Source organism: Lucilia sericata, unplaced genomic scaffold (genome assembly GCF_015586225.1).
Source record: "Lucilia sericata isolate MDLA Ls3-8-SP2 unplaced genomic scaffold, ASM1558622v1 Contig001459F_arrow, whole genome shotgun sequence".
Lineage (NCBI taxonomy): Eukaryota > Metazoa > Arthropoda > Insecta > Diptera > Calliphoridae > Lucilia > Lucilia sericata.
Window position 1 is genome coordinate 8,587 of NW_023995389.1, and position 61,414 is coordinate 70,000.

The 61,414-nt window shown below is 29.8% G+C and overlaps 3 protein-coding genes and 1 long non-coding RNA gene across 4 annotated transcripts; 2 read left to right on the forward strand and 2 right to left on the reverse strand.

Annotated features, from left to right (window-relative positions):
* The first annotated feature begins 21,902 nt into the window (after nucleotides 1-21,902).
* On the forward strand, nucleotides 21,903-26,694 carry LOC119611475 (heat shock factor-binding protein 1). Its single transcript, XM_037967053.1, has 2 exons — nucleotides 21,903-22,186; nucleotides 26,178-26,694. The coding sequence occupies exons 1-2, from the start codon at nucleotides 22,088-22,090 to the stop codon at nucleotides 26,331-26,333; spliced, it is 255 nt and encodes an 84-aa protein (XP_037822981.1). The 5' UTR covers nucleotides 21,903-22,087; the 3' UTR covers nucleotides 26,334-26,694.
* Nucleotides 26,695-26,933: 239 nt separating this feature from the next.
* Nucleotides 26,934-27,364, reverse strand: LOC119611474. Its single transcript, XM_037967052.1, has one exon. It carries the CDS (start codon nucleotides 27,332-27,334, stop codon nucleotides 26,960-26,962), a length of 375 nt encoding a protein of 124 aa, XP_037822980.1. The 5' UTR covers nucleotides 27,335-27,364; the 3' UTR covers nucleotides 26,934-26,959.
* Nucleotides 27,365-27,607: 243 nt separating this feature from the next.
* Nucleotides 27,608-30,192, reverse strand: LOC119611473 (protein FAM92A). Its single transcript, XM_037967051.1, is given in 7 exon segments — nucleotides 27,608-27,832; nucleotides 27,929-28,123; nucleotides 28,125-28,418; nucleotides 29,473-29,542; nucleotides 29,544-29,611; nucleotides 29,669-29,828; nucleotides 29,963-30,192. Coding segments are annotated over 7 exon segments (1,137 nt in total). The 5' UTR covers nucleotides 30,103-30,192; the 3' UTR covers nucleotides 27,608-27,622.
* Nucleotides 30,193-37,070: 6,878 nt separating this feature from the next.
* On the forward strand, nucleotides 37,071-52,105 carry LOC119611472. Its single transcript, XR_005232067.1, has 2 exons — nucleotides 37,071-37,282; nucleotides 51,929-52,105. It is a non-coding gene; the product is annotated as an uncharacterized LOC119611472 (long non-coding RNA).
* The last annotated feature ends 9,309 nt before the right edge of the window (nucleotides 52,106-61,414 follow it).

Genomic DNA, 61,414 nt, shown 5'->3' on the forward strand with positions numbered 1-61,414 from the left:
GTTCAGTTCTAGTTCAGTTCTAGTTCAGTTCTAGTTCAGTTCTAGTTCAGTTCTAGTTCAGTTCTCGTTTCAGTTTCTAGTTCAGTTCTAGTTTCAGTTCTAGTTCAGTTCTAGTTCCAGTTCTAGTTCACAGTTCTAGTTCAGTTCTGTTCATTTCTAGTTCAGTTCTAGTTCCGTTCTAGTTCCGTTCTAGTCAGTTCTAGTTCAGTTCTAGTTCAGTTCTAGTTCAGTTCTAGTTCAGTTCTAGTTCAGTTCTAGTTCAGTTCTAGTTCATGTTCTAGTTTCAGTTCTAGTTCAGTTCTAGTTCAGTTCTAGTTCAGTTCTAGAATTCAGTTTCCTAGTTCAGTCTAGTTCAGTTCTAGTTAGTTCTCGTTTCAGTTCTAGTTCAGTTCTAGTTCAGTCTCTAGTTCAGTTCTAGTTCAGTTCTAGTTTCAGTTCTAGTTCAGTTCTAGGTTCAGTTCTAGTTCAGTTTCTAGTCAGTTCTAGTTCAGTTCAGTTCAGTTCTAGTTCAGTTCTAGTTCATTAGTTCTAGTTCAGTATTCTAGTTCAGTTCTAGTTCAGTTCTAGTTCAGTTCTAGTTCAGTTCTAGTTCAGTTCTAGTTCAGTTCTAGTTCAGTTCTAGTTCAGTTCTAGTTCAGTTCTAGTTCAGTTCTAGTTCAGTTCTAGTTCAGTTCTAGTTCAGTTCTAGTTCAGTTCTAGTTCAGTTCTAGTTCAGTTCTAGTTCAGTTCTAGTTCAGTTCTAGTTCAGTTCTAGCTCAGTTCTAGTCAGTTTAGTTGATGTTAACAAACACATTTCAAAAATCAATTGTTAGATTTTATCCAAAACACATCCATTCAAAACACCTTGTCCCTTTCGAAGCTAAAAAGAGTTGTCAATTTCCAAAGAATAACAAGTTGTATCATGAGAATGTATGTGTGTGTGTGTAAAAACATGCAATCCATGTCTTTCAAGTAGACACACGTTACATTTTTGCAACAAATTAATGTTCGTATTTTTTCCTTTCATTTCATTCATTCTCTTCTTTTTCTACTTTTTATTCGCAAATCAAGTCATCAAGTTTAACAATAAAAATTTATAAAATAAACAGATTACCATACAATGTTTGACCAAAAAAAGAAACGAAAAAAGTAGACTATAAGGCGTAGGAAACAATACGAAAACAGAATGGAAAAAAATTTTGTAGCTGAAAGAAGAAACTACTTGAATTGATGTTGCTATTGCTGTTGTTGTTATTGCTGTTTGTGTAGTGTTGACAATTTGTTGAATAATGAAGCAACCACATGGACATGTGTAGATATGTATTACACTTGTATATATGTGTTTGTATGTGTGTATTCTGATGAAACACGCACACAAACTAAAAAAAAGAAATCGGACTCACAGCTGTTAAACAGCTGTCTGTCCAAGGATGTCCGAAAAGGATACCTACAAGCATGCTATACACAAGCACACATGTTATAGAAACATGACTGTATCTACAAAAAATTTTTGCACTTGACAATATTGAAATGTATACGGCCACATAAAGTTGACAGTAAAAAGACAAGTCAACATGTACAAGCGCTTATTTAACTGAAGAAAAGATATTTTGCATGTCTAGCGTTAAGTTGCTGTATAATTACGAGTATAAAGTTTCCAGTAAAATAAATATTTAAATTTAAATTGAATTTAAGAGGAAGAAGAAGATTATTATTCATGGAATTTAATATAAAACCATTAAGAGAATTTCGTTTTTGCATACGTTTAAGGGTTAAAATTTAATAAGTTTTCGTCCGAAAAATTGAAATGATTTTCTCCATCGGAGCTTTATTTAAATATTAACAGTCAAATTAAAGTTTCCCAGTTGAAAAACTAAAAGTTCTTAAAATTCTTCTTCAAAGCGCTATTTTGGGATATTCAGCCGATTTATTAATTTATTTTTGGTTTCTGTCAAACATTACATCTATTATTTTGGGATTACTAGGATCATGTACTTAGTACATCTTACATGCTAATTAAATTACAAAATTTAAATGCCATCACCTTCTATATAGTTTTCTAATTAATGTTCTAATAGAAATGTATAATACGAAACCATATATGTATCCACTAAAGAATTAACAGACAGATATCAGAAAACCTACATGTATACAGATACAATTTTCGAAAACAATATAACTCACAATTAACATACAACAACAAGGGAAAATTATGGTGAGTTTATATCAATGCAAAACAACCTTGGTTCCAGGTAACAAACAAATCCACAGTACCCACAGATCATACTAAGTAAGTACTTTTTCGAAGTCAGCAAACTAGCCTACTGAAAACTTATGACTTTATTTAACGACCCATATATTCGTGTTCATGATTATGGGTCACCAACATCCTTCGAGGTTATGATACCTTATTTGAACCAGTAGATGAAACATGGTGGCAGCAGATTGCTGATCAAGTTTACTGTTGGGTCCAAACAAATAGATATTGAAACTGGATCGGTTATTTGTGGAACTTACTTTCAGAAAGCTATCTTTATGGGAAAATAATTCTCAATCGTTCAGGCCGGAAAGTGCTCCAAATACCTCTATGCTAGGGAGTGTATGAAAAGAAGAATTTAAGGTTTAAAAGTTTACATAATGTCCACAAGGATACGTTAGAAAAAGATGGGAATCTACAAAAGGGTTTCGACAGGCAAAGCGCTTAATTACGCTATCAGAAGGAAAAGCTGTTACCGATGCACAAAAGTGAATACTGGACGGGATTATACAAGGTACACTTCGGTCTCAGACATCACCAATGTGATTGTCGTGAAGAACTATGTAATTGTCCATTATTAGGATCTCGCAGAGCAGCTGTTGTGGTGAACCAATGGGCTGCACAAAAGATCCAAAACTATCTAATCAAGTCTATAGACAAATCCAAACTCTAGTCCACAAATGAGTCCATAAATTAGTCATGGTCTAGTCAATAGATTAGCTCAGAGTCTAGATAAAAGAATAGACCATAGATTAGTCCATAGAATAGTCAATAGACCAGTCTATAGTCCATATTTTAGTTTTCAGACAAAACTTTCCATGACTTGTTCATAGACTAGTCCATATTCTTGTCCTCAAACTAGTTCATAAATTAGTCATGGAGTAGCCAATAGACTAGTCCAGAGGCTAGACAATAAAATATATCATAAACTAGTCAGTAGACAAAGCCATAGAGTAGTTAATAGATTAGTCCAGAGACTGGTCAATAGACAAATCCATAGACTAATCAGTAGATTATTTCACGGGCTAGTCCATAGAATAGTCAAGAGACTAGTCCATAGAATAGTCAAGAGACTAGTCCATAGAATAGTCAAGAGACTAGTTCATAGAATAGTGAAAAGACTAGTTCATAGAATAGTCAATCCTTAGTCTAGTCCCTCCATAGACTAGTCCACTGACTAGTTCATAGACAAGTCCACAAACTAGTGAATAGACTAGTTAAATGAATAGTCTGGCCAAAATACGAATCCATAGACTATTTAACAGTCTAGTCTATTTAATCTAGTAAGGAGGATATTTCTTTAGACAATCGTCAATAGTCCATAGACTTGCCAATAGTCTAGTCCATACACTGATTAATAGAACTTTCCATAGACTGGTCAACAGACTATTAAAGTGACTAGTAAATATACTATTTTATAGACTATTCCATAGACTAGTCAACTGGTCCATAGGCTAGTCAGCAGACTAGTCCTAAGGTCATTGATTCGTCAATAGTATACAGGCTTGTTAAAAGTCTTGTCCGTAGACTACTTGATAGACTTGTCAACTGAATATTCAATAAACTAGTCAACAGACTAGTCAATAGGCTAGACCACAGACTTGTGAACTGACTTCCCAATATACCAGTCCCTTGTTGGTAAAAGTGAGTACATTTTCTAAATGTCCATTTACCTATTTTATAGAGTTAAAATTATAACAGTTATTTCGGAAAGAATTTCGCCTAAGTCTCTAGAAACTTCCCCAATTTTTACTACTTTACTGTTGACAAAAGCTATATGCTTAGTGTTATTTCCGACCACCACCTCATTACAAGTTTTATTCTACCACTCATTGTATAAATTACAGGAACAATGAACATTTTTATGTTTTTTTTTCTCTCTCTTTCTCTGATCTTCTTTTTGATAAAATCCTGTCTAAAGGACTTTTCTTTACATCAACCTGCGTTGGCATGTCTATCATATTGGGATATGAACATGGTATTAGTGATTCACATTATTAACGTGCATTAAAAGTGCATTGACATAAATATCAATTTACCATTATCATCATGATTGTACTACAATGTACATCCTTTTGCTGGCATTATTGTCTGTACCACTTCAATTTCTCTATATGTATGTGCGGTAAAGATGGTCACTACACTTTACTACATGTGTGTGGTGGTTATATTGTGGTTGTGAAAAGACTAACAAAAATTTCATAAAGTTACTTCTGTTCAAGTACTTTTGGTACAATAATGCTACAAAGTTGTTAAGTTTTCTGTGTGTTTTTCGTAATATTTAGTTTCTAAGAATATCCTGAACATTTTCAAATTGAGATCAATAGAGTTGTTGTTGTATAAGTGAGTGAAATAAAAGAACTTGTATGTGTAGTTAATATTATTATTATGTCTGATATTAATGCCATTGAAGTTGTGTGTGAAATTTAGAAAAAAAAATTTTAAATTTATAAAATTTTTAAGCAAATTTAATTGAACTAAATCTGGAGTGCAGCCAAAAAATTTATAAAAAATAAAAGTGATTAAAATCCCATTCTTGAACGGAAGGAAGTATATTTCCAACTGATGCCAGTTTTAAAAGTGAAATGATCATAGTTGATCCCACTTTGTACAATACGATCCAGATTTAATTCAAATAACTTTGATTTTTATATGAAGAACCTACAGATTCCTTAATAAGAAGGCGTTTTAGAAGGATTTTGTTAACAAGTAGCTTACAGGTGGAGGGTATTTAAGATTCGGCATAGTTTTACTTCTTTTACGTATAATGCATGAATGGTCGCAGAAGAATCATATTTTAATATGTCCATTAGAAACACCTACTTACCGTGTACTACATACATGTATTTTAATACAACAGAGATTATAAAGACTTCCTTTTGTATGTTGTTTATTTTGATATATTAAAAAATATAAGATCTTCTATACAAAAACTGTAAGATACTACCAAATCAGTCATTCATTCATTCATGTACGTACATTAGGGTGGTCCCCTTAGAATAAAGATGAAATATGATACCTATGATATGCCCACCAAAAATGAAAACTTGTTTACTTCCAAGATACCATTTCTAAACATTATTGTCAATCTACGAAAGTTTTAAAATTTGTTCATAATTGTTTTAATTTATACGGGGTATCTTTTCCGAGTGAAAACAATATGTTATCAAAATGACAACGCTATGTTGTTAAACTGAACGTTGCGTTGTAGAAATGACAACGTTGCTCTGTCGAATTCACAACGATACATTGCCGAAATGACACAAAGCGTAATAGAAATGACAACAGTGCGTTGTTGCAATGTTAACGTTGCGTTATCAAAATTACAACGGTGGTTGTCAAAAGGATTACTGGGTTTTATTTAAATTGTATACACATCCGTTGTCTAAATTTTAAGAAACGTGGTAAGCTCAGATTTGATAACGGATTGTATTAATTTCGGTACTTTTCTACCGGGTCTTTCCCTCTGTGGGATATAAAATGAAATTTTCAGAGGTTGTCTCGGATTTTTGATCATATCTCCGTAAATAATGGACGGATTTTATAGATTTCAAATAGAGAACTCCTCGAAAGTATGTCTCACAGAATTATTAAAGATTTTGATCACAAAGATATCTGGGGTCTTCAGATAATTGATTTCGACAAACGGACAGACAGACATACGGTGGAAATACAAACGGAATGAGAAACTTATATAGCAATAACACTAGATGGGGTAGAAAATTAAATTTTCAGAGATTGTCTCGGATTTTTGCTCATAACTATCTTCGTAATTTATAAACGGATTTTGCTGATTTTAAATAGGAACCTCCTCGATAGTATGTCTGACAGAATTATATATCTGGAAAATTGCATTCAACAGACGGAGAGACAGACAGACAGACGGACATACAGTGGAAATTATAAACGGAATGACAAACTTATATTTACCATTCTCACGAAGCTGAATTAACTAAATTTTCATTTTTGGTGGAAATATTAGTAACTTATATTTTGGGGCTACCCTAAGCATATAAATACATAAAAGAACGAACAAATTTCATTGTGACAGTTGAACCAAGAAGAAAATATAAATTGTTCGCTTTAAAAAGTATGTATGTAACTCCAACAATATGTACATAAGAATCAAAAGGAAAATAAAAAGGAAGATATTAAAGGTAAACCCGTATAATGGATGGGTAGTTTTATTACATCTAAATAATTCGTATACTACAAGAAAAAATGAAAAAGAGACAGCATAAAAGGAAACCTTGTAACAAATAAGCGATTTCAACTCAGTTGTATGTAATCATTTTATATGCAATGAATGGATAAATATTTTCCAACAACTTTCTTTCATGCATTCATTCTTTCCTTAAAACATTCTACTCATATTCCTTTTTTCTGCACTTTTATTTTTTTTGTTTTTAATCTACTCTTTCATTTTATATTATACATCTAACAAAATGTTGGCAATGTGTATATTTCCGCATTAAAATGATGCCAAAAAATATATTTAACTGCTAACACACAACATACATTCATACTTAAATAAACACAATACAACCAAAATTCATATTTAAAGGATATAGTAGTACAGTAGTTCAAACAAACAAACCAACCAACCAACCAACAAACAAATATTAAAAGGTAAAAGGGGCACACACATACTGCCATAGCTACAGACATGCATCCTTCTATAGTTATTCCTAACGCTTCAACTTCAAAAGTAAACACATTTTCATTTTCTAGGACATTGTGTGACGTTGAAAATTTTCCCAACCACAATGATGCATCATGTTCATGATGGTGACTTTTTTTTCACCCGAAAACAAAAAATGAACAGTATAAAAATGAAAAGTTAGTTGAGTCGTAGTCTAACAAAAAGTACCAGCAAAAAAAAAAAAACAACTGGAAAAAATTTCAGCCAACTAAACAAAAAGTTTATGACAGACAACAACTGTTGTACGCTGGAAGTTCGTTAAGTTTATACGGTAGTTACTGTTTAACAAACTCCAGACCACATTTTCACTAGCACTCAGTATAATTAGTTCATATGATTAAATGTTACTGTTTGTAGTTACAGCATAAGGGAAGCGTTACTAAAAGAAAATCTCTTTTTTTTGCAAAATATTACATTCTGGCATAGATTGAAATACAACAAAATAGATCCTATAAATTTTAAAAAGAGGGCTCCCTAGTTGCTTAAATATTGTAGTGAGGAGGACTCACTCTAAACAAAGCGATCACTTTGATACTGGTAAATTAATAAAGGTTCTTTATGAATCTCTTTAACGGTATACAGTGGGAAAATTTCGAAAATGAAGTGAAATTTATCTGTAATTAAAAGTACCCGGAGAAGAAGTTGTTTTTAGTTTTAATTAGGTCACCCCGGGTAAGTGAAAAATTAAAAGCGATCCCTTAAAAAAGATGGGAATTAAATTGATTTTGTCATTCCATTTGTAACACCTTGCTACTTAATACTAGATTGTATGACTATCAAGACATGCTTGTCTATCCTCTTTGCAAGGAAAATAGGACCTTCGTTCCGGAACGATCGAAGAATTACTCGGTGAAAAAACGTAAAACAGGTCTTGGAATGAATTGACATGAACAAGTCAGTTAATTAATTAGTTAGTTAGTTATTTAGTTAGTTAGTTAGTTAGTTAGTTAGTTAGTTAGTTAGTTAGTTAGTTAGTTAGTTAGTTAGTTAGTTAGTTAGTAGTAGTTAGTTAGTTAGTTAGTTAGTTAGTTAGTTAGTTAGTTAGTTAGTTAGTTAGTTAGTTAGTTAGTTAGTTAGTTAGTTAGTTAGTTAGTTAGTAGTTAGTTAGTTAGTTAGTTAGTTAGTTAGTTAGTTAGTTAGTTAGTAGTTAGTTAGTTAGTTAGTTAGTTAGTAGTTAGTAGTTAGTTAGTTAGTTAGTTAGTTAGTTAGTTAGTTAGTAGTAGTTAGTTAGTTAGTTAGTTAGTAGTTAGTTAGTTAGTTAGTTAGTTAGTAGTAGTTAGTTAGTTAGTTAGTTAGTAGTTAGTTAGTAGTAGTTAGTTAGTTAGTAGTAGTTAGTAGTTAGTTAGTTAGTTAGTTAGTTAGTTAGTTAGTTAGTTAGTTAGTTAGTTAGTTAGTTAGTAGTAGTTAGTTGTTAGTTAGTTAGTTAGTTAGTTAGTAGTTAGTTAGTTAGTTAGTTAGTTAGTTAGTAGGTTAGTTAGTTAGTTAGTTAGTTAGTTAGTTAGTTAGTAGTAGTTAGTTAGTTAGTTAGTTAGTAGTTAGTTAGTAGTTAGTTAGTTAGTTAGTTAGTTAGTTAGTTAGTTAGTTAGTAGTAGTTAGTTAGTTAGTTAGTAGTTAGTTAGTTAGTTAGTTAGTTAGTTAGTAGTTAGTTAGTTAGTTAGTTAGTTAGTTAGTTAGTTAGTTAGTTAGTTAGTTAGTTAGTTAGTTAGTTAGTTAGTTAGTTAGTTAGTTAGTTAGTTAGTTAGTTAGTTAGTTAGTTAGTTAGTTAGTTAGTTTATTTAGTTAGTTAGTTAGTTAGTTAGTTAGTTAGTTAGTTAGTTAGTTAGTTAGTTAGTTAGTTAGTTAGTTAGTTAGTTAGTTAGTTAGTTAGTTAGTTAGTTAGTTAGTTAGTAGTAGTTAGTTAGTTAGTTAGTTAGTTAGTTAGTTAGTTAGTAGTTAGTTAGTTAGTTAGTTAGTTAGTTAGTTAGTTAGTTAGTTAGTTAGTTAGTTAGTTAGTTAGTTAGTTAGTTAGTTAGTTAGTTAGTTAGTTAGTTAGTTAGTTAGTTAGTTAGTTAGTTAGTTAGTTAGTTAGTTAGTTAGTTAGTTAGTTAGTAGTTAGTTAGTTAGTTAGTTAGTTAGTTAGTTAGTTAGTTAGTTAGTTAGTTAGTTAGTTAGTTAGTTAGTTAGTTAGTTAGTTAGTTAGTTAGTTAGTTAGTTAGTTAGTTAGTTAGTTAGTTAGTTAGTTAGTTAGTTAGTTAGTTAGTTAGTTAGTTAGTTAGTTAGTTAGTTAGTTAGTTAGTTAGTTAGTTAGTTAGTTAGTTAGTTAGTTAGTTAGTTAGTTAGTTAGTTAGTTAGTTAGTTAGTTAGTTAGTTAGTTAGTTAGTTAGTTAGTTAGTTAGTTAGTTAGTAGTAGTTAGTTAGTAGTTAGTAGTTAGTTAGTTAGTTAGTTAGTTAGTTAGTTAGTTAGTTAGTTAGTTAGTTAGTTAGTTAGTTAGTTAGTTAGTTAGTTAGTTAGTTAGTTAGTTAGTTAGTTAGTTAGTTAGTAGTTAGTTAGTTAGTTAGTTAGTTAGTTAGTTAGTTAGTTAGTTAGTTAGTTAGTTAGTTAGTTAGTTAGTTAGTTAGTTAGTTAGTTAGTTAGTTAGTTAGTTAGTTAGTTAGTTAGTTAGTTAGTAGTTAGTTAGTTAGTTAGTTAGTTAGTTAGTTAGTTAGTTAGTTAGTTAGTTAGTTAGTTAGTTAGTTAGTTAGTTAGTTAGTTAGTTAGTTAGTTAGTTAGTTAGTTAGTTAGTTAGTTAGTTAGTTAGTTAGTTAGTTAGTTAGTTAGTTAGTTAGTTAGTTAGTTAGTTAGTTAGTAGTTAGTTAGTTAGTTAGTTAGTTAGTTAGTTAGTTAGTAGTAGTTAGTTAGTTAGTTAGTTAGTAGTTAGTTAGTTAGTAGTTAGTTAGTTAGTTAGTAGTTAGTTAGTTAGTTAGTAGTTAGTTAGTTAGTTAGTTAGTTAGTAGTTAGTTAGTTAGTTAGTTAGTTAGTTAGTAGTTAGTTAGTTAGTTAGTTAGTTAGTTAGTTAGTTAGTAGTTAGTTAGTTAGTTAGTTAGTTAGTTAGTTAGTAGTTAGTTAGTTAGTTAGTTAGTTAGTTAGTTAGTTAGTTAGTTAGTTAGTTAGTTAGTTAGTTAGTTAGTTAGTTAGTTAGTTAGTTAGTTAGTTAGTTAGTTAGTAGTTAGTTAGTTAGTTAGTTAGTTAGTTAGTTAGTTAGTTAGTTAGTTAGTTAGTTAGTTAGTTAGTTAGTTAGTTAGTTAGTTAGTTAGTTAGTTAGTTAGTAGTTAGTTAGTTAGTTAGTTAGTTAGTTAGTTAGTTAGTTAGTTAGTTAGTTAGTTAGTTAGTTAGTTAGTTAGTTAGTTAGTAGTTAGTTAGTTAGTTAGTTAGTTAGTTAGTTAGTTAGTTAGTTAGTTAGTTAGTTAGTTAGTTAGTTAGTTAGTTAGTTAGTTAGTTAGTAGTTAGTTAGTTAGTAGTTAGTTAGTAGTTAGTTAGTTAGTTAGTTTAGTTAGTTAGTTAGTTAGTTAGTTAGTTAGTTAGTTAGTAGTAGTTAGTTAGTTAGTTAGTTAGGTAGTTAGTTAGTTAGTTAGTTAGTAGTTAGTTAGTTAGTTAGTTCGTTAGTTAGTTAGTAGTTAGTTAGTTAGTTAGTTAGTTAGTTAGTTAGTTAGTTAGTTAGTTAGTTAGTTAGTAGTTAGTAGTTAGTTAGTTAGTTAGTTAGTTAGTTAGTTAGTTAGTTAGTTAGTTAAGTTTAGTTAGTTAGTTAGTAGTTAGTTAGTTAGTTAGTAGTTAGTTAGTTAGTTAGTTAGTTAGTTAGTTAGTTAGTTAGTTAGTTAGTTAGTAGTTAGTTAGTTAGTTAGTTAGTTAGTTAGTTAGTTAGTTAGTTAGTTAGTTAGTTAGTTAGTAGAGTATTCCCTAACCATTACAAATACTACAAAATACGTCCCTTCAACCACTACTCCATGTTCGCTGCATCAGCATAAAATGTTGTTCATTTTGAGATTCAAATTATGATAGTTTTTCCTAAAATCATTATCGTGCAACAGAATAAAGCATACAACCGTAATCATAGATTGTAACAGGATTTTGTTGGGAAAAACAAAATTAGTTGAGCATGAAGAACTTTTAGCGGCAGTGGGAATCAACTGCAATAATAACGACAACAAAAGTTTAGATGTTTTCGCATGAAGCAGTAAGGGGCATCATTCTTAGTATCTGCAAAAGCAGCAAAAAACGATAATATGTATACCCAAAGTGTATTAATAATACGCAAGATAAATTTTTTTTAATTATACATACTTTTATATAATAATTTGAAATATGCCCATCACTGACATAAAGCCAATGTGTCGGGGGTTTATTTTTAAACATTGATTTTTATTTTTGCGTAAATACGTAAACTCGGTTGTGGTATTAAATAGTAAATAAAAAAACTTTTTTTGTTAAACGAAGCCACTTCAAGGCTCCGAATAATACTTAAATGGGAACTTTTTAATTAGATATGTGCATATGTTCTACAAATAGAATGGATCTTAATTAGTATGAAAACTAAAGTAAATAAGGCAATTAAAATGTGTTATTTCCTTTGATGTTAACAAATATCATATATTTTTAACAACTTTGTAAATAATAAATGATCAGTGTTAAAATTAGCTTAAACAAAAGCAAAATAACATCTTTGAAGTACATACTGCCAATATTTTAAGAAGATAATTAGTATTTTTAAAGACATGCCTATTTGCTGCAGTATTTAATAACTTCCATTTTAACTACATATAAAAACTTAACGCACATTGGAGCCAGAAAAAAATATTTTGGAATTTGTTCTATATACATACATATAGACATACAGGAGCAGTCAGTTAGAAATTTCTCTCATACTTTTCAAATATTCTTTTTCCGCCCCACTGTGCAGTATGTACATATAATACACCTTATGCCAAAAAAAAAAAAAAAAAAACTAAACAAACAACAATAATAGAAATAGCAAAATTAAGTCAGTTACTAAAACCATGAGCATGTTTTAATACTCGTGTGTACATTCAACAAATAACGAAGCTTCATTTTCAAATATTTCAACCGTGTAGAATGTACAACGGTGTTCTTTTAAAGATATTAACTTCTATGAAAGAAGAAATATAAAGCATACATATGTACATATATATATACATATGTATGTATATTAGGATGGTCCCAGAACTCTTTTTAATTCTGAAGAGCTCATAAGTCATTTTCGTAGTAACTTATAAAATTTCGCAGATATGTACATGTATTTTTATTATACCCACCATCAAAAAAGATGGGGGGTATATTGATTTTGTCATTCCGTTTGTAACACATCGAAATATTGGTCATAGACCCACAAAAGTATATATATTCTGGGTCCTCATTAAATTCTAAGACGATCTAGCCATGTCTGTCCGTCTGTCTGTCTGTCTGTCTGTCTGTCTGTCTGTCTGTCTGTTGAAAGCACGATAGAGTCCGAATGGAAAGAGCTAGAGGGTTGAAATTTCACATAAGTATTTCTTATAGGTAAGGTTTGTTTGGTATTGAAAATGGGCAATATCGGTCCACGTTTTCGGATAGCCCCCATACAAGTGGCCCCTCGAAAAGCAGCTTTAACAGCCATAACTTGTTTAAAAATACGAATATAGCGATGAAATTCGACATAAGTAAGTTTCTTGTTATCCAAAATCACTATGCAAAATTTTATGAGGATCGGTCCATAATTGACCCTACACAACCCCCCCCCCCCCCCCCCCCCCCCCCCCATATAAAGTCCCCTTCAGAAAATTACTTTAACGCTCAATACTGGCTTAAAAATACTAGTATATAGATGAAATTCGATATAAGTAAGTTTCATACGAGTCAAAAATCTATCTAAAAAATTTTATAAGGATCGGTCCATGATTGACCCTACCCCCCATATAAGGTCCCCTTCAGAAAATGACTGCAACGCTCATTAATGACTTAAAAATACGAGTGCAGCGATAAAATTCGACACAAATAAATTTGATACGAACCAAATTCTATCTACAAAATTTTATGAGGATCGACCCATAATTGACCCTACTCCCCTATTTAAGGTCCCCTTCAGAAAATTACTTTAACGCTTATAACTGGCCTAAAAAGTATATAGATGAAATTAGATATAAGTAAGTTTCATTCGAGTCAAACGAGGCTTGATGGTGGGTATATAAGATTCGGCATAGCCGAATATAACACTCTTACTTGTTGTTATATACATTTGTTTGGCCAATTATGTGTATACTAGCATACCCTGGGTGCTTCGCTACCCTAACTTAAATTAAATACATACAAAATTTAGTTTACTTTTATAGAAAATTAAAATTGATTAAACATTTTTTAATGTTTCAGTTTTATACGTTCAATATCACGTGATTAAATTCGCATTCAGTAAGTAGCTTGTATTTTTAGTTTCATTCATTTAGCTTCTACATTATAGAAAATTTCGAAAGTACTATTTGAAAAAAAGTACTATATCTCTAATAGATAACCATTTAATCAAAAATTGTATGTTTCTGTGTTCATTATTATATACAATTCAAAAAATATAATTTTAATGAATGAAAAAGTACCAAAAGTCCCTTTCAGTAGATTCCCATTCACTAAGGTCCCTACATTTTAAATTTTATTTTCAATATCTATGTTCAATATCGTAAAAATATCAAAAAGTACTATCGGAAAAACGAAAAAGTACAAAAATAATAAATTCTCATTTACTAAGGACCGTGTGTTCCGGTTAACCATTATAAAGAATCTAAAAGGTACCATTTTAAGAATAGAAAAGTACCAAATAGTTCCCACTTATATAATATTATTCAGTCAAGACCATATATGTTAAAATTAATGTTCCTAGGTTGAATATTTTAGAAAATTAAAAAAGTACCATTTATGAGATAAAAAGTACTAAAAAGTTCTCTCTTAAAGAATCTTATTCAATGAGGACCGTGTATGTTTAATAATCATGTGTTTTGAATTCATATTAAAGAATATACAAAGAGTATCATTTGAAGAAAGAAAAAGTACCAAAAGTGAAATAAAATTTACCTAAGTGGAAAGTACTAATAAAGAATACAATTTTTCCCCTTTTCGCTTAGAAATATATTTTTTCGAGAATTAAATTCACAAAATGTACCGTATTTAAATCTATATATCACAGATAAAACTCAAACGATTCAAATCTGCATTCATTTGTTCCGGAAAAATAGTGCTTTCAAAAAGTACCAAACAATTTACTCGAATTTGGTTCTATATAGGACTTAGTACTCGAATTCCAAAATAATATACCAACAGCTTATTTTGTATGAGTAAATAAACTACTTTTAAGAAATTTTATAAAAATTGGCTCAATCAGTTTGAATAAAATTAAATTTCCCGTTTTTTCCCTTTTTGGTACCTTTTTCCCCAGTGAAATAGCAAAAATTTTATTACAATAAATATTACAGAGTTAGTCCGTAATTTAATAGGAATAATTCAATAAACCGAAAAAGTTTTCTTAATGTGCTAAAAAAGTACCATAAATACAGTTTTCTCCCTTTTACACCCAAAAAGGACTGAATTTTAAAAAAGTACAAAACAGGTGTCTCATAATTTTGTGAGATGTATCCAAAATATTTATTAAAAGTTTATTATGTTAATTAGTTCAAAAGTTATAAGGGGCCAAAAAAGGTACCAAAATCACCTTTGTTACACATTTTTACCCCTTAAAAGTACGAATTTCAAAAAAGTACCAGACACCCATCTGCTCATTTTAAGAGTAGATACAGGTGCATTTAAAATTTTTCTTATATCACTAATATTGTGTAAGATAATTAAGAAAACCTGTTTTACCCGTTTTTCCCCCTTTTTACACGTAAATGTACAAATTTCCAAAAATCCCTCCTTAGTGGATCTACATAACCAAAAACACATCTACTGTCAAAATTTCATGATTCTAGGTTCAGCCGTTTGGGCTGTGCGATGATGAATCAGTCAGTCAGTAACTCTCTTATATATATAGATAATATATATAGATAATGTATAGACTTTATCAGATTTTTTAAACTTTAGGTTTAAATTGTTACCACATTATCTAGTGGGTGAAAAGTTATTGTAAATATCGATCGTTTTAGTATAAATTCAAGTCAGATTTATTAAATATTCTAGAGGGGGAAGGATAAAATTATTTTTTTGATGCACTCTAATATACATATGTATATGTTTTGAAAGTATTTTAGTGTTTATTATGAAAAGATATGCAAGTTTTTGTGTGGTTATAAAATATTTAAACAAGCATATATCTAACTTAACATTTAACACTCAAAAAAGTTATGAAATTTCAGACTGAGAAATGAAACTAAACATTCCAATCTTTTTATACACCACCATCAGTGGTGATAGAGGGTATATATAAGTTTGTCGTTCCGTGTGTAACACCAAGAAATATTCATCTAAGACCCAACAAAGTATATATATTCTGGGTCCTTATCAAATTCTGAGTCGATTTAGCTATGTCCGTCTGTCCGTCTGTCTGTCTGTCTGTGTAAAACACGCTCACGTTAAAACTAAGCAAAGGAAATAAACCAAATTCACCCAAAATATTTATTATTATCCTAAGCAGTTTGGTATTGAAAATCAGCAAAATCGGTTCACAACGTAAGAAGTTATGAGTAAAAATTTCAGACTACCTCGAAAAAAATTACGTTTTTTTCATAATTCTTTTGAAGTTTTCTCAGAAACTACCAAAGATATTTCAATGAATTTTGTCATACGTTATTGTTTCAGAGTAGTGATCAATTATATTCAAAATCTTTACAATCGATCCAGTATTTCTCATAGCCCCCATACAAAGGTATATATTCCCGGAAGTTAGATTTTCGTTAATAACGAAGAAAATCACTTAAACGCATATATTTCATTGAATTATAAAGCTATCAGGGTAAAATTCGACACAAATCTGTTTTGTATACATACAAATCATTCTACAAAATTTTTTACGGATCAGTCCATAATTGGTCATAGATCCCATATAAGGCCCACTTCCGAAAATCACTTAAAAGCACATATTTCAATGCCAAGTAAAGCTATATTGATAAAATTCGACACAAATATGTTTTACCAAAACATGAATGACTCTATGAAATTTTTTCCGAATAGGCCCATAATTGGTCATAGTTCCCATATAAGGTCCAAATCAGTTACACGCATATATTTCATTGAATTCTAAAGCTATAGGGGTAAAATTCGACTTGAATAAGTTTTGTGTACATATGAATCATTCTACCACTTTTTTCTCGGATCGGTCCATTATTGGTCATAGCTTCTATATAAGGTCCACTTCTGAGAGTCACTTAAACACACATATTTCATTGTCAAATAAAGTTAATTTGAGAAAATTCGACACAAATATGTTTTGTCTTTACATAAATCGCTCTACAAAATTTTTTGCGGATAGGCATATAAAACATTGTACCAAATTTTTTCTGGATCGGTCCATATTTGGTAATAGGTCCACTTCAAAAAAATCCCTTAAACGCACATATTTAATTATCAAATAAAGATATCTTGATAAAATATGATTTGTGCAGATATGAATCACTCTGCGAAATTTTTCCGGATATGCCCTTAATTGCTCATAGCTCCTATATAAAGTCCACTTCCTAAAGTCACCTAAACGCACATATTTCATTGATTAATAAAGCTATTGGAGTAAAATTAGACCTGATCTTTTTCTGCATATAAATCATTATACGAAATTGTTTCCTGATCAGTCCATAATTGGTCACAACTCCCATATTCTGTGTATAGATACATCATTCTATTAAAATGTTTTCGAACTGGCGTATTAATATACATTTTGCTAGAACTAATCAAAATTAGTTCGACAAAAATTTTGGCAAGTTATCTAAAAATTAGATAGTTAGATGGGTTTCAATAGAAAGTAGTTTGCTGATGGAGGGTATTTAAGACTCGGCATAGCCGAATATAGCAATCTAACTTGTTTTACCTAACCCTTTTCTAAACCACCATTTAGTAGTAGTAGATAATTTCGAAAATTGCATGATGTACCTTCATAAAAGAGCTTTAGAGGAAAACGAGGCCAAAAAAAAAAAAACACAAACAAAGAACTGAAAAAAAAAAACATTTTAAAATTTACAACAGAGTTTTAATTTTGTTTTCCCCCCCAAATCTAAGCATCATGTGTGTTTGAACATTTGATGATGAACTTTATTAAGTTTTAATGAGTGTCAAGTGCATAATTTTCAAATGTACTACTACACTGTGAGCATAATTTAGATTCTCGGTATTTACACGTACACCTTTTTAGATTTTTGTTGTAGTTGTTATTGGTTTTTTTTTTTCAGGATAAATAAAATAATTAAACTTAATGTGAACGTGGTTGCAACTAAAACTGAAAGTTATTTGTTGTGCTTGAAACAAACATAATCATTACTGCGGGGAATAAGGATTATGAAAATGGCAAAAACGTTTTCTATAAGATAAAACTAAAAGCAAAGTTATAGGGCAAATGTAAATGAATACATACAACCATACAAAAATACATATGTACATCTATATATGTATATAAAAATGAAAGTGTGTTTGTATGTATGTTTGTGCTTTATAGACTGCTAAACGGCTGGACCGATTTTCCTGAAATTTTCAGTTTCTTCCTGTATGTCTGAAAGGAACTATAGGCTACTTTTTATGTTGAAATTTCATGTGGGCGACGTGCCACGCCCATATTAAGAAAATATTAAATTAGTATATCTGAGATAATAGTTAGAGTCTTCAAATTTTGTCGGAGCAACTTTAGTATCAATATAATTATTTAAAACAAAAAGTGGGCGGATTAGCATTAGGGGGCGTGGTACCTCCCATATAAATTAAATACAAAAATTCGTTTATTTTGGAAACTATTATAGTTAGAATATTAAAAATTTGCACGAGTAACTTTAACATCCATGTAAACATTTTGGGAAATAAATTGGCGGACTACCCATGAGGGGAGCAGCACCTCCCATATTAATAAAATACAAAAATTGGTTTATCTGGGAAACTAATAGAACTAAATTCTTCAAATTTTGCACTAAGAACTTAAATATTCATATGAACATTTTGGAGAAAAAAGAGCGGACTTTCGTCATGGGGGGCTTGGAGCCCCCATATAAATTAAATAGGAAAATATTATATCTGAGAAATTATTAGAGCTAGAATCTTCAAATTTTAATTGAAGAACTTTGACATTCATGAGAACATTCAGAGAATAACGGGCGGACTTTCAATGGGGGGCTTGGCACGTCACATATGAATTAAATACAAAATTTCGCTTATCTGAGAAACTAATAGAACAAGATTCTTCAAATATTGCAAGAAGAACTTTATTATACATATGAACATTTTGGTGAAAAAAAGGGCGGACTTTCATCTGGGAGCTGTGAGTTCCCATATGAATTAAATAGAAAAATTCGTATATCTGAGAAACTATTAGAGCTAGAATCTTCAAATTCTACATGAAGATCTTGAAGACATTAATGTGAACATTTAGAGAATAACGGGCGGACTTTCAATGGGGTCTTGGCACCCCCTATATGAAGTAAATACAAAATTTCGTATATCTGGGAAAATATTAGATTTTTTTTTAATTTGTCATCGATTACATTAAAATCTTAATTAACGTTCCGAAAAAATGCATCTCTGGAAAACATTACAGTTAGAATCTTCAAAATTATTAAGAAGATTTTTTATTTATATTGCTTTTAGGTTAGCAAAGCACACTGGGTATAGCTAGTATATGTATATAAATGAAAATAATTTAATTTTATGTAGAGCATTTATAGTTTTCACGAGTTCATATATATGTACATATGTACTTTGTTTATTTTATGGAGTTTTAAACAAGGAACCAACTACTTAACATTAATATATACATACATACATATGTATATTAAAAATAATAATTCTATTTTAGGCTAGATAACAATCTGATTATATAAAGGTGACACTCAACACTTCTAACCCGATGTAGCCACAATAATATGGACCTCAAACATTGTATGTAATACCAGAACTGTTGACCCCAACAATTGGTTATCTGTTTTTATTAAATTTCTTATCCTTCATAATAGTCATTGGAAGATAAATAAAATATAGTTATTCAAAATTCCTAGGAAATCGAGCCATTGAAAATAGTTTTAGTAAGTCTTACATTTCGCAAACTCTTCAAATGGATACGCTGCAAGTAGATCACAGTATAAGGAATTCATTCGAGCTAGTCCAATGAGACTTCTGAGAAATTTTTTGTAAACTTACTTCTAAGGAGAATATTATGTACCTACTTATGAGGAAGAGTGGACCTAAGTACGACCTTAAGCTCAACTCTACCGAGTGGAATATTAACCCAGCGAAGACAGAAATCTATCTTTTCACAAGCAGCATCAAAATTTCTGAGTTCATTGAACCCTGCTTCTTAGGTAGGAAGACAGGGTTAATAACATTTTCTAATACTTGGCTACACTGATTTTAGTGCTACTAATGTAGTGGTTGTTATCTAATATGTGCTATGTTTCCACTGGCTTGAAATCTACTAGATTTGCGTAAACCTCTTCAAGGTGTTTCGACTAAGCTTACTCATTTTTGATATTCGAATTTGAGAACAAATCCCGTCATTTTATTTTAATATAATGACAGTAATGTTAATTTCCTTCAATTTTAAGCAAAAAAAAAAATACAAAATTACCGTTGTAAAGGTATAAATTTGTTTATTAAATGCCACTAATTTTAAAATTTTAATTTGTTTTGTTTTTATTTCGAAATGAAAAGTCACTTTTTAGGGTTCTATAGTTGAAACGAAAAGTCGACTTTTCGACTTTTTTCATTTAGTTAAAAGTAGACTTCTCGACTTTTTGCATTTTATGAAAAGTCGATTTTTCGACTTTTCGACTATAAGTATTTTATAAATAGTCGACTTTTCGACTTTTCGACTTTTTTCGACTTTATTCGACTTTTTGACTTTTTTTGACTTTTTTAGACTTTTTCGACGTTTTTCGACTTTTTCCGACTTTATTCGACTTTTCGACTTTTTCCGACTTTTCGATTTTTTTTCGACTTTTGACTATTTTCGACTTCTTTCGACTTTTTTTCGACTACTTTTTGATTTTTTTCGAGTTTTTCCGACTATTTTAGAGTTTTTGACTTTTTTTCCACTTTTTTAAAATTTTCGACTATTTTTGACTTTTTTTCTACAATTTTTGAGTTTTCGACTTTTTTAAATTTGTTTATTAAAAACCACTTATTTTAAAATTTGAATTTGTTTTTGTTATTATTTCGAAATGAAAAGTCACTTTTTAGGGTTCTATAGTTGAAACGAAAAGTCGACTTTTTTCATTTAGTTAAAAGTCGACTTTTTGACTTTTTGCATTTTATGAAAAGTCGATTTTTCGACTTTTTTCATTTAATTAAAAGTCGACTTTTAGACTTTTCGACATAAGTATTTTATAAATAGTCGACTTTTCGACTTTTTTCTACTTTTTCCGACTTTTCGATTTTTTTCGACTTTTGACTATTTTCGACTTCTTTCGACTTTTCTTGTACTATTTTTTGATTTTTTTCGAGTTTTTCCGACTTTTTTAGAGTTTTTGACTTTTTTCCACTTTTTTAAAATTTTCGACTATTTTTGACTTTTTTTTACAATTTTTAAGTTTTCGACTTTTTCTGACTTTTTCCGACTTTTTACTACTTTTCGACTTTTTTCGACTTTTTTCGACTTTATTCGACTTTCAGACATTTCGACTTTTATTAACAAAGTCGACTTTTCGACTTTTTTCACATACGTAGTCGAGTTATCGCATTTTTTGGAACAAAATAGTCGACTTCGACTTTTTTCGACAAAAAGTCGATTGTTCGATTATTCGAAAGTCGATTTGTAGAACCCTATCACTTTTTCGATTTAAACATTCAACTTGAATGGATAGCCTCTAGTTGTATTTGCTTATCCTAGGCACAATGCAGTGTTGTATTAGCAAATCTTGTTCGAAAAAATACATTTTCGACATGTTTTAAATCAAATCTAGTAGATTAAGTAGATTTGGATTTGTCAAAAATGTATGGCAAATCTACATGATTTCAACTAGTTTTGCCCAAATCCACTAGATTTGCTCAAAACGTCTCAGTGCAAACATAGCATAAGGTGATTCATATTATGTTTCTTTTAAACATATGTAATTGAAAAAACGGGTGATTCAATTAAAATTTATTGTTATGAATTTTAATAAAACTTTAATAAAATATTTGTAGAATTTTTTATACTACCTGGCAGCACGGCATTTTAGTACATACTTACACTTGGTACCAAAAAGGTAACGGTTGTTGTCTGAGATGAATCAATTTATTTTCTTTCATAACACTTTACAAACCGGGTAATTCAAATAAAATAGTTTCTTGTTAATGAATTGGTGGAGGAGAGGAATATTTGTGATTTGCAATGGATTTTTATATAATATTTCCAAGGAATCATATTTTTCGAAAGTCAATTTAAATGGAGCACTTATTATAATTGTTGCAATTAAATAAAAAAATTATATAAAATTCTCTGTAAATGGTTTTTGAGTGAAAAAGGAATAATAGATCCTCATAAATAAATATACATCTATATACTGTCAAAATTTCATGATTCTAGGTTTAGCCATTTATTATATCTTTTGATTATTGTTATAAAAAAAACTTATGATAATTATTTGTAATCATAGCAACGAGTTTAAAAATTTACATTTTCTTTAAATTTTACACTTCATTTACTTATTTTTATTATTAAAAACAAACAAAACGTTACTCATAGCAACTTACATATATTTATCACCATGTGTTACCCTGTCAACAGGGCAATTTACTTAGTTCCCACATAAAACAACTCTGTTTGTTTGATTTGCTATCTATCGCTCTCTTTTCCAACAGCTGTCAGAATAAATTTTACTCTCATTGTGTCTGGACGTGTATATTTTGTTGTTGTGTGCATATAAAATATTAAAAGACAAACAGCAAAAAAATATAACTTTTTGTTTTTTTGCAAAAAATTAAGCTGAAAAATAATTTAATAACAAAATAAATTTTGTATTTTTATAACAAAAGAACTAATAACTAAATAAACAAAATGACTGACATGAAAAATGAAATGGACAGCGATTTGGATCAAAATTATTCGCTTAACAGCAATGCAGACCCAAAGAATATGCAGGAATTGACAATTTATGTGAGTTGCAAATTGACTTTTTAATTATTTATTTAATTTATTATTTGTTAATAGAAGTTGTAATAATATAGAAGCTATGGATATTTGTTGTTTATTGAATAACACAAATTGTTTTTCTTTATTAATTAGAATAATTTTGTTTTGTTTGTGATATAGGGGAGTGGGTGGAATTGTTGGGCCATATGTGGTTGTGTGTTCAGCTTTGTAATTTGAGTCCAGACAAAAACTGCTTATTAAAGGGCGGAAACATGTTGTGTTAATTGTGCAATGTTAATGAAGTGTTAAAAAACTATTAATATAAAAATTAAAATTCATATTTAGTGGGTGTAATATGTTGTTAATAGAGTTTAAAATTTGACGAGTTTCTTTACATTCCCAATAATATTCGATTTACAATATTGTTGTACAAGAACTTACTTCTAGACTATAAAATTAATTAATGTAGTATCTATCCCTACAGAACATTTAAATCAGATTATAAATACAGAAGTTCAAATTGAAATTATCGGATTATCAAAACTGGAATAGATTTGATAAAATTCCGATCGGTAAATTTTTCAAAAATCGTTTAAAAATAAAAAAAATTACTAAATTTCCAAAAAAAAATCGATGCAAATAGAGATCTTTTTAAAATGTTATTATAATTTGAAAGAATTAGTTCAATCCGGTCCAGGTAGCTCAACTAAAGACCTTTATATATCCTAGGGCTTTCTTATCGTGTAATTTATTCAATAAAAACTAATAATTTGTTACTTTAATTTCAAATATCGTAAATTTTAAATGCTATCATCTTCCGTTTTATCGTTTATTGTATAAAATGTTTCATATATTCATTAAAAATTCAAAACTTCATAGAAAACTCATTGAAGAAAGTCATCGAAATTCTATATAGAGGACTTTTCGAAAATCCTCTACAATCAAAGAATCGAAAATCTTTACATAGGGAATTTGTCAGAAATCATTTTCTATTGGAGAATTTATTCAAAATCTTAAAAAAATAGAGAAATCATCGAAAGTCCTCCTTAACTGGACAAATTGTCAGAATTCCTTAACAAATTGAGAATTCATTGGAAGTCATATTTAAATGAAAACAAGTAAGAAATTATAGTCGGGCGAGGCCGACCATATAATACACTACACCTTTGACAAAAATATAATGTGATTTAGTTGCCATAATAAAGCATTTAAGTTGAATTGTACCTTGCCTTAGATATACATACTTAAGCCGTTTATTGTTGAATAAAATTGTGGACATTTAAGTGAAATTTTGATGGGGGCTTTTCATAGGGGCTAGGGTCATATGCGAACCTATTATTATGGAATTCGTGGGGGTCATCAAGTCTTGTATACAACTTGGTTATTGCAGCTTTTTGTCGAGATATGAGTATATTAAACATAATTATGAACTTAAAAGCCCTATTCGGCGGATTCACTTGTATGGGGGCTAGGTGAAATAATGGACCGATGTAAACCATTTTCAACAGGCTTCATCTACGGTACCATAAAAGATCATGTGCCAAATTTCATTGAATTATCTCCAAAATTGCGACCTATAGTTTGATTACAAGTTTTAAAAGCCCTATTCGAGGGGTTCAGTTGTATGGGGGCTAGGTGAAATTATGGACCAATGTTAACCATTTTCAATAGGCTTCGTCTACGATACCATAAAAGATCATGTGCCAAATTTCATTGAATTATCTCCAAAATTGCGACCTGTAGTTTGATTACAAGTTTTAAAAGCCCTATTCGAGGTGTTCAGTTGTATGGGGGCTAGGTGAAATAATGGACCGATGTAAACCATTTTCAACAGGCTTCATCTACGGTACCATAAAAGATCATGTGCCAAATTTCATTGAATTATCTCCAAATTGCGACCTGTAGTTTGATTACAAGTTTCAAAAACCCTATTCGAGGGGTTCAGTTGTATGGGGGCTAGGTGAAATAATGGACCGATGTTAACCATTTTCAATAGGCTTCGTCCCTGGGACAATAGAAGATCATGTACCAAATTTCATTAAATTATCTTCAAAATTGCGACCTGTAGTTTGATTACAAGGTTTACATGGACGGACGGACGGACAGACGGACGGACATAGCTAAATCGACTCAGAAAATGATTCTGAGCCGATTGGTATACTTTAAGGTGGGTATAGGACCAATATTATTGTGCGTTACAAACATCAGCACAAACCCAATATACCCTCCCCACTAAGGTGGTGTAGGGTATAAATATTTATATCGAAAATGCTCTAGAAGTGGAGAGTTTAGCGAAAATTTTCTATAAAATAGAATTTTGTAAAAATTTTTGAAAAATAGATAATTTCTTTAAATGAAAAAATCATCAAAAATTTTCTATATTAGTAGAAATTTTACCGACAATTTACTATAAAAGTAGAAAAATTATCGAAAATTTTGAAGAAAAGAAAAAGATTATTAAAAATGTTCTATAAAAAAGAAAATTATCGAAAATTTTCTATAAAGGAAGAAAATTATCGAAAATTTTCTATAAAAGAAGAAATCTATCGAAAATTTTCTATAAAAAAAGAAATCTATCGAAAATTTTCTATAAAAAAAGAAATTTATCGAAAATTTTCTATAAAAGAAGAAATTTATAGAAAATTTTCTATAAAAGAAGAAATTTATAGAAAATTTTCTATAAAAGAAGAAAATTATCGAAAATTTTTTATAAAAGAAGAAAATTATCGAAAATTTTCTATAAAAGAAGAAAATTTATCGAAAATTTTCTATAAAAGTAGATAATTTATCGAAAATTTTTTATAAATGTAGAAAATTAATCTAAAATTTTCTATAAAAGAAGAAATCTATCGAAAATTTTCTATAAAAAAAGAAATTTATCGAAAATTTTCTATAAAAGAAGAAATTTATAGAAAATTTTCTATAAAAGAAGAAATTTATAGAAAATTTTCTATAAAAGAAGAAATTTATAGAAAATTTTCTATAAAAGAAGAAATTTATAGAAAATTTTCTATAAAAGAAGAAAATTTATCGAAAATTGTCTATAAAAGGAGAAAATTTATCGAAAATTTTCTATAAAAGAAGAAAATTTATCGAAAATTTTCTATAAAAGAAGAAAATTTATCGAAAATTTTCTATAAAAGAAGAAAATTTATCGAAAATTTTCTATAAAAGAAGAAAATTTATCGAAAATTTTCTATAAAAGAAGAAAATTTATCGAAAATTTTCTATAAAAGAAGAAAATTTATCGAAAATTTTCTATAAAAGAAGAAAATTTATCGAAAATTTTCTATAAAAGAAGAAAATTTATCGAAAATTTTCTATAAAAGAAGAAAATTTATCGAAAATTTTCTATAAAAGAAGAAAATTTTTCGAAAATTTTCTATAAAAGAAGAAAATTTATCGAAAATTTTCTATAAAAGAAGAAAATTTATCGAAAATTGTCTATAAAAGAAGAAAATTTATCGAAAATTGTCTATAAAAGAAGAAAATTTATCGAAAATTGTCTATAAAAGAAGAAAATTTATCGAAAATTGTCTATAAAAGAAGAAAATTTATCGAAAATTTTCTATAAAAGAAGAAAATTTATCGAAAATTTTCTATAAAAGAAGAAAATTTATCGAAAATTTTCTATAAAAGAAGAAAATTTATCGAAAATTGTCTATAAAAGAAGAAAATTTATCTAAAATTTTCTATAAAAGAAGAAAATTTATCGAAAATTTTCTTTAAAAGTAAAAAACTTGTGGAAAGTTTTCTTTAAAAGAAGAATATTTATAGAAAATTTTCTATAAAAGAAGAAAATTTAAAACAACTTTCAATAAAACTTGAAAATTTTCTACAAAAGTAGAAAATTTATCTAAAATTTTATATAAAAGTAACGATTTTATCAAAATAAAAGAGGAAAATTTCTATAAAAAATTAAAAACATATCGAACATTTTTAAAAAACTTTCTATAAAATTTAAAAATTTCTCAAAAATTATTTCTCACAAATATTTCTATTCAATTTCTTTCAGGTACAAAGTCTGCTACAAAATGTCCAAGATAAATTTCAAACAATGTCCGATCAAATTATAACACGCATCGATGATATGGGCAATCGAATAGATGATTTGGAAAAAAGTATTGCCGATCTAATGAATCAAGCTGGTGTTGAGGGTCCCGAAAAGTAATTGAGTTTAATATGTCGGCCGTAACGAGAGTATGCTCAATTTTTTAATATTAAGCTAAACATCAAAATAATATCAAAACACTTTCTCAACAAATACACATAAAACATTCTCGACTAACTAGCAACCAGAAACATATTTACTATAAATACCCGAATGGAATAGAGTTAAATACTTATCAACTACTTCCCCAGCACCCATTGATTGCCATTATTAAATTTTCCTGGAACATTATTGAGCCTTAATATTTTCTACTTCCTCCTCCTTTCTGATCTTTTACATATTAAAGGTATTTTTATTATTAAGTAAAAAAATCAACCCTAAGATCTTTTTTAAATAAAGAAAAAACAAAACAAATATGTAATTTACAATAATTTTTTATTATAAAATCCATTTTTTAGTTTTTTTTTCTTGTTAATTTTTAAAATTCTTTTGTAATTATTTATAAAATCAATTTAATTATAGTGAAAAGTAATAATAAAAAAGAAAGTAAGTTTTTAAGTTAAAAAGTGTTAAAAATGATTCATAAATTAAATTTTCTTTTAGTTAGAGAAAACATAAAGTCACATATTCTAAATTAAATTTTATTAGTCATTTATTTATTTTTGTTTATAAGAAATCAACAAATCTTAATTTCTAAAATTACGCGTACAATCAATTACTTTATCGGTTTTATTATCATCTACAACGCTTGATTTCTTCTTCGATTCAACAACTGTTACCAGGCGACGACTGCTAAACCCACCTGCATTATTATTGCTACCACCTTCAATATCTTCAGTAGATTTGCTGTCATGACGCTTAGTGGCGGTAACTAAGCGTGGTATACCCGTAGCGCTGGAGCCTGATAACCGTTTTGTTACAAAGGCATTTTTTCCCTGTTTAGATGATTTCTTAAGAACCTGTACATATAAAATAGTTTTATATAAATTCATTACTACACCCTCTTTGAAATAAATAATAAAAGTTATGAAAAAAAGAGGGTTGGGCTTGCAGAAAAACATAGCTATCAATAATACAAGTTAAACAATAGCAACTGGCAATTAATCAAAGTGCTTTTATGAAAAAAAAACTAACATTGTTTGTTCAATTAACTCAATGTTGTCATGCAGATGATATTGCTTGCACCTGTGTTGCTTGGTGCTCCGTATGAGGAGGGTGGTCGCTGTGGGTGCATAATATTAAAACCAATTTATTGTTAACTAGTGTCTCCTTAATTGTTACAGTAAGTGTATATATACTGACTTTTGTAAAAATATGTAAATTAAGTAAAAAATTTAAAAAATGTAGTTTTAAGACTGCACATGCAATTGCTTTTGCAATCTTACATGTGTAGCCGCCACCGCTTTAAAGGGATGCTTTACTTGGGGTTTGGTTAAAGGTTTCTTAAAATTCAATTTATTTGCCTTTAAATTAGAGGCAGTATCCAAAGCATTTGCCTCGCCCACATCTTCGGCTTCGGTAATTGAGTCCTCTTCAGACTTGGAATTTTCGCTGTCATCCTGTCAACAATAGAGAAAGCCATAAAAGTTAGATTTCAAAACACTTAGAGTTTTATCCACTATATTATCAACTACAACAACTACATTTTATATTACCTCCTCCTCATCATCTTCTTCGTCGTCGTCATCATCCTCCTCTTCTTCTTCGCCGTCTTCATCCTCATCATCTTCGTCTTCTTCATCGGTTTTATTTTCTGCCAAATTTTTAGTAGATTTACTTATTCTACCCTTCCTTTTTAAAGGACTTAATAGTTGATCTCTTTCCAAACTTTCCATTGACTGTGACCTCAAACTGGCCCGCCTTTTTATTGGATTTCTTTTCTTGTGCCTCACTTTTCGATTTCATTAGTTTTTGAAATTCCATAAAATCTCCCCTTTCATCGATATTTGTTACATCATAATAACTGGCCGATAAAGCTTCCAAAGATTTTGTATGATATTTCATGGAGATTAAAATGAAATCTACTAGTATGCTTTTAATATCATTCAGTTTACGCTTCTCGAAATTGCTTATAATTTCATCGATTTCTTTATTCGTACGACTTACTTCCATTTTAGCTTTTAGCAATTCCGAATCGGCAGCGGACTGTAAGTGAGTTGTAGGAATTTCGAATTAAATTAAATTAATAGATAGATAGATAGATAGATAGATAGATAGATAGATAGATAGATAGATAGATAGATAGATAGATAGATAGATAGATAGATAGATAGATAGATAGATAGTAGATAGATAGATAGATAGATAGATAGATAGATAGATAGATAGATAGATAGATAGATAGATAGATAGATAGATAGATAGATAGATAGATAGATAGATAGATAGATAGATAGATAGATAGATAGATAGATAGATAGAGATAGATAGATAGATAGATAGATAGATAGATAGATAGATATATAGATAGATAGATATATAGATAGATAGATAGATAGATAGATAGATAGATAGATAGATAGATAGATATATAGATAGATAGATATATAGATAGATAGATAGATAGATAGATAGATAGATAGATAGATAGATAGATAGATAGATAGATAGATAGATAGATAGATAGATAGGTAGATAGATAGACAGATAGATAGATAGATAGATAGATAGATAGATAGATAGATAGATAGATAGATAGATAGATAGATAGATAGATAGATAGATAGATAGATAGATAGATAGATAGATAGATAGATAGATAGATAGATAGATAGATAGATAGATAGATAGATAGATAGATAGATAGATAGATAGAGATATATAGATAGATAGATAGATAGATAGATAGATAGATAGATAGATAGATAGATAGATAGATAGATAGATAGATAGATAGATAGATAGATAGATAGATAGTTAGATAGAAGTACATAATTGAGGATCTTAATAGATCAATAAAGTTTTTGCTCAAAAGTGATTTGCACTATTAAGATGGACTTCTATTTTACTTTATACCTCGTTATGAGATTATGTTTTTTACTGGTGAAGACCAAATATTAGTTCAGATTTTAACTATTTTTTTGGGTCTCCAACTTCTTATATAAAAGAAGGTATGAATAAATGCACAAATTTTATACCAGACTTTGAACAAGTCTGAATTCATGACCAGTCTATTGACTTGCTCTCTTAAAAAACTTACATTATTAGCCGAAAATTTCGTTTTCAATTCCAACATTTGACGCTGCTTTAAGACCTCTTTATCACGAGCTAACAGCTGTACGTAAATTATCCCTGGTAGTTTTACATAAAGTATCAAATTGTGCCAATTCATTAACAATCTGGAAAAGAAATATAAAATTAGCAATTTTTTTTTCCCACAATTAAAAAACACTCACCTTCAATTCCATACGATGAACATTCAAATCCATATAATCAGCCAAAATAGTGACAGCGTTAGTGAAATTTTTCAAACCATCACTTAAACTTTCATTGATTTCCTCATCATCCGAATAGTGTTTTAAGCATTTCGATAGTTCGTCATAAGAATCACGAAATCTGAGAAATATTAGAAACAAAGAAAAAAGTTTATCTATTCTGGATCTTTTTTTAGGTTCGAAGACTATTATCTATTCATTTCCACACTTTCCCTAAATGGTGCCACTTCTTTATTTGGCAAATTTTTCACTTACTTAGCCAACTTCCTGGTGCAGGCGGAAAAAGTCGAACACATTTCTATTAAATGTTTTTCGGTTAAATTAATGCGTTCGTTAATAATTTTAATACGATCATCTTTGGTATTTAAAAATGCCAATTTACCACGACGAAACATTGTTTATTTACTAATTGTTTACTAATTATTAATGTATAATACTCGGACAGCTGCAGAAATTAAAATAATTTCTTTTTATTTCTAATTGCCAAAACAACGGTTGCTATGGCAACGTTTAATGTCATTGGAAATTAACTGTCAATTTTTTTTAACGCACTACTGAAGGTTGTTGTCTTTGCTGTTTACATTAACAAACTTGGTATTACTATACTTTGCTATTAATTGCTATTACTTTGCTATACACATTAAGAAACTTGGTATTACTTTTAGTGCTGTTCAAATTCTGACATATAGATGTCTCATTTTCTCCGCATTATAAACATAATGATGCATCTTTTTTTTGGTGTAATTTGTACATTTTCTGCGAATTTTTAAGTGAATATATTATTTTCTTAAGAATTGTTGGGGGATTTTTGTTAAAATAATAATTAATATTTACCTTGTTTATGTACATTAGGGCGATAACGTTTGTATTGATGTTCCCACCGAAAATAAAAGCTTGTTTCATTTTAATATACCGTTTCTCAGAAAATTTGTTCTGGAGTCAATATTTGGTGAGCTGGTTCAAAGGATAAAAAGTTACTTTTTTAATTTTTTCATGTTTCATTTAAAGGACTAATATGAAATTCAAAAAGTACCTAAAAGACCCTTTTTATAATTTTCATTCAACTGGTAAGCTGTTCTTGGTTCAATATTATAGAAAAAGCCCCTTTCTATAGATTTTCTTTTAATTCGGGCTTTACTTGCTAAATTTCATGTTTTTATACCCTCCACCACCATCAGTGGTGATAGAGGGTATATATAAGTTTGTCGTTCCGTGTGTAACACCAAGAAATATTCATCTAAGACCCAACAAAGTATATATTCTGGGTCCTTATCAAATTCTGAGTCGATTTAGCTATGTCCGTCTGTCCGTCTGTCTGTCTGTCTGTGTAAAACACGCTCACGTTAAAACTAAGCAAAGGAAATCAACCAAATTCACCCAAAATATTTATTATTATCCTAAGCAGTTTGGTATTGAAAATCAGCAAAATCGGTTCACAACATAAAAAGTTATGAGTAAAAATTTCAGACTACCTCGAAAAAAATTACGTTTTTTTTCATAATTCTTTTGAAGTTTTTTCAGAAACTACCAAAGATATTTCGATGAATTTTGTCACACATTATTTTTTTAGGGCAGTGCTCAAAATTATGCTCAAAATCTTTACAATCGATCCAATATTTCCCATAGCCCCCATACAAAGGTATATATTCCCGGAAATTATTTTATCGTTAATAACTCCCTAAAATATATTGGTATCAACACAAAATTTTGTACATGTAAATATAATATGAACAGAAATCATACTGTCAACGTAGACCTCAGTCGGTCCACAATTGGTCATAGCTCCCATATAAGGTCCACTTCCGAAAATCACCTAAACGCACATACATATTTCATTGATGAATAAAACTATTGGGATAAAATTCGAGTAGGATATGTTTTGTATACATACAAATCATTCTACAAAATTTTTTTTTACGGATCGGTCCATTATTGATCATAGCTTCCATATAAGGCCCACTTCCGAAAATCATTTAAAAGCTCATATTTCATTGTCAACTAAAGCTATTCTGATGAAATTCGACACAAATATGTTTAGTCTAAATATAAATCACTCTACGAAATTTTTTCTGGATAGGCCCATAATTGGTCATAGCTCCCATATAAGGTCGACATCCGAAAATCACTTAAACGCATATATTTCATTGAATTATAAAGCTATCGGGATAAAATTCGACACAAATCTGTTTTGTATCATTCTAAAAACATTCTACAAAATTTTTTACGGATCGGTCCATAATTGGTCATAGATCCCATATAAGGCCCACTTCCGAAAATCACTTAAAAGCACATATTTCAATGCTAAGCAAAGCTATATTGATAAAATTCGAAACAAATATGTTTTACCTAAACATGAATCACTCTACGATTTTTTTCCGGATAGGCCTATAATTGGTCATAGCTCCCATATAAGGTCCACTTCCGAAAATCACTTAAACGCATATATTTCATTGAATTCTAAAGCTATCGGGATAAAATTCGACAGAAATATGTTTTGTGTGCATTCAAATCATTGCACTATTTTTTTTACGGATCGGTCCCTTATTGGTTATAGCTCCCATATAAGGCAAACTTCCGAAAATAACTTAAAAGCACATATTTCAATGTCAAGTAAAGCTATCTTAACAAAATGCGACACAAATAAAAATAATTCTATTAAAATGTTTTCGAACTGGCGTATTAATATAAATTTTTCTGGACCTAATCAAAATTAGTTCGACTAAAATTTTGGCAAGTTATCTAAAAATTAAATAGTTAGATGGGTTTCAATAAAAAGCAGCTTACTGGTGGAGGGTATTTAAGATTCGGCATAGCCGAATATAGCACTCTAACTTGTTAGATTTCATATTGTAGAAAACTCAAAAAGTACCAGTGGAAGAACAGAAGAAGTACCATAAAACTGAGGACTCTACATGTTTAATTTTATGTTTCTAAATTCAATATTATCGAAAATTACAAAAGTATCAGTTGATAAACGAAAAAGTACCAGAAAATACCATTAATTCACTCAAGACCCCAAGGTTTAATTTCAATATTATAGAATATTAAAAAAGTGTATTTTTAAGATCAAAAAAGTACCAAATAAGGTAAAACTTTGAACCCTTTAACTTCCGAATAACTGGTTCAAAAGATACATAGGGTGTTTAAAAAGTACTAAATTACAGTTTTTACCTATTTACTCCATAAAAGGTCCGAATTTTAAAAGAGTACTAGACAACTATATATTAAAGTGTGATAGTACCGAATCAGCTGTTTTTTGTGCAAATTTCTGTGCGACAATGAATCAGTAAGTGAGTATATAGATAGATGAACGAAATTTTTATTGGATACATCAGTAAACTTCCATATTGATGCTACCCTAATGTACATACATTCATTCATGTCTATTCGTATTCATACATAATGTGATTTTTTTACGTTTGGCGCCTAATTTTAATAGATCATTCATCTTAATAATTATTCTAAAAATACGATTGTTTTTTAAAAAAGCAGAAAAGCTTTATGATTTATTTTTCTTTAGAAAAAATTTTAAATATTTTATGTGACTAAAAAAGTTCATAATTTAAACCTTTAAAAGTCACGAATTTGTAATTAAAAATATTTTAAATATAAAATTTAATGAAATAACAACAAATTCTAAGGAAGTTATTTGTATAAGATTTCATTCAATATTATGTAAAAATTCTGATAAAAGTCCAGTTACAAACGATACCCAGCTTTAAGGTCTAAACTATTTATCTCTTTATAGAAAAGTTATTGATGATGACCTTTTTTCGAGGGTTACTTCTTTTACCCGTTTTAGGAATAGTTAACAAAGCGTCGAATCTTTATTGTATATTTTAAACTTTTAATTGAATATTTGTGAAATTATTCTTTAATTTTTATTACTTTTGCCATAAATTAAAGATTTTATTATGTATTCACTTAAAATGGTTTAAAAATTACTAGCTAAATAATAAATCAAGATGAAACAACTCAGACCGCTAATATTCGGCTGAGATTGATCTTATAAAATACCCAAACACTTAAGGAAATTTTCATTAAAATCAGTTAAATATATAGAATTACATCAATTAGTAATTGCACTACTATATACATATCATTTCTGCAAAATATTTAAGTAGAATAAGCGACGAATTATCATCTTAGATGACTTTAACTCTATGCTTCGGAATCTTCCAATGACATCTCTTTGCTTCCAAAATTTGCTCCCAAGTCCGAAGTATTGTAAAAATCTATATTAAATGCATTAACATATGCAAGTGAGAATATTAGCGTTAAATTTATTTAATTTATTCACGTCCTTGACCATACAATTTATAAAAATAAAAGCCGCAATAAAATCAAATTAAGATACAAAATTCCCAATTCTCTAAACTAAAAGATCTTCATGATGATGATGATGATACATACATGCATTAACTCGTTTTCTTTTATTGTTGTTATTGTGTATTTTGTGGATGTAACTACTACTATTAAGATAATCAAGTCAGTCACCAGCCGAAAAAAGAATCCGGTTGAGAAGAGCTCTGGAGCAACAAAAAAAAAAACAGTCACTTAAAATACAATTTATAGACTGCGAACGTTAAAAGAATTTGCAGTTTTGTTAATGCAAAAAAAGTTATAAGAAGAAATAAAAACGAAAACAAAATTTAAATAAAAGAGAGACAAAATTTACATACAATAACAAAAATGTATCCGGTCAAGAAAACAAATTGGTTAGCTACTTATAGAGACGACAGGTCAGAGTTTATAATGAGTGGGTTCTTTAATATATTGATGGAAAGAAAGATATATAGATAGATAGATAGATAGATAGATAGATAGATAGATAGATAGATAGATAGATAGATAGATAGATAGATAGATAGATAGATTAGATAGATAGATAGATAGATAGATAGATAGATAGATAGATAGATAGATAGATAGATAGATAGATAGATAGATAGATAGATAGATAGATAGATAGATAGATAGATAGATAGATAGATCGATAGATAGATAGATAGATAGATAGATAGATAGATAGATAGATAGATAGATAGATAGATAGATAGATAGATAGATAGATAGATAGATAGATAGATAGATAGATAGATAGATAGATAGATAGATAGATAGATAGATAGATAGATAGATAGATAGATAGATAGATAGATAGATAGATAGATAGATAGATAGATATAGATAGATAGATAGATAGATAGATAGATAGATAGATAGATAGATAGATAGATAGATAGATAGATAGATAGATAGATAGATAGATAGATAGATAGATAGATAGATAGATAGATAGATAGATAGATAGATAGATAGATAGATAGATAGATAGATAGATAGATAGATAGATAGATAGATAGATAGATAGATAGATAGATAGATAGATAGATAGATAGATAGATAGATAGATAGATAGATAGATAGATAGATAGATAGATAGATAGATAGATAGATAGATAGATAGATAGATAGATAGATAGATAGATAGATAGATAGATAGATAGATAGATAGATAGATAGATAGATAGATAGATAGATAGATAGATAGATAGATAGATAGATAGATAGATAGATAGATAGATAGATAGATAGATAGATAGATAGATAGATAGATAGATAGATAGATAGATAGATAGATAGATAGATAGATAGATAGATAGATAGATAGATAGATAGATAGATAGATAGATAGATAGATAGATAGATAGATAGATAGATAGATAGATAGATAGATAGATAGATAGATAGATAGATAGATAGATAGATAGATAGATAGATAGATAGATAGATAGATAGAAACATTCGCTAACAAAATAGTTATATGTAAGTCATTACTAGGTTCTTTCTAAGTAATTCAGGAGGTATGTAGAAGTCATTGAAAAGTAAACTCTGGAGTAAGTATGAGTCGTTTCCATGTTTTTGATGGGTAAGATATATAAATATGCAATTCGTTTGCTGTGTGATAGTATTTATACCCTACACCACTTTAGTGGGGAGGGTATATTGGGTTTGTGCTGATGTTTGTAACGCACAATAATATTGGTCCTATACCCACCTAAAAGTATACCAATCGGCTTAGAATCATTTTCTGAGTTGATTTTGCTATGGCCGTCCGTCTGTCTGTCCGTCCGTCCGTCCGTTCATGTAAACCTTGTAATAAAACTACAGGTCGCAATTTTGAAGATAATTCAATGAAATTTGGCACATGATCTTCTATAGTCCCAGGGACGAAACCTATTGAAAATGGTTAAGATCGGTCCATTAATCAAACTACAGGTCACAATTTTGAAGATAATTCAATTAAATTTGGCACATGATCTTCTATGGTATCGGAAACAAAGCCTATTGAAAATGGTGAACATGGGTCCATTTTCTCACCTAGCCTCCATACAGCAGAACCCCCGAATAGGGCTTGTAAACCATGTAATCAAACTACAGGTCGCAATTTTGAAGGTAATTCAATGAAATTTGACAGATGATCTTCTATGGTACCGGGGACGAAGCCTATTCTATGGTACCGGGGACGAAGCCTATAGGTCTATTATTTAACCTAGTCCCCATACAACTGAACCCGACGAATAGGGATTTTAGGTTCATAATTATGTTTAATATACTCGTATCTCGAACTGCAATACCAAGTTCTATACTAGCCCCTATACAAATCCCCTTTCAAAATTTGACTTAAATGTTTGTTCAACAATAAATGGCTTAAGTATAATTCAAGGCAAGGTACAATTCAACTTAAATGCTTTATTATGAAAACTAAATCACATTTTATTTTTGTAACATTTTTATTTTGTATTATATGGTCGGCCTCTTCCGACTATAATTTCTTACTTGTTTTTTAATTGAAACAGATTTTCTGAGTTTATTCGTTCTATGAAACTAACAGATTTATCGAACTTCAGTTAATCGACCAAATTATCTAATAGATATAAACAAATTAAAATATATTTCAAGAACTAATTCCATCAAACTACTGCGTAATATCAAAAATACGCGTGTGAGAAACATTTAGGCATAAGAGAACGTGACGTATTTTAAAGATTCAAGTGTGTCTAGTCATAAATTGACTGACCATATCGATGCTGCTCCATCTCAATGGTTGTTTACAAACAATGGACAATAAAGACATTAACGAAAACGAAAAAAACACCTCCAATAAGATTTTGATAATTTTCATGAGATTTCCTAAAGAAGCGACTCTTCTGCTGGACGTTTTATAGATATAAACAGTTCAACTCTTTCTCTTAACAAAGTGTGTGAGTTTTTTATTTTTTAGATCAAAAGATCAGAAATAAACAAGATCACGAAAAATTGCATGTTTTTTTTTTTTCGGCCGCTATAAAATCAAACAATTTCGTACGCAACGGTTTAGTTCGAAAACGTGAATATAAAGACAACGTTACGCGCGGTCTTCGGTAAAATTTTTAATTTTTAATGTATTGCGTACAGATTCTTTAGAATTTCCGTTAAATAAGATTATATACAAAAAAAAAAAAAAAAAAACATAAAGTGACGTGCTTTGAAAGAATTTGTAGATGAATACAAAAAAACAAATATATTTAGGTGGTTAAATTATTTATTGCTTCTTTCTTTTTATTTTTGGGTTTTTTGTGACAAAAGTGTGTGAATAAATATGTAAAATACAAATAAAACAACAACAATTCTATATGATTATTCACCTTGAAATTTTATATGTATTTTTTTTAATAAATGCCACACTATTATTAATATTAAATAAAATTTACGTTCTAATGATGATTTGGATTTAACTGAGAAAAACGATGGCAAATTAAATAAGCCGTTCAGCGAAATTTGAATACAATTTTGCACGTTACAGGCGAAATTTTAAACGTGACTCACGTCTGTGATATAAATCATTGTTACTTTCAATTGTTTGTAATTTAAATTGATAAATCTTCTTTAATTGATTATTGTTTTGTTGTTTGGTTGGAGTTTTTAGTTTAAAAAAATTTCCCGTTTTTGGGTACGCTACACCCCAATAATGGTTTATGAAGATGTTTGGAAAATATTGATTTGATTTTACTTCTATAGTTCAGACTATAGGCTGTTCTATAGTCTAGACTATAGATTGTTCTATAGTCTTGACTATAGACTGTTCTATAGTCTTGACTATAGACTGTTCTATAGTCTAGACTATAGACTGTTCTGTAGTCCAGACTATGGACAGTTGTATAGTCCAGACTGTAGACTGTTCTATAGTTCCGAATATAGACTGTACTATAGTTCCGAATATAGACTGTTCTATAGTCCCAACTATAGACTGTTCCATAGTCCCGACTATAGACTGTTCCATAGTCCCGACTATATACCGTTTTATAGTACCGACTATAGACTGTTTTATAGTATCGACTATAGACTCTTCTATATTCCAGACTATACACTGTTCTATAGTCCTGACTATACACTGTTCTACAGTCCTGACTATACACTGTTCTATAGTTCTGACTATACACTGTTCTATAGTCCAGATTATAGACTGTTCTATATTCCAGACTATAGCCTGTTCTATAGTCCAGACTATAGCCTGTTCTATAGTCCAGACTATAGCCTGTTCTATAGTCCAGACTATAGCCTGTTCTATAGTCCAGATTATAGACTGTTTTATAGTCCAGACTATAGACAGTTCTATAGTCCAGAATATAGACTGTTCTATAGTCCAGACCATAGAATGTTCTATAGTACAGACTATAGACTTTTCTATAGTCAGACTGTAGACTTTTCTATAGTCAGACTGTAGACTGTTCTATAGTCCCGACTATAGATTTCTCTGTAGTCCCGACTACTGATTGCTCTATAGTCAAGACTATAGATTTCTCTATAGTCCAGACTGTAGATTTTTCTATAGTCCAGACTATAGATTGCTCTATAGTCCAGACTATAGATTGCTCTATAGTCCAGACTATAGACTGTTCTATAGTCCAGACTATAGACTGTTCTACAGTCCAGACTATAGACTGTTCTATAGTCCAGACTATAGACTGTTCTATAGTCCAGACTATAGACTGTTCTATAGTCCAGACTATAGACTGTTCTATAGTCCAGACTATAGACAGTTCTATAATCTAGACTATAGACAGTTCTATAGTCCAGACTATAGACTGTTCTATAGTCCATACTATAGACAGTTCTATAGTCCAGACTATAGACAGTTCTACAGTCCAGACTATAGACAGTTCTATAGTCCAGACTATGGACAGTTCTATAGTCCAGACTGTTCTATAGTATAGACTCTTCAATAGTCCAGACTATAGATATTCTATAGTGTTCTATAGTCCAGACTATAGACAGGTATATAGTCCAGACTATAGACAGTTCTATAGTCCAGACTATAGACAGTTCTATAGTCCAGACTATAGACAGTTCTATAGTCCAGACTATAGACAGTTCTATAGTCCAGACTATAGACAGTTCTATAGTCCAGACTATAGACAGTTCTATAGTCCAGACTATAGACAGGTCTATAGTCCAGACTATAGACTGTTCTATAGTCCAGACTATAGACTGTTCTATAGTCCAGACTATAGACTGTTCTATAGTCCAGACTATAGACTGTTCTATAGTCCAGACTATAGACAGTTCTATAGTCCAGACTATAGACAGTTCTATAGTCCAGACTATAGACAGTTCTATAGTCCAGACTATAGACAGTTCTATAGTCCAGACTATAGACAGTTCTATAGTCCAGACTATAGACAGTTCTATAGTCCAGACTATAGACAGTTCTATAGTCCAGACTATAGACAGTTCTATAGTCCAGACTATAGACAGTTCTATAGTCCAGACTATAGACAGTTCTATAGTACAGACTATAGACAGTTCTATAGTCCAGACTATAGACAGTTCTATAGTCCAGACTATAGACAGTTCTATAGTCCAGACTATAGACAGTTCTATAGTCCAGACTATAGACAGTTCTATAGTCCAGACTATAGACAGTTCTATAGTCCAGACTATAGACAGTTCTATAGTCCAGACTATAGACAGTTCTATAGTCCAGACTATAGACAGTTCTATAGTCCAGACTATAGACAGTTCTATAGTCCAGACTATAGACAGTTCTATAGTCCAGACTATAGGCAGTTCTATAGTCCAGACTATAGACAGTTCTATAGTCCAGACTATAGGCAGTTCTATAGTCCAGACTATAGACAGTTCTATAGTCGAGACTGTAGGCAGTTCTACAGTCTAGACTATAGACTGTTCTACAGTCTAGACTATAGACTGTTCTATATTCTATATTCCAGATTATAGACTGTTCTATAGTCCCGATTATAGACCATTCTATATTCCATATTTCATAATAAAGTCTATTCCAGATTATATAACCTTTTGATGCGCCATTTAATTATTTTTAAATTTTATTATCTTTCAAATCTTTTATTAAGTTCTAAAAATTTTAATTACTTGTTTATCTTATTCTTAGTTAATTTATTTATAAATAAATCAATTGTGTTTTTTCCAACACGATTGTTTTTCCTCGTTTTGTTTTCTCTAATTCATGCAATTAATTTAGTTTTTATTTTTGCATCAAATTTGTTTACGGAAGACTATAATTTTCTTTTTCTCGTTAGTTTTATTTTATTTTAATGTGGTGTTGAAATTGTTTTTAATAAATTTTAGTTTTTTGATTTATTAAAATAGTATTGATGGCAGTTTTTTTTTTCTCGTGACTAATCGAGTTAATTGTTTTATTCACTAATCATTTAATTCATTTCTAATTGTTTGTATTCAATTAAATGAAAAATCATTAGGTAATAAAATTAAATACAATTCATGATAATATTGTGTTTAATGTAGTTGATTTTGATTACCAATTGAGTAGTTATATCGTTGTCGAAATTAGAAAAATGTTAGTTATATTTTTTAGTGAAATCGTTTCATGATTTTATCTAGCAGTTGATCATTTGATTTTGTACTTAGAGAAGTAAAAATATTCTTAACTAAATGAGAATTACAATGAATCTGTGCATAATGCATTATTACTAATTACATTCAGACTATATATGAGATCTAAGAGTAATCTTGACTATAGACTGATCTAAGTACAATCTTGACTATAAACTTAATTATAGACTTAAATAATGACCGATCTATAGACCTGATTATAGATTTGACTTGACTATAAATTGATTTAGAGACTTGACTATAGACTGCACTATAGTCTTGACTCTAGACTGATCTATAATATTGACTATAGACTATAGTCTTGACTATAGACTAATCAATAATATTGACTGTAGACAGATCTATAGTCTTGACTATAGACTGATCTATAATATTGAATTTAGAATAATATATATTCTTGACTATAGGCTGGTCAATAGTCTTGACTATATACTTGACTATATATTAAAGTCTTGACTATAGACAGATCTAAATACTGACTGTAGACCGATCAGTAGCCTTGACTATGGACTGATCTTTAGTCCTGAATATATACTGATTATAGTCATGGCTATTGACTATAGACTGATCTGTAGTCTTGACTACAAACTGATCTTTAGCCTTGACTCTAGACTGATCTATAATATTGACTATAGTCTTGACTATAGACTGATCAATAATATTGACTGTAGACAGATCTATAGTCTTGACTATAGGCTAGTCAATAGTCTTGACTATAGACTGATCTATAATATTGAATTTAGAAGGATCTATATTCTTGACTATAGGCTGGTCAGTAGTCTTGACTATAGACTTATCTATAGTATATACTATATACTGATAATTAGTCTTGACTATAGCCTGATCTCTAGTTTTGAAAAGCGAATGATTTAAAGTCTTGACTATAGACTGATTATAGTCTTGACTATAAACTGATCTTCTAGTCTTGACTAAAAAATTATCTTTAGTCTCGACTATTAACTGATCTATAGTTTTGACTATAGACTGATCGATAGTCCTGACTAATGAACGACCTAAGTATAGTTTTGACTATAAACTGATGTAAAGACTTGACTATAAACTGATCTAGAGACTTAGTTATAGGCTGGACTGTAATCAAGTCTATAGTTTTGACTATAGACTGATTATAGACCTTTCTATAGTCTTGACTATAGCCAGATCTATAGTGCTGACTGTAGACCGATCAATAGTCTTGACTATGGATTGATCTTTAGTCCTGAATATAGACTGATTAAAGTCATGACTATAGGCTGAACATAGTATTGACTATAGACTGATCTTTAGTCTTAACTACAAACTGATCTTTAGCCTTGACTATAGACAGATCTTTAATCTTGACTATAGACTGATCTATAGTCTCGAATATTGACTGACTATCGAGTGACTATAAACTGATTGACTATTGATTGATTTATGTTATTGAATAGGAACTGATCTGTAATGATGAGGGTATTAGAAAGCAATTAAGAGGCACTTATATTTTTCATTAATTGCAGATCATTATTAAGTGTTTTTGTAAAAGTTTTAAATTTTCCAGTACTTCCTTCCATTGGCAAGTAGTTTAATTAAAACCATTTATGTTAATAATAAAAATACACACTTTAATATTGACATTTGATTTTCAATAAATAAATATTTATTTATTTTTTTTTTATTAATCAAACAACTTTTTGCAATTTCCATAACAAACACAATTGATAGACAATAGCAAAAATGCACTATCAAGTGCATACTTGGAATCAATAATAAGTAATAATAATATATACAGGGAATTTTCAGACATTGATTTCCGAAGAAAATTATACATACATATATTTACATAATTATCGTCAAGTTCCACCAACTACTTAAATACGATTTGTACAAATTTTCAAGAATAAATAAAAATAAAACTCAAACAAAGAATACTTTCAGAGAACTAGTCACTGCACCATTTACCTTATGTATTCCCTCTCTCACTCCTGCATTAATAAATAATTTCCAAAAAATCCTTTAATTTTATTTTCCCTTAATAAACAACTAATTTAAATCTAAACATTTTAACTAACACCTGCATCTAAAAATAAAATTACAGAAAACCCCTGCACCCTTCTCTCCAAAACCATTTTATTTAGTCTATTTAATTTGAATATCATCATCATCATCACATGCCCGGCTCATCATATTAGTGGCACTTAAATTTTTTCGTAAAAAATACAACAATGACAATAACAACAACGAAAAAAAATTATATCTCTAATATAGAAAACTAAACTGTCATTGCACTTTTATAGTTGCATTTAATTTATTCCAATTTGATAAACACCCGCATTTAAGTTGATATGTTTTTTGTTCGTTTGTTTGTGTTCTCCTGTTTAAAATTGAAATTTTACACGATGCAACTTTCTAAATTTTACGCTATAACAGAGAGTAAATTGCAATGATTTTATTTATCAGATTCACTATATATATATATTACAGATTGTATAGAATATGGTTGATTTTACTCAGTTATAGTCGTTGTTGTTTTTGTTTTTATTTTGTTTGAAAGGCTTGAAATGAAACTGAAAATGATTTTAATTTCAACATTTTATTTAATTTATTCCCCACATGCAACAGACAAAAAACAATTTACTACAAATAAAAAATTTGTATATAATATAACCAACAAATGGCTATTTTCTATATACGACTAAGTCTACAGTAGACGAAAGATAACGGCAATTCACTATAATCTAGATATAGTCGTGACTAAGGTCTGGCCCATAGTTTTGGTTATAGTCAGATTAACTGTTATGACACCAGACAGTAGTATATTCTTCACTACAGATTGAACTGTAGATTATCGTATCGACTGATCTATATTACTAACTATAGACTGATCAATACATTGATCTATAGTCTTGATTGTGAAATGATTTATAGTTTTGACAATAAATTGTCAGTTTTGACTATAGAGTAGTCTATTGTCTTCACTATAGACTAATCTATAGTCTTGACTATAGACTGATCTATAGTCTTGACTATAGACTGATCTATAGTCTTGACTATAGACTGATCTATAGGCTTGACTATAGACTGATCTATAGTCTTGACTATAGACTGATCTATAGTCTTGACTATAGACTGATCTATAGTCTTGACTATAGACTGATCTATAGTCTTGACTATAGACTGATCTATAGTCTTGACTATCGACTGATCTATAGTCTTGACTATAGACTGATCTATAGTCTTGACTATAGATTGATCTATAGTTTTGACTGTAGACTGATCTATAGTTTTGACTGTAGACTGATCTATAGTCTTGACTGTAGACTGATCTATAGTCTTGACTGTAGACTGATCTATAGTCTTGACTGTAGACTGATCTATAGTTTTGACTGTAGACTGATCTATAGTCTTGACTGTAGACTGATCTATAGTCTTTACTATAGACTGATCTACTGTCTTAACTATAGACTAATCTAAAGTCTTGACTATATATATACTGATCTATTGTCTTGACTATAAACTGATCTATAGTCTTGACTATAGACTGATCTATAGTCTTGACTATAGACTGATCTACTGTCTTGACTATAGACTGATCTATAGTCTTGACCATAGAATGATCTATAGTCTTGACTATATACTGATCTATAGTCTTGACTATATACTGATCTATAGTCTTGACTATAGACTGATCTATAGTCTTGACTATAGACTGATCTATAGTCTTGACTATAGACTAATCTATAGTCTTGACTATAGACTAATCTATAGTCTTGACTATAGACTAATCTATAGTCTTGATTATAGACTGATCTATAGTCTTGATTATAGACTGATCTATAGTCTTGATTATAGATTGATCTATAGTCTTAACTGTAGACTGATCTATAGTCTTTACTATAGACTGATCTATAGTCTTTACTATAGACTGATCTATAGCTTTGACTATTGATTGATCTATAGTCTTGACTATAGACTGATCTTTAGTCTTGACTAGAGACTGATCTTTAGCCTTGACAATAGACAGATCTATAGTCTTGACAATAAACAGATCTATAGTCTTGACTAAAGACTGATCTACTATCTTGACTATAGGCTGATCTATAGTCTTGACTATATACTGATCTATAGTCTTGACTATAGACTGACATATGGTATTGACTATAATGGAGATTATTTCCTATAGAATGATCTATAGTCTTGACTATAGACTGATCTATAGTCTTGACTATAGACTGATCTATAGGCTTGACTATAGACTGATCTATAGTCTTGACTATAGACTGATCTATAGTCTTGACTACAGACTGATCTATAGTCTTGACTATAGATTGATCTATAGTTTTGACTGTAGACTGATCTATAGTTTTGACTGTAGACTGATCTATAGTCTTGACTGTAGACTGATCTATAGTCTTGACTGTAGACTGATCTATAGTTTTGACTGTAGACTGATATATAGTCTTGACTGTAGACTGATCTATAGTCTTTACTATAGACTGATCTACTGTCTTAACTATAGACTAATCTAAAGTCTTGACTATAGACTGATCTACAGTCTTGATTATAGACTGATCTATAGTCTTGACTATAAAATGATCTATAGTTTTGACTATATACTGATCTATAGTCTTGACTATATACTGATCTATAGTCTTGACTATAGACTGATCTATAGTCATGACTATAGACTGATCTATAGTCTTGACTATAGACTGATCTATAGTCTTAACTGTAGACTGATCTATAGTCTTTACTATAGACTTATCTATAGTCTTTACTATAGACTGATCTATAGTCTTTACTATAGACTGATCTATAGTCTTTACTATAGACTGATCTATAGTCTTTACTATAGACTGATCTATAGTCTTTACTATAGACTGATCTATAGCTTTGACTATAGATTGCTCTATAGTCTTGACTATAGATTGATCTATAGTCTTGACTATAGACTGATCTTTAGTCTTGACTAGAGACTGATCTTTAGTCTTGACAATAGACAGATCTATAGTCTTGACAATAAACAGATCTATAGTCTTGACTAAAGACTGATCTACAATCTTGACTATAGGCTGATCTATAGTCTTGACTATATACTGATCTATAGTCTTGACTATAGACTGATATATGGTATTGACTATAATGGAGATTATTTCCTATAGACTGATCTATAGTCTTGGATATAGACTGATCTATAGTCTTGACTATAGACTGATCTATAGATTGATCTACAGTCTTGACTTTTGACTGATCTATAGATTGATTAATAGTTTTTACTATAAACTGATCTTTAGTCTTGGTTATAGACTTTTCTATAGAGTGATCCATAATATTTGTGATCAGTGAACTATAATCTTTCTTAATACTATACATGACAGATTTTTAGTCATGTAGTGTATTAGGGTACTTATACATATGTATGTATGAATGTCCCCTCGTGAGACAACACTGAGAATGGGTTTAAATAGTAAATAGCGGTGATGGATTCTATTACGTTTCTTTATTTATTTAATTTACTGTTTATTCTGTTTTAAATATTTTTTTTCGCTAATGCCCACATTTAAATTATTTACTGCTGCTGGTTGTTTGGTTGGTGAATGGTACATCAATGTATCAACATTATAAATGTAATTTTTGGATTTTTTATTGTATATTGAAAAACTACTACTAGATTAACGCAAAAACCTAAATATTATTGATATTGTCAATTTAATACTAGACAATATATTTTTTTTCGTAATATTTTGCGGAATTTTCAATATCATTGACCTTAAATTGGGCGTGTGTGTGTGTATGAATAAAATGAATTTAATTACTTTTCGTATTTTTTTGTTTACATGTAATATATTTTTATATGTTTATAATTTACATGGTCTAGGTAGTATACCATTGTTTACGTTCTTGTTTACTTTGAGGTCATGGTTATTGCAAATTTTTTTTGGTTATTATCAACAACTGTATAGACACAAAATTGTTTTGCGAACTTTATTAGATTTACGGTTTATTATATTCTGTAATTTTGTTTGTTTGTTTTGTGAGTTCTTTTTCATTGTTTACAGATAAAGTTAATTATAGCTGAATTTATATAAAAGTATATTAAATATACTGGAAATATTTATATTATCAATTGAATTTGTATGAATGGAGGGAAAATTATATAAGTTGGAATTACAAATGTGTATGAACATATTAGGAGTATTCACACTTAGCTGGACTAAGTCTATAGTATTGACAAGATATTAGTGTATAATCTTGACTGTTTATAGCCTTAACTATAGGCTAGTTTACAGTCATGGCTACAGATCAGAATATTGTATTAAATTTAGATTCTCTCTAGTTTTCGATATAGATCAGTATATGGTTTTGACTACAGATAAGCTATACTCTTTATTGTAGATCAGCTATAGTCTTGACTGTAAATCACCTAAATCTAGATTATAGATCACCTATAGTCCTTAACTGTAGATCATCTATAGGCTTCACTGTAGATCATCTATAGACTTCACTATATATCGTCATCAAGTTCTAGTTCAGTTCTAGTTCAGATCTAGTTCAGTTCTAGTTCAATTCTAGTTCAGTTCTAGTTCAGTTCTAGTTCAGTTCTAGTTCAGTTCTAGTTCAGTTCTAGTTCAGTTCTAGTTCAGTTCTAGTTCAGTTCTAGTTCAGTTCTAGTTCAGTTCTAGTTCAGTTCTAGTTCAGTTCTAGTTCAGTTCTAGTTCAGTTCTAGTTCAGTTCTAGTTCAGTTCTAGTTCAGTTCTAGTTCAGTTCTAGTTCAGTTCTAGTTCAGTTCTAGTTCAGTTCTAGTTCAGTTCTAGTTCAGTTCTAGTTCAGTTCTAGTTCAGTTCTAGTTCAGTTTCTAGTTCAGTTCTAGTTCAGTTCTAGTTCAGTTCTAGTTCAGTTCTAGTTCAGTTCTAGTTCAGTTCTAGTTCAGTTCTAGTTCAGTTCTAGTTCAGTTCTAGTTCGTTCTAGTTCAGTTCTAGTTCAGTTCTAGTTCAGTTCTAGTTCAGTTCTAGTTCAGTTCTAGTTCAGTTCTAGTTCAGTTCTAGTTCAGTTCTAGTTCAGTTCTAGTTCAGTTCTAGTTCAGTTCTAGTTCAGTTCTAGTCAGTTCTAGTTCGTACTTCAGTTCTAGTTCAGTTCTAGTTCAGTTCAGTTTAGTTCAGTTTTATCTTTCAGTTCTAGTTCAGTTCTAGTTCAGTTTAGTTTCAGTTCTAGTTCAGTTCTAGTTCAGTTCTAGTTCAGTTCTAGTTCTAGTTCAGTTCAGTTTTCTAGTTCAGTTCTAGTTCAGTTCTAGTTCAGTTCTAGTTCAGTTCTAGTTCAGTTCTAGTTCAGTTCTAGTTCAGTTCTAGTTCAGTTCTAGTTCAAGTTCATTCAGTTCAGTTCTAGTTCAGTTCTAGTTCAGTTCTAGTTTCAGTTCTAGTTCAGTTCTAGTTCAGTTCTAGTTCAGTTCTAGTTCAGTTCTTCTTTCAGTTCTAGTTCAGTTTAGTTCAGTTCTAGTTCAGTTCTTCAGTTCGTTCTAGTTCAGTTCTCGTATTTCTAGTTCTCTTGTTCTAGTTCAGTTTTCTATTTCAGTTCTAGTTCAGTTCTAGTTCAGTTCTAGTTCAGTTCTAGTTCAGTTCTAGTTCAGTTCTAGTTCAGTTCTAGTTCAGTTCTAGTTCAGTTCTAGTTCAGTTCTAGTTCAGTTCTAGTTCAGTTCTAGTTCAGTTCTAGTTCAGTTCTAGTTCAGTTCCAGTTCTAGTTCAGTTCAGTTCAGTTCTAGTTCTAGTTCAGTTCAGTTCTAGTTCAGTTCAGTTCTAGTTCAGTTCTAGTTCAGTTCTAGTTCAGTTCTAGTTCAGTTCTAGTTCAGTTCTAGTTCAGTTCTAGTTCAGTTCTAGTTCAGTTCTAGTTCAGTTCTAGTTCAGTTCTAGTTCAGTTCTAGTTCAGTTCTAGTTCAGTTCTAGTTCAGTTCTAGTTCAGTTCTAGTTCAGTTCTAGTTCAGTTCTAGTTCAGTTCTAGTTCAGTTCTAGTTCAGTTCTAGTTCAGTTCTAGTTCAGTTCTAGTTCAGTTCTAGTTCAGTTCTAGTTCAGTTCAAGTTCGGTTCTAGTTGAGTTCTAGTTCAGTTCTAGTTCAGTTTTAGTTCAGTTCTAGTTCAGTTCTAGTTCAGTTCTAGTTCAGTTCACTATAGTCTTCACTATAGATCTTCACTATAGAACATCTATAGTCTTCACTATAGATCATCTACAGTATTCACTATAGATCATCTATAGTCCTCACTATATATCATCTGTTGTCGTTACTATAAATCACCTATAGTCTTTACAGTATATCGTCTATAGTCTTGATTATAGGTTGTCTATAGTCTTCTCTGTAGATCACCTATAGTATACAAGGAGTATGTATTAGAATGAATCTTAATACCTTAATACTATCATTAGTTAACTAGATTTACGTCATTTAATAAGTTTAGATAATTTGATAGCGGAAAATACATGAGTGATATAAATATAATAATATCTAATAATAATTTCTATATATAAAAAAATACATAATAATAACCGCCTACAAATTCGGCAACTAATTCAAAATTTAGGATTACCCAGCAAACAATCTTTAATTGTTGTGAAATTAATGGTTATGTTAAAATACTAGGCAAATGTGAAATGTCGAACGTTTAAAAATTTAGTATTTTTATCAAACATTATTCTCTAATATATTTCAAATATGGTGTTAATTAGACACAATTAAAATTAAATAATTACAAATATTTTTTTATTTAGTTATCAATTTTTAATTAATGTCATTCCCCTGATTTAATTATAACGAAATTTCATGACGACATTTAATTATTAAGTACAGTCAATCACATTAAATATAATTGCATTATTATTCGTGCTAATTTACTATTCAAAAGTCGTTCATCATTTTGACTGATTTTATTTCTATTTTTCTCCATAATTAATTAATTGTAACTAACCTTGATTTTGCAATGAGAAAGTTTGAATTTCTATTAAATCTGCATAGATTTTTTTTTAAATGCAAATAAATCAGGTACAAATTTGCTCTCTTCTAAGTAGAAAATGATTCATAGCCGTACACTACGTAAATATTTAAAGTATTATAATTAAGAATATAATTGTTCTATTAGAAATTTCTACAGAAAAAAAATTAAGCTAGATAAAAGCCAGTTATAATAGTTGAACAAAAATAAAATTGAAACCGACATTTTTTCTTTACTCATACGTAGGTATTAGGGTGGCCTTTGTTCATGTTTGGTACCAGATCAGTTCAAGTTCTGTTCTAGTTCAGTTCTAGTTTAGTTCTAGTTCAGATCTAGTTCAGTTCTAGTTCAGTTCTAGTTCAGTTCTAGTTCAGTTCTAGTTCAGATCTAGTTCAGTTCTAGTTCAGTTCTAGTTCAGATCTAGTTCAGTTCTAGTTCAGTTCTAGTCCAGTTCTAGTTCAGTTCTAGTTCAGTTCTAGTTCAGTTCTAGTTCAGTTATAGTTCAGTTATAGATCAGTTATAGTTCAGTTATAGTTCAGTTCTAGTTCAGTTACAGTTCAGTTGTAGTTCAGTTCTAGTTCAGTTCAAGTTCAGTTCAGTTCAGTTCTAGTTCAGTTCTAGTTCAGTTCTAGTTCAGTTCTAGTTCAGTTCTAGTTCAGTTCTAGTTCAGTTCTAGTTCAGTTCTAGTTCAGTTCTAGTTCAGTTCTAGTTCAGTTCTAGTTCAGTTCTAGTTCAGTTCTAGTTCAGTTCTAGTTCAGTTCTAGTTCAGTTCTAGTTCAGTTCTAGTTCAGTTCTAGTTCAGTTCTAGTTCAGTTCTAGTTCAGTTCTAGTTCAGTTCTAGTTCAGTTCTAGTTCAGTTCTAGTTCAGTTCTAGTTCAGTTCTAGTTCAGTTCTAGTTCAGTTCTAGTTCAGTTCTAGTTCAGTTCTAGTTCAGTTCTAGTTCAGTTCTAGTTCAGTTCTAGTTCAGTTCTAGTTCAGTTCTAGTTCAGTTCTAGTTCAGTTCTAGTTCAGTTCTAGTTCAGTTCTAGTTCAGTTCTAGTTCAGTTCTAGTTCAGTTCTAGTTCAGTTCTAGTTCAGTTCTAGTTCAGTTCTAGTTCAGTTCTAGTTCAGTTCTGGTTCAGTTCTAGTTCAGTTCTAGTTCAGTTCTAGTTCAGTTCTAGTTCAGTTCTAGTTCAGTTCTAGTTCAGTTCTAGTTCAGTTCTAGTTCAGTTCTAGTTCAGTTCTAGTTCAGTTCTAGTTCAGTTCTAGTTCAGTTCTAGTTCAGTTCTAGTTCAGTTCTAGTTCAGTTCTAGTTCAGTTCTAGTTCTAGTTCTGTTCAGTTCTAGTTCAATTCTAATTCAGTTCTAGTTTATTTTAAACCCAATATTTTCGCCGTCAACCTAAAGTGTGCGTCAGGGTGTAAATAACCGGCAACGATGATATAACGATAGCGTTACCATATGTTTGTTTCAATTATTCTTTTTTTTTTTTTCGTTTACAGTAATTGAAAAACAACAAAAATAGCAACAAATTGTAAGCTTCCCTTAATTTTGTTATTTTTGTCATTATTTTGTTGTTGTTGCGGTTTAAAGTGTTTAAATAAGCTTAAGTAGAAAACAACAACTAAAAATTGCAATGATAACAAAAAAATGTTGCAGAGTTTAAAAAGAATTAATTAATTTAACTTAGAAAGATTTACAGCTGTGGTTGCAGGCAAGAAGAGCTTAAGTGGAACATAAAGAGTTTATGAATTTTTAGTAAAGGAGCATTTGGGGAATATTTCATTCTCCCAGAGTTTGATAGTAATTAAATGAATGCATTCTTTTGAAAACCTATTACTCAAACGCAATAATAAACAACAAATTGTTTCGACTAGTAAAAATCAACAACAAAAGTCAAATGTATATAGATACTCACATAGATAGACAGGCAGTTAGGTCGACATTCATACATGAACATTTATATGGAATCACAACAACGAATTTTGTATTTCTCATTTGATTTCAAGCTACTGATTGTGAGAACATACTACTTGAACGCTTTGAATACTCATACTTATTGAGTTGGAACTACAACTACACAAAAAACAACAACAGCAAAAAAAAAAAAAAAAACTAACAAATTATAAACAACAGAACCTGTCGAGCTTAATTGTATTCTAAAGTGACCGGCGACCACTTTTATAATCACAATCAAACCTTTGTAGACTGTAGACGCGCAAAGACCACAAAACCTAACGAGTTAAACAAAAAACATATTTTATTAAACAAATCTTTTTAAAAAAAAGTGGAAATTTTAAAAATAAAAGTTTTTATTTTCAATAAATAATTCCTTAAAATTTTAACTATTTCTAGAAATATTATTCAATAACACAAATATTTAAAAAAAAATATCTACAAAAAATAAACAAAAAAAAATCTGTGAATTTTTTTAACCAGCTATCATTTGTTGAATTAATAAACAACAACAAAAAAAATAAATTATTTATAAACAAAAATTGTGAGTGAATTTGGAAGCTAAAAAAAATCAAACAAAAAAATCAACAGCATAAAAATGAAATTATTTATGGCTGTATTGTTCGCCACCTTGGCTTTGAATGGCGTTTTGTCATTACCAGGTAAGTGGGTCAAAAATTGTATTTATTTTACTTACATAAGTATTCATTTCTACAATATGTTCTACTTCAGTTGTACTCATTCCTTTTGCATTTAACTGATTTATGGGTTTGAACTATATTCTTTTTTTCGAACTTTTTACAATGTATTTTCTTAAAAGAAATCAGTTTTTTTCCCCCAAAATAGGTTAAGATTAACTAAACTTTACATTGTATTGCCTGGCGTTGAAAGTAAATAAATAAATTAAGTTGATAAATTTCTTTTAAGGGAATTCATTGCAGTTTCACGTTTCTTTTTAATGTTCAATGACATTTTTGCTCTTTTTGAAGTTAAATCAACAGGAAATTGATCGATCGTGTGCAGTGCTTTTTCCATGAAATTTTTATGGTTGTCTGCATGTTAAGGCATTTTAAAATGGCAATAAGTTGTAAAAAAAAGAAATTTGTTAAACGTATATTTTAATTTTTACAATATTGTGTGATACGTTATAAAATTTTGTTAATTTTAAGTAGGAAGGAAATATTCAAAGAACTACGATTTTCGATTTCTAGAATAAATAAAAGTTTTAGTTCAGTTCACTTGTTCTTGTTCACTTCTAGTTCTAGTTCCATTCCAGTTCAGTACTTGTTCACTTCTATTCTAGTTCAGTTCTAGTGTTGTCCTAGTTCAATTCTACTTTAGTGCTAGTTCAGTACGATTTTATTTCTAGTTCAGTTCTAGTTCAGTTCTAGTTCAGTTCTAATTCAGTTCTAGTTAGTTCTAGTTCTATTTCAGTTCTAGTTCAGTTCTAGTTCAGTTCTAGTTCAGTTTCAGTTCAGTTCTAGTTCAGTTCTAGTTCAGTTCTAGTTCCGTTCTAGTTCAGTTTCTAGTTCAGTTCTAGTTCAGTTCTAGTTCAGTTCTAGTTCTAGTTCAGTTCTAGTTCAGTTCTAGTTCAGTTCTAGTTCAGTTCTAGTTCAGTTCTAGTTCAGTTCTAGTTCAGTTCTAGTTCAGTTCTAGTTCTAGTTCAGTTCTAGTTCAGTTCTAGTTCAGTTCTAGTTCAGTTCTAGTTCAGTTCTAGTTCAGTTCTAGTTCAGTTCTAGTTCTAGTTCAGTTCTAGTTCAGTTTCTAGTTCAGTTCTAGTTCAGTTCTAGTTCAGTTCTAGTTCAGTTCTAGTTCAGTTTCTAGTCAGTTCTAGTTCAGTTCAGTTCTAGTTCAGTTCTAGTTCAGTTCTAGTTCAGTTCTAGTTCAGTTTCTAGTTCAGTTCTAGTTCAGTTCTAGTTTCAGATCTAGTTCTAGTTCAGATCTAGTTCAGTTCTAGTTCTAGTTCAGTTCTAGTTCAGTTCTAGTTTAGTTCTAGTTCTAGTTCAGTTCTAGTTCAGTTCTAGTTCAGTTCTAGTTCAGTTCTAGTTCAGTTCTAGTTTAGTTCAGTTCTAGTTCAGTTCTAGTTCAGTTCTAGTTCAGTTCTAGTTCAGTTCTAGTTCAGTTCTAGTTCAGTTCTAGTTCAGTTCTAGTTCAGTTCTAGTTCAGTTCTAGTTCAGTTCTAGTTCAGTTCTAGTTCAGTTCTAGTTCAGTTCTAGTTCAGTTCTAGTTCAGTTCTAGTTCAGTTCTAGTTCAGTTCTAGTTCAGTTCTAGTTCAGTTCTAGTTCAGTTCTAGTTCAGTTCTAGTTCAGTTCTAGTTCAGTTCTAGTTCAGTTCTAGTTCAGTTCTAGTTCAGTTCTAGTTCAGTTCTAGTTCAGTTCTAGTTCAGTTCTAGTTCAGTTCTAGTTCAGTTCTAGTTCAGTTCTAGTTCAGTTCTAGTTCAGTTCTAGTTCAGTTCTAGTTCAGTTCTAGTTCAGTTCTAGTTCAGTTCTAGTTCAGTTCTAGTTCAGTTCTAGTTCAGTTCTAGTTCAGTTCTAGTTCAGTTCTAGTTCAGTTCTAGTTCAGTTCTAGTTCAGTTCTAGTTCAGTTCTAGTTCAGTTCTAGTTCAGTTCTAGTTCAGTTCTAGTTCAGTTCTAGTTCAGTTCTAGTTCAGTTCTAGTTCAGTTCTAGTTCAGTTCTAGTTCAGTTCTAGTTCAGTTCTAGTTCAGTTCTAGTTCAGTTCTAGTTCAGTTCTAGTTCAGTTCTAGTTCAGTTCTAGTTCAGTTCTAGTTCAGTTCTAGTTCAGTTCTAGTTCAGTTCTAGTTCAGTTCTAGTTCAGTTCTAGTTCAGTTCTAGTTCAGTTCTAGTTCAGTTCTAGTTCAGTTCTAGTTCAGTTCTAGTTCAGTTCTAGTTCAGTTCTAGTTCAGTTCTAGTTCAGTTCTAGTTCAGTTCTAGTTCAGTTCAGTTCTAGTTCAGTTCTAGTTCAGTTCTAGTTCAGTTCTAGTTCAGTTCTAGTTCAGTTCTAGTTCAGTTCTAGTTCAGTTCTAGTTCAGTTCTAGTTCAGTTCTAGTTCAGTAGTTAGATTTAGTTCAGTTCTCAGTTGTAGTTAAGCTGTAGTTCAGGTGTATTTCAGTTAAAAATCAGATTTTTGGTGAAAAATCTTTTTTTTTTGCTTGTTTTAAATATTGTACGAATCATTTCAATTTATATACTTATGACCCCTTTATTTATAAAAATATCGGTTCACACATGTTGCAATAATTTAAAATGATTTGTTTTTTGTATCATTTGCAAAAGTAAATTTTTGTCAATTTATTCCCCTACCTTGTGCTAATTGTTAACAATTTTCAATAAACATCGTCAACAGAAGTACAGCCTGTTGCGAATAAAAAGAAATTATTTAAATTACTAACTATTAAAAATATAAATTGAACTTAAGTTAATATCCCAAACACATGACCGATATTTATTGCATCGTTTGGCATGAGAATATTTTGGAACTTTCATTGCGTTCTCGTTAAATGAGTGAATGTTGTGGCACATTCACTTAAAGCGTAAAAGAGAAGAAGAAAAACAAGTTAGAGTGCTATATTCGGCTGAGCCGAATCTTAAATACCCTCCACCAGCAACTTTTGTATTAATACATTTCTAATTAATAAAATATTTGTAGAAATAAGTTTTCTCATGTCATAAATAGAAAAATCCCAAGATTTAAACAGCTTAAATCTACTACAATTCCAAGATTTATTGAACATTAGAAACGCCACTTTCTTTTAAATTTTTATAGCGCCCTAAGATATGCTTTAGCGATATCTAGTATTTGCTTGTGTGTGAAAGATTTAAGGATTTTCAAAATACATACATATATAATTTTGTTCTACACAAATTGATAATGCAAATAGTTAAATACGGTTAAAGCGCTTTTAGGGGCAGGACCTAGTATGTAAATATGACCAAATATAGACCGATCGTGAAAAATTTTTGAAATAACATTAAGTGCTTTTTGCATTACAAAATAGTATTTATGAACAAAAATAGTATTTATTTATATCATTATTTGGTAATGAGTTATGTGCCTTTAAGTGTTTTTCTGAAAGGGACCTTGTATGGGAGCTATGATCAATTATGGATCGATAGGAAAACAATTTCACAGTAATACTTCTCTGTATATGAGGACCTTGTATGGGAGCTATGACCAGTTATGGACCGATCGAAAAAAATTTTCACAGTAATATTTCTGTGCATATGAGTAATACTTGTGCCAAATTTTATATTGCTACCTTAATTTAGTAATGAGTTATGCGCGTTTAAGTGATTTTCGGGAGGGGACCTTGTATGGGAGCTATGACCAATTATGGACCGATCGGAAAAAAATTTCACAGTAATATTTCTGTGCATATGACTAATACTTGTACCAAATTTTATATGGATATCTTAATTTAGTTATGAGTTATGCGCGTTTAAGTGATTTTCGGGAGGGGACCTTGTATGGGAGCTATGACCAATTATGGACCGATCGGAAAAAAATTTCACAGTAATATTTCTGTGCATATGACTAATACTTGTACCAAATTTTATATGGATATCTTAATTTAGTTATGAGTTATGCGCGTTTAAGTGATTTTCGGGAGGGGACCTTGTATGGGAGCTATGACCAATTATGGACCGATCGGAAAATAATTTCACAGCAATATTTCTATGCATATGGGCAATACTTATACTAAATTTTATATGGATATCTTAATTTAGTAATGAGTTATGCGCGTTTAAGTGATTTTCGGGAGGGGACCTTGTATGGGAGCTATGACCAATTATGGACCGATCGGAAAAAAATTTCGCAGCAATATTTCTATGCATATGGGCAATACTTATACCAAATTTTATATGGATATCTTAATTTAGTAATGAGTTATGCGCGTTTAAGTGATTTTCGGGAGGGGACCTTGTATGGGAGCTATGACCAATTATGGACCGATCGGAAAAAAATTTCACAGTAATATTTCTGTGCATATGACTAATACTTGTACCAAATTTTATATGGATATCTTAATTTTGTTATGAGTTATGCGCGTTTAAGTGATTTTCGGGAGGGGACCTTGTATGGGAGCTATGACCAATTATGGACCGATAGGAAAAAAATTTCACAATAATATTTTTATGCATATGGATAATAAGTATACCAAATTTTATATGGATATCTTAATTTAGTAATGAGTTATGCGCGTTTAAGTGATTTTCGGGATGGGACCTTGTATGGGAGCTATGTCCAATTATGGACCGATCCATAAAATTTTTCCTCTAAAAGAATTCCATTGACATAAGATTTTAATTTGTGAAACTTTGTGAAGATATCGACAGTGTGGCGGAAGTTATTAACAAAAAACCCATTTTCCGGGAATATGTACTTTTGTATGGGAGGTATATGAAATTGTGGACCGATTCTGGCAATTTTCAGCAGGGATCAAGATCTTCTGCAGAAACGAATGTATGGTGATTTCCATGGCATTATCTTGCATAGTTTTCGAGAAAATTACATCAGAATATGTAAAAAATGCTTATTTTTTTCCGAGGTTGTTTTAAATTTTGATTCATAACTTTTCCCGGTGTGAACCGATTTTGCCCATTTGCAATACCAAACAACTTAGGAAAATGAAGAACATTTTGGGTGAATTTGGTTAAACTCTATTGCTTCGTTTTATCGTGAGCGTGTTTTACACAGACAGACGGACAGACGGACATAGCTAAATCGACTCAGAATTTGATAAGGACCCAGAATATATATACTTTGTTGGGTCTCAGATGAATATTTCTTGGTGTTACACACGGAATGACAAAGTTATATATACCCTCTATCACCACTGATGGTGGTGGAGGGTATAAAAAAACAGCATAAAGGAAACAATTTGTTGGCCTAAAAATTTCTTTTAATTTTTATTTATTTGTTATTGTTGTGATATAAAATTTATATGATTTTATATAGTTTGTTTATTTTTTTCGGGGACATATAAATTGCAAACAATTAAAAGGAAAAATTGTCGTATGGTACAGTCATGAGACAGTGGAACAAACAAAGTTTACAATTGTAGATTTCATATAGTTTCGAAATGAATTAAAAATGTTTACTGAAGGTGGCCTATGATGCATTCTTTTCATACCGATCAAATTCATTATCCGATACTTTAGATACTTATAAACTATATGATTCGAATTCATAGATTTATTTCGTTTACATAATTTTTGTTTGAAATCTTATTTTCATATAATAGATATTTATTTTAAATTTTAAGTCTCACTAGTCCCACTGTACACTTTAGCAACTGAAAATAGTAGCAGCAGCATTACATACAGTATTGAATTAATTGAGTCATAAAACATTCAACAAATATGACCAGATTTTCCACGAAATCCACATAGGCTGGTAGTTTAATATTGGATTTTAAAAAATAATATTGAAAAAAAAAAACAATGAAATTAAACAAAATATTATTATTTTTGTTTTTATAGTCATGCATAGTCATGAACGAGATAAAATGTATTCATTCCTATTTAAATAAAAAATGCGCCAAAATAAAATATATGTAGAAATTGTATTTAACAAATTATGTATGAAAAAACCAACAACAAAAAATAATTTAAAATTTTTCAAAAATTATACTTTTGTTGTTGTTGTAGTTTAAAACGAAAACAATTAATAATAACATAAATAATTTTGTTTTATAAAAGCTTAAGAAATTTAAATAAATTGCTTTGATTTTTGATACAATGGGGTTGAAGAGATCATATTTTGCAGATAAGTAAATAAATTATTAAAAAAAGTATTCTTGAAATTATTTAAAAAGGGAGGAAAAGGTAAATTCTTCAATATGTTATTCAACATAATACTTTTATCTTTTTCCGGCTTAAAACCTCTTAAATCCTCTTCCTAAGTTTGCCTTCGTTTGTTGCAATTTTATTGTATTTGTATTTTTATACTCACCGTATACATATTGATTTTGTCATTTCGTTTGTAACACGCTGATATATTAGTCATCTACACACATATCTAAGCCCATAGTGAATCACAATTCTCAAAACATTTGCACGCCCACACAGATAGATAGATAGATAGATAGATAGATAGATAGATAGATAGATAGATAGATAGATAGATAGATAGATAGCTAGATAGATAGATAGATAGATAGATAGTAGATAGATAGATAGATAGATAGATAGATAGATAGATAGATAGATAGATAGATAGATAGATAGATAGATAGATAGATAGATAGATAGATAGATAGATAGATAGATAGATAGATAGATAGATAGATAGGATTAGATAGATAGATAGATAGATAGATAGATAGATAGATAGATAGATAGATAGATAGATAGATAGATAGATAGATAGATAGATAGATAGATAGATAGATAGATAGATATGATAGATAGATAGATAGAATAGATAGATAGATAGATAGATAGATAGATAGATAGATAGATAGATAGGTAGATAGATAGATATATATATAGATAGATAGATAGATAATAGATAGATAGATAGATAGATAGATAGATAGATAGATAGATAGATAGATAGATAGATAGATAGATAGATAGATAGATAGATAGATAGATAGATAGATAGATAGATAGATAGATAGATAGATAGATAGATAGATAGATAGATAGATAGATAGATAGATAGATAGATAGATAGATAGATAGATAGATAGATAGATAGATAGATAGATAGATAGATAGATAGATAGATAGATAGATAGATAGATAGATAGATAGATAGATAGATAGATAGATAGATAGATAGATAGATAGATAGATAGATAGATAGATAGATAGATAGATAGATAGATAGATAGATAGATAGATAGATAGATAGATAGATAGATAGATAGATAGATAGATAGATAGATAGATAGATAGATAGATAGATAGATAGATAGATAGATAGATAGATAGATAGATAGATAGATAGATAGATAGATAGATAGATAGATAGATAGATAGATAGATAGATAGATAGATAGATAGATAGATAGATAGATAGATAGATAGATAGATAGATAGATAGATAGATAGATAGATAGATAGATAGATAGATAGATAGATAGATAGATAGATAGATAGATAGATAGATAGATAGATAGATAGATAGATAGATAGATAGATAGATAGATAGATAGATAGATAGATAGATAGATAGATAGATAGATAGATAGATAGATAGATAGATAGATAGATAGATAGATAGATAGATAGAGTAGATAGATAGATAGATAGATAGATAGCTAGATAGATAGATAGATAGATAGATAGATAGATAGATAGATAGATAGATAGATAGATAGATAGATAGATAGATAGATAGATAGATAGATAGATAGATAGATAGATAGATAGATAGATAGATAGATAGATAGATAGATAGATAGATAGATAGATAGATAGATAGATAGATAGATAGATAGATAGATAGATAGATAGATAGATAGATAGATAGATAGATAGATAGATAGATAGATAGATAGATAGATAGATAGATAGATGATAGATAGATAGATAGATAGATAGATAGATAGATAGATAGATAGATAGTAGGCGACATGACACGCCCACATAAAAAATAAGTATTATCGTATATCTCAGAAGCTGCTACAGTCGTTACATTTTATATTGGACATTTTTGACATTTGGGTAATACAAAATAAAAAGGGGCATGGTAACTCCCATATAAATTAAACACAAAAATTCGTTTAACTAGACAACTATTGGTACTAGTATCTTCAAATACAATTTTACGAAGAGCTCTGACATCCATGTAAACATTGGTTAATTAATAGACGGACTTTTCAATAGGGGCTTGCTATCCACCACAAAACTAGGTGTTAAATACTTAAAGTTAGGTCTAAAAGAGCCAGATAAAGAACCATTTTCCCATAGTTAATTATAAACTTACAAAAAAAGTTTTAATTGTAGGATATATAAGATTCTACTTAGCCCGATATAACGTTCTTCTTTGTCGTTATTATTTTTTATCCTTCTCTGTCTGCTACCAAATTGGATTTTGCTTTATATATTCGTTACTATTACTTTGGTGTTTTAAAGCGATTTAACATTTTTCAAGTGGCTTGTCAAATTGTATTCTGTTTTCAAATTTTATTTATTTTGCCATTGAGAAGGTATGTATGTATTTGAATTTATCTACCGCACAGATTTAGAGGGTGATTATACAAAATGTTACAGACATTATCGTTTTTTTGTACTTTGCTTGTTGCGTTATTATAATATTCAGGAAATAATGATGCTTTTGAAGTGATGACTGTTGCAATGCAAAATAACAGAAACTTATAAGAATGTAAGATAATATGCCGAATCTTAAATACCCAGCATCAAATCTTGTATAGTAAATTTAAAAGTGAATTTCGTTGGGAGGCCTTATATATAGACTGACTGATATGAATTAATCCTCTCGAAATTTATTATCACGATTTACTTATTTATAGGATTTACGCTAAATAGTGTTATCGGAAGACCTCTTTTTACGTTATAGACGTCTGTGACGCTCATTAAGGTATTATAAACATAATTCGACTTATACCAAAAATTATTATTTATTTGATACTTATTGTTATCATGACAGTAATTCTCATAATTGTAATAAAATAATATTGAATTATAGAAAATTTACTGTGGTGTAGTATAATGACATGATTTGTTTTGCAACATTTTTGTATGGAATTAATATTTATAAGCAATTTATAATAATGAGGTGATAATAAAGATTATTATAATAAATATACATTTACAAAAATGCCCACAGAGTGACAAGTAATACGTTTTACAGTTAAATAACCAAAGGTGTTGTAGTACTTGAAGGCATAATCTTACACGCCGTTGGCATGTACA

What these genes read in the sequence shown, in the direction of transcription:
- LOC119611475 (XM_037967053.1), top strand. Translation starts at nt 22,088, where the DNA reads ATGACTGACATGAAAAATGAAATGGACAGCGATTTGGATCAAAATTAT. An exon ending in TGCAGGAATTGACAATTTAT is followed by an intron (nt 22,187 to 26,177) that starts GTGAGTTGCAAA and finishes AATTTCTTTCAG; the next exon opens with GTACAAAGTCTGCTACAAAA.
- LOC119611474 (XM_037967052.1), bottom strand. Translation starts at nt 27,334, where the DNA reads ATGTTTTTCTGCAAGCCCAACCCTCTTTTTTTCATAACTTTTATTATT.